The sequence below is a fragment of the Callorhinus ursinus genome, unplaced genomic scaffold (genome assembly GCF_003265705.2).
Source record: "Callorhinus ursinus isolate GAN/ISIS: 27379988/994484 unplaced genomic scaffold, GSC_fseal_2.0 scaffold19, whole genome shotgun sequence".
Classification (NCBI taxonomy): domain Eukaryota; kingdom Metazoa; phylum Chordata; class Mammalia; order Carnivora; family Otariidae; genus Callorhinus; species Callorhinus ursinus.
In genome coordinates this window covers 15,509,446-15,575,708 of record NW_027397081.1, presented here as the reverse complement: position 1 = coordinate 15,575,708, position 66,263 = coordinate 15,509,446, and the positions used below count along the sequence as shown (strand labels likewise).

The 66,263-nt window shown below is 54.3% G+C and overlaps 5 protein-coding genes across 13 annotated transcripts in view; all 5 read right to left on the bottom strand.

The window, feature by feature from the left end:
* The window catches only part of NHERF4 (NHERF family PDZ scaffold protein 4), a 4,826-nt gene extending 3,164 nt beyond the window's left edge, over nt 1-1,662 (bottom strand). Inside the window, exons 1-4 of one of the 2 annotated variants that reach the window (XM_073903841.1) lie at nt 1,325-1,662; nt 923-959; nt 624-772; nt 152-363 (exon numbers count right to left, since the gene is read on the bottom strand). In XM_073903841.1, coding sequence (XP_073759942.1) covers nt 152-363; nt 624-772; nt 923-959; nt 1,325-1,340 — 414 coding nt within the window. In that variant the 5' untranslated portion in view covers nt 1,341-1,662. The remainder of the gene's footprint in view (nt 1-151; nt 364-623; nt 773-922; nt 960-1,324) is intronic. The other variant, XM_025893697.2, reaches the window with a different exon arrangement.
* Nucleotides 1,663-1,856: 194 nt separating this feature from the next.
* On the bottom strand, nt 1,857-13,099 carry NLRX1 (NLR family member X1). Of its 2 annotated transcripts, none has more exons than XM_025893694.2 (10): nt 12,961-13,099; nt 11,194-11,321; nt 10,567-10,636; nt 10,021-10,109; nt 8,828-9,447; nt 7,628-8,449; nt 4,473-5,068; nt 4,148-4,234; nt 3,171-3,422; nt 1,857-2,728 (listed from the first exon to the last, which is right to left on the bottom strand). In XM_025893694.2, exons 2-10 carry the CDS (start codon nt 11,261-11,263, stop codon nt 2,407-2,409), a joined length of 2,928 nt encoding a protein of 975 aa, XP_025749479.1. In that variant the 5' UTR covers nt 11,264-11,321; nt 12,961-13,099; the 3' UTR covers nt 1,857-2,406. The 2 variants fall into 2 exon arrangements, with proteins under 2 accessions (XP_025749479.1, XP_025749480.1); XM_025893695.2 differs by having other exon boundaries at nt 12,949-13,087.
* Nucleotides 13,100-17,498: 4,399 nt separating this feature from the next.
* Nucleotides 17,499-30,977, bottom strand: ABCG4 (ATP binding cassette subfamily G member 4). Of its 3 annotated transcripts, none has more exons than XM_073904027.1 (15): nt 30,909-30,977; nt 29,886-30,135; nt 25,645-25,762; nt 25,396-25,528; nt 25,212-25,262; nt 24,844-24,989; nt 23,552-23,675; nt 23,311-23,425; nt 22,988-23,130; nt 21,489-21,587; nt 21,098-21,266; nt 20,899-20,999; nt 19,657-19,815; nt 19,369-19,487; nt 17,499-19,245 (listed from the first exon to the last, which is right to left on the bottom strand). In XM_073904027.1, exons 2-15 carry the CDS (start codon nt 30,121-30,123, stop codon nt 19,020-19,022), a joined length of 1,941 nt encoding a protein of 646 aa, XP_073760128.1. In that variant the 5' UTR covers nt 30,124-30,135; nt 30,909-30,977; the 3' UTR covers nt 17,499-19,019. The 3 variants fall into 3 exon arrangements, with proteins under 3 accessions (XP_073760128.1, XP_025749659.1, XP_073760129.1); XM_025893874.2 differs by having other exon boundaries at nt 30,825-30,939; XM_073904028.1 differs by lacking the exon at nt 30,909-30,977 and adding an exon at nt 30,461-30,553.
* Nucleotides 30,978-39,992: 9,015 nt separating this feature from the next.
* HINFP (histone H4 transcription factor) lies at nt 39,993-52,023 on the bottom strand. 3 transcript variants are annotated; one of them, XM_025893690.2, is made up of 10 exons: nt 51,897-52,023; nt 46,081-46,265; nt 43,600-43,829; nt 43,235-43,346; nt 42,907-43,059; nt 42,321-42,398; nt 42,113-42,233; nt 41,888-42,026; nt 41,672-41,796; nt 39,993-40,962 (listed from the first exon to the last, which is right to left on the bottom strand). In XM_025893690.2, exons 1-10 carry the CDS (start codon nt 51,941-51,943, stop codon nt 40,539-40,541), a joined length of 1,614 nt encoding a protein of 537 aa, XP_025749475.1. In that variant the 5' UTR covers nt 51,944-52,023; the 3' UTR covers nt 39,993-40,538. The 3 variants fall into 3 exon arrangements, with proteins under 3 accessions (XP_025749475.1, XP_025749476.1, XP_073759941.1); XM_025893691.2 differs by lacking the exon at nt 51,897-52,023 and adding an exon at nt 51,435-51,863; XM_073903840.1 differs by lacking the exon at nt 51,897-52,023 and adding an exon at nt 49,110-49,217.
* Nucleotides 52,024-55,380: 3,357 nt separating this feature from the next.
* Nucleotides 55,381-65,147, bottom strand: C2CD2L (C2CD2 like). Of its 3 annotated transcripts, XM_073903839.1 has the most exons (15): nt 65,042-65,147; nt 63,938-64,660; nt 61,820-61,915; nt 61,333-61,452; nt 61,054-61,164; nt 60,848-60,964; nt 60,642-60,753; nt 60,392-60,500; nt 59,498-59,562; nt 59,280-59,407; nt 59,013-59,187; nt 58,175-58,276; nt 57,915-58,051; nt 57,542-57,827; nt 55,381-56,481 (listed from the first exon to the last, which is right to left on the bottom strand). In XM_073903839.1, the coding sequence occupies exons 2-15, from the start codon at nt 64,289-64,291 to the stop codon at nt 56,270-56,272; spliced, it is 2,124 nt and encodes a 707-aa protein (XP_073759940.1). In that variant the 5' UTR covers nt 64,292-64,660; nt 65,042-65,147; the 3' UTR covers nt 55,381-56,269. The 3 variants fall into 3 exon arrangements, with proteins under 3 accessions (XP_073759940.1, XP_025749519.1, XP_025749520.1); XM_025893734.2 differs by lacking the exon at nt 65,042-65,147 and having other exon boundaries at nt 63,938-64,673; XM_025893735.2 differs by lacking the exon at nt 65,042-65,147 and having other exon boundaries at nt 57,915-58,048; nt 63,938-64,673.
* Between the last annotated feature and the right edge of the window lie 1,116 nt (nt 65,148-66,263).

The window sequence follows — 66,263 nt, the reverse complement described above, 5'->3', positions numbered from 1 at the left end:
CCTGGACAGCCCTAGATCCTGGGAGGTGAGGGAGGCTGAGGCTTGGGTGCTGCCCCCATATATCCAGGGAGGTGACCGACTGACTTCTCTCTCCCTGAGGTGCTATGGAACGTCCTTCTATTCCACAGGGAGGCCCCCAGCCCAACCTCACCACAGCATAGTCTTCACATTCCACGACATGGTCATTCACCCCCAGGATCCGGTCCCCTTCCCGAAGACCCTGGTGCTGGGCAGAGGTGCCTGGCTCCACCCTGCACACCACAGGTCCAGCCCTGCCCAGCTCCTGCTGCAGGTGGAAGCCAAAACTCCTGCCTTCCTCTTTGCTCAGCAGACAGAAACGCGGCCGCTGCAGGCTCCAGAGATCTAGAGGGGGAGGTGGGCAACAGAAGAGGGGGAGGGGAGGGGACAAGGCCCACATACAAGTCACCCTGGCCTGGCCAACGACCCTGCCCTGGTGATAGGACACCGGGCAGGCTTCTACCCAGTTAGGTGTTGGGCAGTGAGGCCAAATACCACGTGGACAGAGGGGCTTAGACAAAAGAAAACAGCCAACCCCCTCCTACCTCGGCGTAGTTACTCCCCACCAAGGCTATTATCAGAGGGAGGCAGAGTGCAGTGGTTACCAAGGAGATGGGAGGCCGTGAGGAGCTGTGGTATCTCTGGGGAAAGGGAACGGTTGCCCAGGGCCAGGGGGTTACCAGAGGGGTCGTAGTCTTCAGCCAGAGAGAGGACAGGATTATCAATGCCCCACTTTGGGTTAAACTCAAACTTCCTGCAAGGAGGCGAGGGATGCAGGTAGGAGCAAGCTGACATCTGGACCCTGGTCCCAGCCTCTCCCTGAGATGCTAATGGCAGCTGAAGAGCCTCCCCACCTTGGAGTCCCTCCGCCCCTTGCCCCAACCCTTCCCAGCGCGGCACTTACCGAGTTATCGTTAACGAGGCTGGGTCCCGAAGATCTGCTATGTAAAGAAGGGAGGAGGGGAGGAGGGGTGCATTCTCTCCCTACCCCAACTCCTCTTCCACGTCATTAACTAAAAGGACTTAGGAGAACCCCCACTCTCAGGGTTTGCCCCTCCATTCTGCTCCAAAAGGACCTTCCCTTCTCCTCCTAGTCCCTGGCACAGAAATCTGAGCATATCAAGACAGGGCGTGGACCAGGAAGACAGACTTATCCACTCACCTCTTCTCTCCTAACTTGGGTCTCTTTGCCTCGGGGCTCCAAGCCTCAACAACAAGTACACCCTGGTCCCCAAAGCCTCCGCCTCCCACCCTGCCCTCTCCCTGCCCTAAAGCCCCCACTGGAGGGTTTCTCTGGGCCACCTACCTGTAGTTGCCTCCATAGTTGGACCAGCGACCCGGTGCTCAGGGTAGGGACAAGGTTCATCAAAACCAGCTGACCCTCCCACCTAGCCCGCCACGTCCCGCCTCCTTAAAGACACTGCCTTAGAAGTCATGGGGTAATGGTTAACGGGAGGACAGTCTTATCCTCTGGGGAAGTACGCGTGTTCCTCCTGCCCCCATTCCTGGGCCCCGGAGTTCCTCCGGAGACTCTGCTGCTGTCCGGGCTTCTGCTCTGGGCAGACAAAGGCAGATCGCCTGCTGGTCCCTGTAATTCCAAGCCTGGGATAAGTATGTTGGAAAAGATGATAGGAGTCCTACGGCCCAGCATGGCCTCCGCCCACCCCTCAGGATCTTATTCATGCCCCTCCCCCCCCGCCACTGCCACCTCGGCCCTCACTGCCTCTGAACCCAGTGCCCGAGAACCACCTGCAACAGAAAGTGGTCAATAGTTTACCAGAATGACCAAAAACAGTACCCTTTCTTATTTGAAAGCACCAGGCAAGGAGGAGGCCACAGTAGGTGAAGACATAGCTTTTAATGGAAGCAGGGCAGTGCACATGGCCCTCAGAGCCACCGAGCCCAGGTACGGTGGTGAGGAAGGGGACGTGAGGGGGAGGAGAAGGCACCGAAGCGAGAGGAAAGTGGCTGCGGGCATCTTCAGTGTCCTCTGGAGAGCAGTAAGGCAGAAGGCGCAGGCCCGCGGACACAGCCGGATGGCGCACCTTTGGCAAAGGCGACTTAAGAAGTGCGCCCCCTGGTGGCACAATCAGAAGCTCCAGAGAGGAGAGAGGTCAGGTTGGTGGCGCCGCAGGGCAAGTGGCCACCAAAATGCCACCTGAAGGAGTCTTTCTCAGTCTTCCTCGCAGAACGGAGAGGAGGCCTGCTTCATGACCCCGGAAATTCCAGACTTGGGAGCCATGGATGGACATGGGACACCTGAGAACCCATTCCTTTACCTCCAGCCCCAGAGGGATCTTTCTGGAAGCAGTAGTGCAAACCAGGAGGCCACAGAGGGAAGGATCGTGGGGCCAGGGGTCACACAGCTAGGTGGCTGCTGCCCCTGCTTCAGCTTCCCGGGCCTCCCAGCTGCTCCAGGAGGGCCCTGACCTCACCCTCCACTCGCAGCAGCTGGGCCTTGCGCCAGGGGTTAAGGGTGGCCCCTCGGCTGTCTTCCAGATCACGAAGCAGAAGGTCAAGGTGGCGCCGGACGCGGCCCCGATCCCAGCTGTTGAGGTTCCGCTGGACTTCACTAAGGATCACCGACCAGTACTCGGACACCGCTGTCCCCTCCGTCAGCGACACCACAACCCGAGCACCCCCTTTAGCAGTGCCGCCCAAGTCCCGCAGGGCCTGGCGGCCCTCTGAGCTCAGCTCATTGAAGTAGAGGCTAGGAGGAGAGAGAAGAGAAGAGGCCACTCAGCAGAGCTCTGAGAGAGAGGGCAGAGGGTGCTGGCCGGAGAGGGGAATTCTCGTAACTCATCCCCCGGCTACGCAATGTGATGGGGCAAGCGTCTGCAGTGAGCCAGAGACGGAGGGTGGGGGTCAACAGGAGGCAGCGATGACACCTGAATTCAGCAGGACCAGGGACAGTAAGAACGGGGCCACCAGGGCCTTAAGAGAAATGGTAGTAGGGGACCCGGGCAGGGTAAGGACCAATCACAGAGGGATGGGTTGATTCAGAAGCCGGTCCACGAAGATCCTCAAGAAGGCAAGGATAGAGGACAGGCCCTACAGCAGGAAAAAAAGTGGTGGAGACAGAGAGGGAGAGCCGGAGGGCTGGGAACAGCTTCTGGCCAGGATGGGACAGTGGGCCCAGGGGCCAGACTTACTGCAGCAGCTCCAGGGAAGGGTGGTCCCGGGCAGCTTGGGCCAGGGCCAGGGCCGCCATGTCGCCAGCACCGTTGTAGGCCACATTCAGCTCCTGCAGCTGTTGATTACGGTCCAGCTGGGCAGCCAGCAGCTGCAGGCCCTCGTCCCCGAGGCCCGTGTGCAGCAGGGACAGATGCGTCAGTGAGCTGTTCCCCACCAGCCCCTCCACCAGCAGGGCCACACCAGCCGCCGTCAGCGGGTTGTTGGACAGCCTACAGCCACAAACACCCCGAGGTTATGAGGGACTGTGGCAGGTGCCCCTGCAGTAGGCGTCAGGACTTGGACCCAAAGGACACACAGCCTGGGGTGAAGGCGAGCCCATAAAGAAATGCGGGCCGGGAGAAGAGGAGGAAGAAGCAGGGTGCAACCTGTGCACTGCAGGGGAGGGAGAGCAGGGTGGGAGCCGGCTTCTCCTCCTCCCTTGACTCCCCTCTCTTCATCGTTACGATTTCTCCTCTTCCTCCTTTTCTTACCTCGCCCCCCCAGATGCCCCTGCCCCGGGGCCCTCCCCCCTCCTCATTCACCTCCCCTTCCTCCAACCAGGCTTCTGGGTTCCTAGTAAATCGGTCAGCACTTTGGAAGCATCTACTGAGCGCCCAGCATTAGGGTCATCCTTGCGAGGCCACAGGGAACATCCTGGGAGGGCATCCTTGGCACTGTTACCAGGCAACCGGCCTGGGTATTATCCCCCCCTCCCCCGCCACGCTGGTTTTAGCCACTTGAGAGGCTTTCTGAGCACCTATTCCTGGTGGCATCGTTCCTTTATGCTGCTGCTCGTATTGGACCTGGGGAGAGCGGGGCAGGCTGGGGTCTAGGCTCCCACCCCCTTTACCAGAGTATAGGTGGGCCAGCGCCAGGTGTGAGCTCACCCTTGACTTCAGCCTGCCACCAGGATGGCCAGAACCTCCCTCCAGGCCCCCCCGACCGAAACACTCACCGCAGGGTGGTCATCTGGCACTGGTCATGCAGCAGCAGGTCCCGGAGGACCCTGCAGGCTTCGGGGCCCAGGCTGTTGAGTTGCAAGCTGGAACAGCAGGTGGCCGGAGGGAAGGGGAAAAGCAAGGCAGGAGCTCAGCATGGAGCCTGTCCACCCACTGTGCCCTCCCTCCCATTGCTCATCACCTCTACACACACCAGACTTCTTCATCCCATCCCCTGCTCCCTCCTCCCCACCTTTGGTCTCCCTAGCACCTTCTCTTCCCGCCCCTTCACCCCCAACCCTTTCCAGTCTTCAGGCCCGTTGCCTGAAGACGGGTCCTCACCCCAGCTTCCGGGCACGCAGGAAGACAGGCATGAGTGTGCGCAGCCCAGCAGGGTCCAGCTGACATGAGGCCAAGTTCACCTCGTCCAGGGCATGCCTTCCGCTGCCCAGGACGGCCGCCACCACTGTGCCCTTGAGGGGCGTCATGCGCACACCCGCCAGGTTGAGCTGGCGCAGGGAGCTGAGCACCTCGGCGGAGAAGTGCTGATTCTGGAACTCGTAGTGGAAGAAGAGGTGGTCAAGGAGCTCGGACGGGGGCAGTACCTGCCGGCCCAGCTTGCCCAGCTTCTTCTTGATGGCCTGGGCGTTCTCCAGGGCATCCAGGGTCTTGATGGGGCAGCCTAGCTGAGCCAGCACGGCCCGGTTGTGCGAAGAGAGGAGTCCCCCCATGAACATGGGGAAGAGCTCAAAGACCTCATCCTCGGGAGGCTCGTCCGGGTGCCGCCGCGGGCCCTCCACGCCCAGGATACTGGCACCCATCTGGTCCAGGACGTCGTCATTGTAGTAATCCTCCTCTCGGAACATCTCCAGCACCATGGCCCGGGCCACCGCCTCGCGGCTCTTACCCACCATGCGCCCAAACACTCGCGGCACCACCTGGGAGAACGCACAGGGAAGGTGCTGCAGCCTCGCATGTGGCCGCTTAGCTTTTGAAACTCAGCCAAAGGCGCACTCTGCCTGCCCGCTCCGGCCTCGCCGTCCATCCCAAACCCACAGCACCCTTTGATCATACTACTCCCCCCGCCACAGCACCTGCCATGGCTCCCCAGTGCGCATGTGGAATAGAAAATGTGTCATGATTTGGCCCCCATTTGACCTTTCCAGACTCACCTCTCGACACTTGTGCCATACACACGGGCCCTTAGGAAATTCTTTTTCCCAAACACCCCTTACATTTGCAAGCCCAGTGGTGGGAAGGAATTAGCATCTGCTGTGCATTTTGTTTGGTACCAGGCTAGGGGCCGCGAAGACATCCCCAGCCTCCACAACACGGGGGTCATCCCAGCAACGAGGACTGACGTCGCTCCTGTCCCTTCGAGGCCCTGCAGGATCTGGCCCCTGCTAGCCGTGCGGCCCCCAACTACAGACCTCTCACACTCACGCACTCTGCTTCTGTGCTTTTGCTTCATTATTAGGATTTTTTTTTTTTTTACAGTACCCCAGTTCTCTTCCTTCAAAGCTGTACTCTCTTCCTGGGGTGCTGCCCCCCTTCCCCAGTTCCTCTCCTGGCTGATCCTTCAGGGATCAGACTAAATGTCCTTCCTGCAGAGAGGTTTTCCCTATTCACTCCCCCCAAACCAGCTCCCCCACTTACATACTTTCAGAGCACCTGGAACTTCGCTTTCTGGGCACTTACCACAACTTTAAATTACATGGTTATGGTGACCTGTTTGTGTTCTTACTGGAGGGCCAGAAAGGGCAGAAACCGGGGTTCTGTTCATTTGTTCTTCCTCAGAATCTAACACAGTGCCTGGCACACAGCAGGTGCTCAAATATTTGTTGGAGAAATTAATGTTTGGGCGGATTTGGGACATCGGCACCCAGCCTCGTGTTGTGGCCGAAAGGCAAGAAGGAGCCCAGACCTCTGGCAAGGAGTTACGAGGCTATTTTGTGGCAGCTTCTCTAATGACTGGTTTTGTTTTTTTCACTTTTTTATAGGTGAGGTTCCTGCCATGGAGTTTCAAGTGCTTCTCTCTCAACAGTCACCTGGTGACCAAGATGAGGAAATGTCACCCAGGGAAGCTGAGTCAACAGGCTGAAGAAACAGATGGGACTAGTCCTCTGCTAGGCAAGCTCCCTCCCAGGGGGCTCAGAGTTGTGGTGCTAACCATAGGGTGAACCCTGTCAGGAGACCACAGCCTCTCACTGTAATCCAGAGCAGGCAAGCCCATCCTCAAAGAGGTGGGCTGGCCTCAGCAATGGCCATTACCCCCCTGTCTGAGGCAATGGTGGGAGAAGGGGCAGGCTGCCTCAGCCTGTTTTTCATGTTTAACAAACATTTAAATAGAACTTACTATGTGCCAGGTCCTGAGGATGAATACGTTTAATCCTCATATTAGGCCCATGATAGAGACTGTATTATCCTCATTTAACAGATAAGGACTTGGAGGCACAGAGAGGTTAAGTAATTTGTCCAAGATCACACAGCTAGTAAGTGGCAGCACCTGGATTTGAACCCACGTAGCTGGATTACTGAATCCCTGTTCCTAACCCCTATTCTTTGCTGCCTACACGAAGGAAAACCTGTTAAAATTTTGCCAGCACTGACCGGGGCTCTGCCTCCTCAAGACGAGTTACCAAAACATTCCTAGAGAGGACCAGGGTTCCCTACCTAGCAAGGCACCGAAGCTTAAGAGAAATATTCATAATACATCAGTAAAGTTTGGCAGAGAGAGCACAGTGTTCGGAATCACAAAACCTGGACTCATCCCAGCTATTCCAATATATGAGTGACCTTGGGTGAATTACTTAGCCCCTGTGAGCCTCAGTTTCTTTATCTAAAAAAGAATCATAATAATATTTCATTTACGAGGCACCTGATAGACATCACCAGAGGGTGGATCCTTCCTCCCCTCAAAAACCTAGCACATCCGCCCTGCTCATCACACAGTCCTCAGGCCTGTAATTGGAATTCTGGAGCAGGCCTGCACTATCCTAAGTCAATTACCAATGCCATTTATCCTCCTGGTATAAATGAATAAAACGGCATCTGCTTGATAAACTTGTCTCTGTTGATTTCGTTAGGATGAGTCATCATCCCCAGAGTCTAACCACCTCTGGGGGAACAGAGACAGTGGAGTTTCTGGGCCCGCAAAGCAGGGGACAGACCCTGGACTGTAGCGACTCCCGCCTCCCACCAACAAAGACAAGGAGATGCAAAACGACAATCGTCATTAGGGTCACAGGACTGTGATTAAAGGACCTGTGCCCTTCCATCCCCCTCCCAGTCTTCAAGGCCTGCGCAGCCTGTGGTTTCTCTCTCCCCCTCCCTTGTGTCTCAATCCCATGGAAAGCCAGACTGCCCAAACCTGAAACCAGAGTCAAGAAGGGGATTCACGGCTATGCGGGAAGTAGGAGTTGCCTCCTGGGAGAGGAGCAAGTGGTGAAGGGGGGGAGGCGGTTTGTGCTGAGAGCCTAGGGTGCTGGGGCTGTTACCTTGAGCAGGTTGAAGAGCAGAGGCAGGGCTCGCAGGGGCAGAAGCTTGGCCACGATGCCCAGGACCACACTGACGTCCTCCCCGACTCGGCCCACGAGCTCGGCCACCTCCTTGCCCACCCGCTGCAGGGTCGTCTTATGCAAACCCAGCACGATGTAGAGGGCGGCCAGGTACTCCTGCATGGCAGGCACAGTGAACACAAAGGTGCCCCGGTGCCCTGGTTCCACGCACGGGGCCAGGAAAAACCGCAGGGCATCCCGGCGGAAAACATGCAGCAGCTGGAACTCTTCTTCCGTCTTGAGGCCAGCTTCCAGGCAGCTGCGGACGTCCTCTTCGGAGAAGTAGGTCTTGCGGGAGGACACCCCCTCGTAGGCCAACTTGCCCATGGTTCGGGCCGCATAGGCCATGAGGGACAACTTGGAGGGGTCGGTGCTGTCCAGCATCTCCCCACTGAAGTTGAGGCGCAGGAAGCTGGTGTAAATGCTCGTGAGGGTCTGCCCGGGTGGCGTGGGGGCATGCAGGAAGTGCAAGGTGGCACACACAAGCCAGCAGTAGGAGGGCAGGAAGCAGGCGGCGGCGATCTGGTGGTGCCCCTCCAGGTTGCGGGAGAGCATCTGCACCAGGCTGTCACGCTGAGCTGGCGTGGCTGAGACACCCGCACCCCCAGCTCCGTTCCCGCAGTCCGGCTGGTTGAGGCGAAGCTGGAAATAGAGCTTCTGCAGGTTGGTATCGGAAAAGCCACAGATCTCGCCATAGCGGCCCACGTACTTGCTGGGGATTCGGCCGACGGCAGAGGGCCGGGTAGTCACCAGAATGCTGGCCTGGGGAGCACATGGTTGAGGGTTAAGAAGGATCTTTGCGTCCTGATTGCCTCACTCCCCAGAGAGCCCCTGAAGACTGAGCGTCCGAGGATGAGCACCATAATTCTAACTATGCCCGAGCCCCGGCTGCGACCCAGGGCCCTGCGCCAGGTGCTTCCTGGGCAGGATCTCATTTGACCGGGATAGCTCTAGGAGAGAAGGAAACAGAGCTTGGGCAAAGTGAGGGACTCGCTCAAAGACACACAGCCGGGACGTGGAGGGGCAGGTCTGAATAGCGGAGAGCCTGTGCTCCCACCCCAATAAACACGTGGGCTGGGGACACCAGCGTCCTTAGGGGACGAGTTAGGGGCAGCAGCGGCGGGGCGGGAGGCCGCTCACCTCGGGCAGCATGTACTTGCGCAGCAGGTTGACAATGATGGCAGCTGGTGCCTCTGGCTCCTCGGGGTCACTGCAAAGCCCTGTTCCCGCTAACCGGAAGTCGAGGTTGAGCCGCTCCAAGCCGTGGAGCACAAAGAGCAGGCGGGACCCAGCAGCAGCCATCAGAGGCAGGATCTCCTTCAGGGACGTGTAGCGCTGAGCCACAAGCTGGCACAAGGAGGCTGGGGCAGAGCCCAGGGAGGACAGGTCCTCGCAGGAGAAGGGGATGAGCAGCTCGAAGGCTGGCAACCACCCATAACACCAGTCCAGGACCATCTTGCGCACAAGCGTGCTCTTCCCCGTGCCCACCGTCCCGTACAGCACGACTGTCTGCACCCGGCGCCCACAGGCATCTGGGTCAAAGAGCTGAGACAGGGCCAGTGGGGGGAGCCTGGCCAGGGGTTGCTGGTGCTCCAGGGCCAGCTGCGCCGATGGGCGAAGCAGCTCATCCGGGGTGCTCTCGCGGATCACAGGGTCTACGTGGACTGTGTCCAGTGCAAAAGTCGGGCCGAACTGGCGCTCTTCTCTGGGCAACCGGCTGAACCACTCGGCCAGATTCCGGCGGTGACACTGGACAGCTTCTGGATGGGAAGGCAAGGGGAATGGGTCAAGGAAAGGGGCTGCAAGATGCAGGAGCTTAGGGCTGGCCAGGGCGGTGGTAGGGTCAGGCCACAGAGCAAGATGCAGCACCAGGACACAGAGACCCAGGGCAGTGCTATGTATATAGGACTCTCTCAGACAACAGACTGTCCAAAAAGTCTGGAACCCCCACGGCGGAAAGGGACGAGCCATGAGACAAGTGCAGCCGAGACTGGGTTGAATGGCTCTGTGGTTGTCTGTGCACAATCTCCACTTGCTGTTAGAGCCGGTTTGCTGGGGGAAGGGATGATGTATCCCTCCCAGTGCTTTGTATATGGTAAGTGCGGTGAGTGTGCACAGCAAACGTGTTGCAGGAAGGGAGACATGGACAGGTGGACAATGGACGATGGGGGTAGGGTTTGCCCACTGATGGATGATGGCGGTGGATCCTCTACACCTCCTCCTTCCTGCCTGCTTCTCCCTCCAGACCCAACTCCCCACCTCCCACTCCCCCACCACCGGGATCCCAGCCAGCCCCCGCCCCGCCAGGCCGATTGAGCAGTCAGTCCCTTTACCCGATGCAGAGATGCCCTGGAACAACTTTCCATGGCTTCTTGATGGAGGACCACTGGCCGCTGAGCTTCCACGGTGACGTACAAAGGCCCTGGGAGCAAGGATGAGCTGGGGCTTGGCTCCTGGGCTCAGCCTCTGGACAGGCTCAGAGCCCAGGCCTGTCCAAATTGCTGGACTTCTAGCTCTCTGAGATCTAGGCCTGACCCTGGACACCCAAGTCGAGGGCCTTGTCTGACTCTCACACCCTTCCCAGGGACTGAGGTCTCGCCCCCTGGAACTCAGGCTGGCCACTGCCAGGCTCCACCCACTTCCCCCACAGATCCTCCCCCTCTGGCTGCCCTCTTCACCTGTCCTGTAGATAAAGTAAACCAACTTCGTCTGAGGCCTGGTAGCTGACTCTGTACCCTCCTCACTCCCAGAAAAACAACGTCACCCGGGGGGGGGGGGGGGGGGGGAGGTAGGGGGTCAAGCCCTCTCCAAGTCCTGACCCTTCCCAGGTTACTCTGCTGTGCCCAGATGTGTTCTAAGGCATGACCCCGAGGCCTCACCTAGAGAGCCCAATGGGAAGCTTCCCTTTAAGGGGCCAACTCCAGTGGATCAGGAAGGGGATTCGTTCATCTACAGAGAGAAAGGTGAAGAAAGAAATAACATCCAGATCCCATCCACATTTCCCCACCAACACACAGACTTCGTGTCTACATCAAATCCCCCAGTATTTGTTCTCATCGCATCACGTACTGCTCTTTGTGGCAGCTACTATGCACTTTTATATCTCATTGTGTGATTATTTGATTAACATTCATTTCTGCCCCACCCCCCTCCATGAGAGCAGGGATCACATCTGTTTTTGTTTATAATTACATACTTAGAACTTAGCACAAGGTCTGGTACATAGCACACAATAAATATTTGTTGAATGCAAAATGAGATCAGACAAGTGATCCTAGACTTCATGTAGCTACAGGGACCCTTGACGATCATCTAGCTTGACTCCCTTCGTTTAGGATGGGAAAAAGGGAACCTCAGGGAGGTGAGGTGACTTGCCCAAGGCCAACAGCACATGAATCACAGAGCCAGAGCTAGAACACCTGGTGTCTGGATCCCTGCTCTCTTGGAGACACCATCTGGACTCTGAAGAGGAGAGGTAGAGACAGAAACCCCTGCTTCCAGCTCACCTGCTGACTGGAGCGCTCCTCCCAGGCCAGAGCCCCAAGAGGCCCTGGGCAAATGGCGGCCCCACCTCATGGTAGGGAAGAAGGTGAGAGCCCAGGGCACTTAGTACACCACCTTCTATCCTGTTCCCCTGCAAGAAGACCTGTGTAAAGGGACCACACACACACACACACACACACACACACACACACACACACCCCTTCCCACCCCTACCTCCCTGTGCAGGCTACAGAACTACAGAAAGGCCTTCCTCCTTGGGGAGCATCAGCCCTTCCTTAATGTCAGCAGTGCCAACGCCCTGGCTGGCCTTCAGATTGACTCCTTCTCCTATATCCCGCACTCGACAGATGCCATGTTATCTCCTACCCCCTCCGCCTCTCCCCCTGAGCCTCCATGGCTGCCTTTCTCCGGGGTCTCAGCCCTAGTGCACTGCTGCTCTATTTAGGTGTCCTTTTTTTGCTTGGCTGCCAGCAAGCCCAGATGAGTCCTGTGTTCATTTTCAATGGCTTTTCTGAAAGTATATTTTCAAGGAACAATTATCCACTCTCCTCTGTTTTTTCCCCCCAGCTATCAGGTCCTGTTAGCCGAGTTTTAATGATTTTATCATCTTATCTTCTCTGTGACTTTTATGTCAGCTGCCTCTGAGGTTGGCATAAATAATAAATAAGCAAAAGAATGACCTTCCTATGACATTCCCATATGGCCACCTTGCCTGTGCTTTAAGCTTCACCCATACGCTCCTTACCCCCCTCCCCTTTTAGTTACTTTACTGCCTATCCTCCCAATCACACATTTATACCAGGAGCCTGACCTCCTGGTCTTCAGATCTTCTCCCCTCCATCATACAGTTGAAACAGTCCTACCGATTCCTTCTCCCAGGGCTTTGCCAGCCTGGTCCTACCCCATGGTCCCTATGCCCCTCCTGTGCTACCTCAGACCCTCTTTGTGGGCTTCTGGTGACCCTCCTTCTCCTTCCCAGCCAATGAGTTCAGTCTCACCCCACCCCATTCCAACCCCTCATCCCAGCCACCAATCACCTCCCTAAAATCCTAGGTTACCTGCAGGGTCCAAAACCCTGGCCCGCCCACACAAGCTATTTTTTGGAGTTTGCCCCCAACCTGTACCTCATTTGCCAGGCTCCCCAAATTCATGCCCACACTTTCCTGACTTTGTTCATACACTTTCTTGGGCTCGGAATGGTCTTACTCCCCTATCAGAATGCTACACAATCTTTTAGGACCCTGCTCAAAGGCCCCCTCTTCCGGGAAGTCTCTCCTGATGCCCCTTACATGGAGCGTGCTGCTGTTTGGCACGTGGCTCCTTAAGGGGAGGACAGGCTCTGGGAAGATCGGCTGCCCTGAGCCCACCGGCCAAGCACGGTCAACCAGTGGAGGGGCTGGGGCTCGGAGCAGAGGTCCCAGGGGCTGGAGAAGGGTGAAGAGAGGGCCCTGGGAAGCTGAGGAAGCTCAGGAAAACCAGTTCAGTGGGATCAAACCGGCTCCAGGGCCACTGCCTCAAGATGGGACCCGCGGAGCCGGTGGGGTGGTGGTGAGGGTAATTTCCAAAGATCACCCCAGCTCTGCGGGCCAGAGAGGAAAGGAGGGGGCGCCGCAGGAAGGGTGCAGGGGCTGTGCTCCCACGGGTCCAGAGCTCCCCACCCCCGCCCCCGACACACACGCACGAAACTGGGTCCCAAACAGCTCTCCCCGTTCCGGTTGGCTTCGGAGCCCAAGGGGGTTGGCGGCCGGCATGCCCACCGCTCAGCGCACCCGCTCGGTCCTCCGGGTCGGGGGACGAACTCCCCGCAGCACGCGCGCCCCGAACAGCGGTCCGGTCGGGGGCGAGGGGCGCCGGAGCCGGTTGGGCCTTCACCCGCGGCTGCCGGCGTCTCTCGCTTCCTCCCAGAGGCCCCGGCTCGGCGCGTCTCGCCCGCCCCGCCTGCCTGCGCGGAGCCCGGCCCCCCCTGGCAGCCGGCCCCGGCGGCGAGCAGCGGGGAGGACGGCCCGGGCGCTGGCGGCCCGCGGAGGAAGGGGACGGCGACCGGAGCCGGGATCCGCGGCGAGCAGGTCCGGGGCGGGGACTTCCAGGGCGGTTCCCCCCCCCCCGCCCCCTCCCCCGAGTCGCGCCCGCCCTCGGTGGCCGCGGCCCTGCATCCTCGCCGGCCCCGCCGCGCCGAGCGCCCTCTGCAGGTGGCCGCGCGCCAGTGCCAGCCGGTCACCTCCCCTCCCGGGCGGGGCTCGCTGTTCGGCCCACTGTGCAGACCGAGGCGTGGGGGGATGTGGCGCCCGGGGATGACCTCACTTGCGTGGGATGACCTAATGAGGAGGTGGCAGGGCGGGAACCAGAAGTCCGGGGACTGGGTCTTCCTACCTCGCCCCTCGGCCGCTCCTGAAGCACCTACCCGTCCCCAGGGCATTCTTCCCACTGCGCCTCTTCACCTGCTCAGCCTACCTCCTGGCAGAGATCTGAGTCAAGGCCTTGTTGGGTCCTCCCTCTGTACCTGGCGCTCTTCAGACCCCAGACCTCTGTGTGTCTTCTGGTCACTCTGACCAAGAAAGGAGCAAGAATGAGGGCTGAGAGATAGCTCCCACGCCAACCTGCTCTTCTTGTCTAGCACCCTGTCCTGGCCTAGCCCTGGGGCTTCCTGGTCCCCAAAGTCCTCATCCTCAGCCCCCTGCTTCCACACAGGGCACACCCAGGGCTCACGTCACCCATGGAACAGCCACCCACCGCCCACAGCCAGGGCACACCCCACATGCAAATGTAGGTGTGCAATGTGCACTGAACAGAGGTGTGCAATGGGGAAGCCATAGAGAGGCACCTCGGGGCAGGGCTGGGAAGAGGGCTTTGTGATCTCTACTCTCCATCCAGACTGAAGACAGAGTTGATATTTCATTTATACTTGACTGCGTGTTCATTCACTGAGTTCGTACTGAGCAGCCAGAACAAGGCAGGCAGGGACCAGACCGAAGCTTCCCTCCAGGTAGCCCGGGTGATGGTCCTTCAGAGGCTGACGGAAGCCTTTGGAAAGGTTGGGAGAGGAAGTTACTGACTCTGGCAGAGGAGGGGACATTGAATTGGATCTTAAACAAGTCTGGGAAGGGGGCGCCTGGGTGGCTCATTCCGTTAAGTGTCTACCTTCAGCTCAGGTCACGATCCCAGTACTGGGATCGAGTCCTGCGATGGGCTCCCTGCTCCTTGGGGAATCTGCTTCTCTGCCTGCCCCTCCCCCACTCTCAATCTCTCTCTCTCTCTCTCTCTCTCAAATAATAAATAAAATCTTTAGGGGCACCTGGGTGGCTCAGTTGGTTAAGCGTCCGCCTTCGGCTCAGGTCATGATCCCAGGGTCTGGGATTGAGCCCCGTGTCGGGGCTCCCTGCTCAGCGGGGAGTCTGCTTCTCCCTCTCCCTCTGCTGCTCCCCCTGCTTGTGCTCTCTCTCTCTCTGACAAATAAATACATAAAATATTTTTAATTAAAGAAATAAAATCTTAAAAAAATAAGTCTGGGAAAGGAAGGGCATTTCCAGACAATAGGGAAAATGGCACATTCTCATTTTTTTTTACTTATTTTTAAGATTTTTTTTATTTATTTGACAGAGAGTCAGAGAGCACAAGCAGAGGAAATGGCAGAGGGAGAGGGAGAAGCAGCCTCTGCACTGAGCAGGGAGCCCGATGCGGGACTCGATCCCAGGACCCTGGGATCATGACCTGAGCCGAAGGCAGATGCCCAACCATCTGAGCCACCCAGGCGCCTGGCATGTTCTCATTTTAAGAGACACTCCAAAAGGGGAGTAGAATGGGATGAGGGGAGGGGAGGTAGAACAACAGTGCGAATGGGGTCTCCAGGGGTAACGTTTCAGACCTGGGGGTCTTCTAGTTTCATTCCGCTTCCCTAGCCACACGAGGCAGACAGGCGTCCGACTGCAGTTACTGGACATGGCTCAGAGCAAGCTGTTCCCCTCCCTGCCCCCAGTGACTATGACAGCCATGGAGACTTTATTAATAACATATAATTTGGCCTCTTGCAAACAGAAGTACCATGAGTCACGCTGTGGGCATGTGCTCTGTCTTCTGACCTCAAGATGGGGTGTCTGGTCCCCTAGACCCATAGCATGGAGAATGGCCTGAAGCATCCCTGTCCTCCAGCCCCTGGCACAGGCCCTGACGCAGAAGGTGGCTGCATGGAAGGAAGCAATCTCTGAGTCCGGGAAGGGCTGGCACTCAGGGAGAGGGGGCCCATTTCAAAGCATGCCGGGCCGGGCCGAGGGCATTTGTGCCACACCTCCGAGGGCCGATGGGACCAGTGGGAGAAATCGCAGGTGGCTCACATGGCGGGAGCACAGTATCTGGAGAGCTTGCCCACGGCACTTTTCCAAGCCTTGGTTTTCTTCTCTGTGAGAGGAGGAAATGATAATACTCATCCTAGCAGCCTCATGGGGTTATTGTCAGAATCCAAAGAGCTTTCTTTGCAAATACGTGAGCCACTCTACAGATGTTCTCTGTGCCTGAATGGCCCTTGCTGGCTCCAGAATGGCCGTTTGTCTCCTTTTGCTCCCAGGGGCACTTATAGAAGTGTGAATTTATAAATGTTTTACTCTTTTAGGGGTATTCACATTTTGAAAGAGAAAGTAAAGAGGAAGAATCTTAAGAAAGACGACTTAGGGCGCCTGGGTGGCTCAGTCATGAAGCATCTGCCTTCGGCTCGGGTCATGATCCCAGGGTCCTGGAATCGAGCCCCGCATTGGACTCCCTGCTCGGCAGGAAGCTTGCTTCTCCCTCTCCCGCTCTCCTGTCAGTGTTCCCTCTCTCACTGTGTCTTTCTCTGTCAAATAAATAAAATCTTAAAAAAAAAAAAAAGACTACTTAATGGTGGGATTTTGTGTCCATGGACTTTCAGAAGCTATCTGCTGGCATCACTGCAGAGAAAGGGTGGCTCCCGGAATGCCCTCTAAAAGCTAGCTAGAGTTCCAGAAGCTACGACTCTGACTTCTTCCCACTACCACCCTGAAGCCCCCATGAGAAAGTCCATCTCCAGGCAAGCACCCCAGCAGTGATAGGGGGGACCCTCATCTAGCCTGGGGCACTTAGCTCTGCAGGCAGCACTAGTAGGGTGGATGCCAGTCCCCCCCTTCAGTCCCCAAGCTTCAGGATCAGGAAGAAAGAGGGTGAGACAATGTGCTGTTTCTTGGGTCATCTTGCCGCCAGCCTTCAAGGGCTTCTGGACAACTGCCTACTCCAAACCGCAGGCAACCAACCTATTTGCCGTCCCGGTGGCCGATGGCTCAGCCCTGCTAAGTATGACCTGGGGGCAAGAGAAGAGAGGAAGAAAAAGAAAAAGCTGGGGTAAGCTCAGTGAGGTCCCTGCCATTCTCATCCTAGAGCTTCAGCTCCAGGATCTTTCCTGCTTCTCACTGCCCTTCATGACCACTGACTACACCTGCCACCATGGGCACAACCAGGGCTCGGTGAATTCTGAAGAGAGAGACATGTATCACACGGCAAGAACATACCCATGTGAACATTGGACAGCCACATGCGAAAGAATGAAACTGGACCGTTTCCTTACACCACACACGAAAATAAACTCAAAATGGATGAAAGACCTAATTGTGAGACAGGAATCCATCAAAATCCTAGAGGAGAACACAGGCAGCAAACTCTTTGGCCTCAGCCGCAGCAACTTCTTGCTAGACACGTCTCCAAAGGCAAGGGAAACAAAAGTAAAAATGAACTAGTGGGACTTTATCAAGATAAAAAGCTTTTGCACAGCAAAGGAAACAGTTGACAAAACCAAAAGACAACTGACAGAATGGGAGAAGATATTTGCAAATGACATTACCAGATAAAGGGCTAGTATCCAAGATCTATCAAGAACTTATCAAACTCAACACCCAACGAAAAAATAATCCAATCAAGAAATGGGCAGAAGACATGAACAGACATTTCTGCAAAGAAGACATCCAAATGGCCAACAGACACATGATAGAGCGCTCAACATTACTCGGCATCAGGGAAATACAAATCAAAGACGCAATGAGATACCGCCTCACACCCGTCAGAATGGCTAAAATGAACAAGTCAGGAAACGACAGATGTCGGCGAGGATGCAGAGAAAGGGGAACCCTCCTACACTGTTGGTGGGAATGCAAGCTGGTGCAACCACTCTGGAAAACAGTATGGAGGTTCCTCCCTGCCACAAACGCTCTAAAGCTCACAGGTTTCTCTCAAGTGCTCTGAAGACCCATCACAGACCACGGAACCAGGAGCCACAGCCAGACACATTCACTCACTGCATACTGTATAAATATAGGTTTTATTAATAACGGGTGAAGTCCCACAAATACAACTGGCATCTCTGGACAATGGCGAGAATCCGTGGCAGGGTAAGAGAAGGAAGAGTGGTGTGTGCACAGGAATAAGCAGGGGGGAGAGCCCTGGGGGAAGGGGAAATCGGAAGTGGCGTGAGCCTGGACCTACCACAAAAGCCAGACAAGCTCTGTGTCTGTCGCTCTGGTGCCCAGAGGTATCGGCAGATGGGAAGGTGGGAAGGGTGTGGACAGACCCAGACAGGAGTTTGAATGAGCAGCAAGCGGCTGGGGAAGGGGCAGGGGAGTGAGAATGCCAACTTGACGCACAAAAGAGGGGCCCCAGGGTTGGCAGTGGCCAAGGCCAACTTAAGCCCATGCTTGTGCTCCTGTTGGCTCCTGAGCTCTGGGGAGCTAGTGCCCTGTGCCACCCCTGGCTTGGAGGGGAAAGAAGACTCGGGGGGTCGACACCTGCAGATCCCGGGTCCCGGGACACCCTGGGCAGCGCTAGCCTCATCCGTGCAGTCAAAGTGGCATCCCCAGAGGAGGTGGGCACTACCCTTCCCACGGCACCTACCACGCCACCATCACTCCTCCTCGGAGCCGCGGGGGACAGCGTGTGTGTGCCGGGCTGAGGTTGCCTGTTCACATGGATGTGCCTGTAACTCTGGGGAGGGGAGGGAGTGTTGCAGGACTGGGCAGGAGAAGCAAGAAAGGAGGCTTGGTCTTCTCCTACTCACGCCCCAGAATAAAGTGCATTCTCCAGTTCCAGTGGCAGGTGGGAGAGAGACACAGACATTATTGCAGAGGTGCCACCAGACCCTCCCCCCACCAAAGGGGACAGGGAAGGAGCCGGGGAAGGGGATGGGGCATCCCAGGGCCCCAGGCCTCTCCAATCCCCAGGATTGGGAGGGATGACCCAGACAGAAAACCCAGCTTCTGTTCCAGCAGATTGTCCAAATCAGCCAGGTCTGGGGGTGGGGAGAAGGTGAGGAGGAGGAAGAGACTTCCAGAGCCTTCCCTGCTCCGTTCCATTGTCCAAATGGGACTTCCAGGGAACCCCACCAGGGCCCAGCCCTGGAACCTGAACCTTAGAACAGCCCAGTTTACAAACACTTGTGTGGTGGGGACCCCCAGAGGGGGCCACTTTGGTCAGTTGTAAATGGGGGCCTGGAGAACCTGGGGCTCCCAGGCAGACAACAGAGGAGGGTGCTGAGGGCAGGAAGGAGGGTGGCAGCCTCCTAGTGGTCTTTGCATGCAGATGTTGGAGAGAGTAGGGAGGAAGCTACAAACTGCAATCAACTGGGGAAGACTCCTGGGCATGGCGGGGAGGGCTGGAGCCCCTGTGGCCACAGCCACGGCCACGGCTGGGAGCGCAGTCCGGCAGCCAACCTGTGGAGGAGCTGAGAGAGGGGTGGCGGCACCAGCAACCAGTGCCAAAGTCTACAAGGTTAAAACAGTCCCAGAGGGCTGGGGCTGGGGGCTTCCGCTGCGGGGGCTGGGGCGCAGGCCAGGGCACAGCTCTATCTCTCCGACTTCACTCGGTAACGGAGTACAAGGTATGCCAGCAGCCGCAAGGCCAGGAAGAAGATGCCCAAGACAAGGAAGTCCAGGTAGAGCTTGGCATCCTCCACATCCAGCGCTCGGAGGATACTCTGCGGATTCTGGAAAGGGCAGTGTTCCTCCAAGCAGGTCAGATCTCCTCGATCCATGCCATAGATGGTCAGAATCACACCCTCAAAGCCATACCTGTGCACACGGGGACATGAGAGCGGGATACAGAGCATAGGGTCACTGTTCCCTGGGCAAACTGCCAGGGCCCAGCGGCAACTCTCTCCTCCTTGGGGCCTGCGCTCCTGCAGCGCCACTGACCTGACATAGGAGAGGTAGGAGCTCCATTGCAGGTAAGTGGGGATGGTCTTGAAGCTGACAAAGAAACCGGAGAACAAGAGCACAGGGATGGCGGTAACTGGGCCCACGAAGGTGGCCACCTGGAGGGGAGGGGAGGGGACCGGACCATCACAAGAGTGACCGGGATGGACCCGGGACCCGGGTGGCCAGCGGTTTCCCACAGATCTGTTCCACTCCTGATGTCAGCTCCTGCTTCCTCCCACCAGACCCCCTCCCCTCTCCGGATCCCCAGGGGGCCAGCCCTCCCACCTGGAGGGAATTGGAGGCAGCTCCAATCAGCAGCCCCAAAGACTGGGCCACCAAGGCCGTGGCAGTGGCCAGGGCGGAGAAGAGCAGGAAGCGGCTGGTTTCGGCTGGCTGGCCTGTCATCCAGTACATGATGCTGCAGTACACCACCGGGCACACCACCTGGGGAGCGGGCACAGGCCTGAGCAGGGGGCACCGGCCGGGACCACGGCGGCCAAGACCCTCCACGCCACCTGGGCAGGAGCCCCTAGAACAGCTCTTCCTAGAGCGTCCGTGCTGAGTCCTGCCACCCCCACGCTCGGTGTGTGCTGTCCCCCCAGGCGGACACATGTCCCCTTGCTTCCTCCAGTGTTGTCATTCCCATTGGGCCCCTTCCGACCAGTTCAGGCATGGTGACGTCTCCATATCTGGGCTCCTAAACCGGACCGGCTTAGTCTCTATATTGTTGATTAATTCACTCTACGTGTGAACACGTGTCATCCCCCTCTGAGCTATCAAGTCCTGGGGGCCGGCGTCCAAGCCTAGCGTGAACAGTCGTGTCGGCTGTTCCCTGTACCAGCTGCCCACTCAAGAGGCCACCAGGTGCCGAGATCCAACTGTGCTCCTCTGCACCGTGTGTGGTGCAGCATCCGCCCTGAGGAAGAGGCAGGTTTTTCTCATTTGCACACCAGCTGCCCTACAGATTACTGGTGGCCCCGGAACTTGGAACGGGGGGCAGGGGGCGGTTAGTGCAATAAAACCAACCCAAACCGGCTAACACTTACTGGGCACTTTGGCACGTGCCAAGCACCAGCCTAAGTCCTTTATGTGTATTAACTGACTTCTCACAAACCATCCCGAGCCGGATACTTCCATCGTCCCACTTGATAGATGGGGACGTGGAAGCAGCGAGAGACAGGCGGCCTGCCCGTGTCTCGGCGCTAACAAGCAGCAGCGAGGCTTCAGTGCCCGCGCTAGCTACCCTCCACTGCGGCGGCTAAGATTCCCGGAGTCATTCGTAAATGTTTTCATCACTGTCCGTCATCGGTCGTTCCCACAAGAACATCGGTGCCACGAGATCAGGATCACATCTGTCCTACCCCTTGCCGGATCCCCGTGCCCGGCCCAGAGCCTGGTGCACGGTAGGTACTCCGCACCGATTTGCCAAGTGAGGAGAAGGAAAAGAGCGGACGGCAGGTGACGGGGTGGAAGGGGGCTAGCAAGCAAGAATGGGAGAAGCCAGACAGGAGGGAGGAAGGGGTTTACCTGAAAGGGCACATCGGCCATGGTCTTGGCCAGGTAGTATGCTTTGAGGCTATACCAGTAGTTGAGATGCTCTCTCATGAAGACCGCCATCTCTAAGGGGACTGAGGACACACGCGGGTGAGGCACAGCTGTCTGACCCCCTCGCCCCGACCGTGCGCCCCGCTACCCCCCCAACCCCGCCCAGGGCGGCACCGCTCACAGGTGAGCACGGTTGGCATAAGGGCGGCAAACATGAGGAACAGCATGGAGAAGAAGAGGCAGCCGGTGTTGTTGAAGACCTTGCTGGCATCGTTCCCGATGTGCAGGTAAAGGAGACCAATGAGCACGCCGATGACCACGTGGGACACAAACCGCAGGTGGGTCAGGACCTGAGTGAGGAGAGGGGAAGGGCCACAGGGCCAGGGATGGGCAGGCCACACTGGGGTAGGAACTCAGAGCTGCCCTCAAGGACACATAGACCCATGGGTGCCTTGGGAGACTGCTGGCTGGCGGCGGGGGGGGGGGGGCATTCCCGTCCCAGCTGCAGAGATCCTATGCCCCCCAAGAGCCAGGCCTGTACCAGCCTCCTCTCCCCCAACTTGATGCCTCACCGTGTCCCTGAGGATGGATAAGAAGGTCCTCTTGAAGAGGATGCAGAACTGTGTGAGGGTGCTGGTGGCAAAGGTGTGGCTTTCAATGGGATCCACTTCCTGGGGAGAGGACACTGGGTCAGGCGAGCCTACCCCACCCACCCACTGCACACCCAGCTCAGTGATGGGAAAAGCTTCCAGCCCTTCCCGAGGGCAGGGGTCCTCCAGGCCCTTCCATACTGATGGGAAACTCTCCACCACTGAGGTGTGTGCCTGGAAGCTGGCCTCAGAGTCATGCATCGGAGCGAGATCCGGAGCGAGACACAAGGAGCAAGTAAAAACTTGAGAGGGGGGAAAGGGCAAGGAAGTCGAGGGCACTCTGGGGGCTGAGTAGACCAGTTACTCCTCTTCTCATCTTTACTCCATCAGGAAACATTTACCCGAAGGGCCCAGTACCTTTGTACCACCGGTGCCCACAATCGTATTAAACAAGGATCATGAGGGCGGCAGCAAACGCAACTAGTAGCCCTCCTGGATTTTGGAAGCTGGCATCCAGCTTGTCAGTTCAGATGAAGGAATGAACACTAGAGGTCACAACGCTCCCAGGCACGGCTCGGCCAACCAAGGGACCTGTAAGAATGCAACCCCTCTAGCTTACAAGTGGGCTCATCAGCACTACCCTAAAGACATAATCACCAGATGGACCCAGTGAAATCTCGAACATAAGGAATAAGGATATTTTTCAGGTTCCAAGTCTCTTGAGATGGAAAAGACCTCCAGGGACCAGAAGAAACAGCACCAGAGCACCTGCTCGTGTGACCTCAGATGTCTCCGGTCAACAACAACCACCTTCTCAAGAGATCCCTGCCCCAGATTTTGGCCTTAAAAGCCCTCACCTGTGAGCCGCTGGGGAGTTTGGGACTTCTGAGCCTTAGCTCCCCATTCTCCCGAGTGGCCTTGCACCAGCAACTGGCCTATGTTCCCTCACTGCGCAAGCCCACCGTCTGTTTGCACTGACTTGCTGCATGAGCTCTCCTTCAGCTCGGTGAGGTTTCCAAGGGTCACAGGATCTCATTTAGGGAAGAGAACCAGCACCGAAGGAACACCAGCAGTACCGGCTACAGTGCAAAGAGATTTATGTGATGAGCTAGTTAGTCCTCCCAACAACCCTGGAGCTCAGGGTCATCACCTCCGGGCTGGAGATGACAGCAAGACACATGGGCCACGAGGCAAGAGACACAGCACCAGGTTTGCTTACCAGGTGGCCCGTGCCGGCACTGAGGACAACACACTACAGATGCTTAGTAAGAATTTGCTGAACACATAAATGAACAGAGGTCGAGCAACGTGCCCAAGGTCACACAGCTGTTCATAGTAGGTCTAGTCCAAGTTCTTGAGTTCTTCCTAGTCCCTAATGGTTGTGATGCCTCTGGGGGACAGCTCCTTTGGCAGGACCATCGTCCAGGGTCCCTTCTGCCCTCCCCCACTTTTCCCCCTCTGCCCTCTCCAACCCTACTCACCTGAGGGCAAGGGGGGCAGGGGGTGGGGACCTCGTTCTTCTCAGGGCTGCTCTTCTTCTCGGCCATGACACAGAGCCCATTCTGCACAGCCCTGAACAGCATGGGGTTCAGGTCTCCATACTCTCCAGAGGCCACTTCGATGACTGGGAGACACGGACGGGAGTGTTTGGCTAAGATCCCTCCTCGGTTCCTGAGGGCAAGCCAGCCCCTCCATGGGTGTGCAGGGAAGGCAGGGGAGAGTGAGACCTCCCCAGGGAGGCCCAGGTGCATGACCTGATCCCCCGGATTTGGCCCAGCACCACAGCCCAGGCCCCCCCACTCACTGAAGTCAGCCGGGTTGTGGTAGGTGGGGCAGTGTAAGCCAAGCCCCTTCAGGTAGGGGATCAGGTTGGTGACCACGCCCTTGAAGATGCACTGCCCCTGGCTCAGGATGTAGAGCTGAGGCAGAAAGGAAGGGTGAGGAGAACACAACCGTGGACTAGGCGGACCCCACTAGCACCTCTCCTGATGCCCTTCCCTCTCCCCACCGCAGGCCAGTCCCCTGGGAGGCCCAGAGCCACTCACCTTGTCAAACATCTCAAAGAGCTTGGCGCTGGGCTGGTGGATGGTGCAGATGATTGTACGGCCCCCCTGGGCCAGGGACTTCATGAGGGACACCACTTGGAAACATGAGGCGCTGTCCAGCCCACTGTCCAGAGAAAGGCCACGGGGGTGGGGTGGGGTGAGGTGGGCAGAGCCAAGAGAAGGGAGTGCTTGGGGTGGGGCAGCTGCTAAGACAGGGATGGAGCTGGCCTCCCCAGAAGGGAGTCCCTTTGGCCACCCCGATAGCCTGTCCTTACTAGATGATGCAGGCCTTTGGAGGGACCAAGAAGCCCAGAGCGCCATTCAGTTTAACAAGCAAATATGGAGCGAGCACCTGCTGAATGGCCGGCGCTGGGATTACCATGACAGATGACTAAGACATGGGCTCTGGTCTGGAGGGAGGGAGAGAGAGAAGCGCACAGATCACTGGAGGTGATGTAGAACATGCTGTAGAAACACAGGGTGACAACGAGGGGGAGGCTTCAGGTCTGCCGCACAGGGGTTGGAGGGTGGTCAGAGAAGTTTCCTGAGTGCGTGTGGAAGAAGGAGCGCAGCCAGCTGAAGGTGGAAGGGCAGGCGTGGCGGTGAAGGGCAGCCCGGACAGAAGACACAACATGTGCAAAGCTTAGAGGCATGAAACACTTGGCTGGCCCAGGGAATTATAAGCAATTCGGTGTTATTAGAGCATAAAATACAAGACAGCATGAAGCAAAATGTGAGACTGGAGAAGTAGGTTCAGACCGGGACCTCGCAAGTCCGCTGACTTTCTTCTGAGGGGTAATGGGAATCGCTGTGTGTTTTTCAGCGGGGGAGTGAGGATTGCCTGACTTGTGTTTTAGAGAGCTCTCCCTGGCTGCAGTTTGGAGGGAGGATTGGCTGGTAGAGACTGAAGACGAGGGGGTAGGAGTCTGTGGCAGAAATACAGGCAAGAGCTGATGAGGTCCAGAGCTTAAGCACGGGATGTGGGTGGGGCGCATCTGAGAGACAGAGAAAGGAGGTAGAATCAGCAGGATTTGGGGACTGATTGGTGGTGGGGAAGAGAAGGAGAGGGAGGCATCCGTCAAGCAGGACATAGGATTTCTGCCTGCGTGAAGGATGGGGCTGCTACGGCACCGGGATTGGCAGGAATGGATGAGAAGGAGGCCCTTATCTGGGCCCCAGGAGGTTGCTGCGCAGGGACTCTGGTCTCCAGCAGTGGAGCTGATACGGCCTCCTGCCCTGGCTCAGGGCCGAGGGGAGGGGGCATCCTGGTGGGAGAGGAGGGGGAGAACTACCTGGTGGGCTCGTCAAAGAACATGACGGGCGGGTTGTTGACCAGCTCCAGGGCGATGGCCAGGCGCTTCCTCTGCCCACCGGAGAGCAGAGCTGTCCTCGTGTGGGAGCAGGACATCAGGCCCAGTGCCGTCAGGATCTCCGTCACCTGGCCCAGCCCCCCCCCCACCCACCCCAGGTCAGCTTCAGAATCTCCGCTCCTCCCCAGCCCCCCACACCCCGATTTAAAGACGCATTCCCTTAAGTCCACTCGGCCTCCAGTGTCCCAGCTTCGGCATCCGGTCCCCCACCCCCCAACTCAGGGCTCTAGAACTCTGAAGCACAGAAAGGGCAGCTCTCCTGTTCTTGCCCCGTTCTCTTCCCCACTCACCAGCTCCTTCTTCACCTCTTGCTTCTCACTCAGCTTCAGGTTAGCAGAGACCTGAGGCCCAGAGAGTAGGCAGGTCAGATATACGTGGGAGGAGGGCCCTGCCTTGACCCCCTAGCCACCGAGGAGGATGGGGAGGGCAGATAGAAGTGGGGGCTGGGCGAGGGAGCGGCCAGCCAGCCCTCACCATCATGGCTTCCAACACGGTGAGGTGTGGCAGCAGCATGTCATCCTGCATGATGTAACAGGACATCTTGCGGAAGGTCCTCAGCTCCCTCGGCCTCCCGTTGACCAGGATCTGCCCCTTCATTCCGGACTCCCTGCAGGCCCATTGGTTGCGGATGGGGGTCAAGGCCACTTCAGAATACCTTCTGTGCTCCCCAGGGGATCCTTCTTCCCGGCTCCTGCCCCCATTTCACCCCAGCCTCGTCCTCACCTGTACCCTGCCAAGATGTTCATGAACGTGGACTTGCCGGCCCCGGAGGGGCCCATGATGCCAATCAGCTCCCGGCGGCAGAATTTACCTGACAGGCACTTGAGGAGGGTCTTATAACCTGCAGCGAGGGAGGGAGGAACTTGTGATCAGGGTTACAGTGAACAGAGGCGCCTGAAACTCTGAGGAGCCGCCCTGGCTATTAGTGAACGAGGCAGTTCCCTACTGAGGGGGGATTGATGAGACTGGAGAAACACCTTCCGAGGGGCAATGATATTCACACCCTCTCTGCCTGTTCCCCTAGAAGGGCCAGGTCCTCGCAGCAAAGTACCAGAGGTAAGCACACTCTCCTGTAGGCCATAAGAAGACCTCCACCCCTCATGGACGGGCAAGGAGAGGGGGTCAGGTTTATAGACGACCCTGCTCCCCAGCTATAAACACAGTAGTCACTCTCGCTCCCTCCAGGAAGACTTTGCCAACCGTCAGCCTGAGTGAGCTGGTTAAATGTCTTCTGTGTTCGCACAGCACTTTGCGTATGCTAGCATGTTTGTTGTTGGATGTGCCCGCCCCCCTCCCCTGTCCCCCAGCCTCTTAGTCTGTGAGCTGCCTGGGGGCAGAGCCCGTGTCCTGCTCATCTATGTGACCTCAGCGGACTGGCATGCACTAGGTGCTCACGACACGTTCTAGGAGCATGTGTTCTCAGAACTCTTGCCTCATTCTGAAAAGGCCTTCTTTGTGCTCGCTTGGCCCACGAGGCTCGTCTCTGTAGCCCCTACCACGGCTCGGTAAAAATCTCATGATTCATTCACTCCCTGGGAGGCAGCATATGCATTAAGAGCATTGATTTGGAGTCCGGTGGATCGAGGTTCAAATTCTGGCTCCACACTTACCAGCTGTGGGACCTCAGGCAAGTTGCTTAACCTCTCTGAGCTCCAGGTCCCTCATCTGTAAAATGAGGATGATAGGACCTATCTCATAGGGTTGTTATAAAGATGCAATGAGATAATAATATATGTAAAGCATATGACACAGTGCTTGGCACATAGAGTACATTTAAAAAGTGACATTTTATTATTAATTCTATTTGACAAACACTTATTGATGTCTACTACATTCCAAGCTCTGTACCAGACACTGGACAAAAAAATGAAGAAGACACATTTCCTGCATTCAAGAAAGTCATAGTCTAGGTTAAAAAGATGGAAAACATCTGTGGATCCGAGGAGAAATAAAATAAGGGTTATAACAGAAGCACAAATAATGTACAATGAGAATGCAGAAAATGGAACTGAGGAAGGTGGAGGGGCAAGGGAAAAATCAGGAATGGCTTCGTGGAAGAAGTGGCATTTGAGCAAAGTCTTGAAGGATGAGCAGCATTCAAAAATGGAGAGGAAAGTCGGAGGCTCTCCAGTCCTTGGGAGGAAGAGCTCTGCTACCTGAGAGTATATATACGACACAAGCCAGGAAGCAGAGGTCAGAGACTACACGGAGTCACCTGGGGAAACAAGGGGGCAGAGAGGAAGGAGGGAGCCCACGAGGCAAGACTTGCCTGCTCTGCTTACAGACCTGCCTCCCTGAGGCAGAAACACCAAGGCTCTACTGGAGATTTGGGGGGCTACCACTCTCCGCCACCCCACCCCACCCCCCAGAGCTCAATTCCCTTTCCCCTCTACCTCCTTAGCAGAGACAGTGAGGGGATGTGACCTTTCACCCTCCCTCCACCACACCCAGCTGTCCCTCTGGACACATCCGTTCAGAAGGAGGCTCAGCTGCTGTCCACTGTGGGGTCCCCATCGCACCAACTGCCCGGATAGTGCTTTAGAGTTTACAAACACATTACTTCCATTGCTGCTATGGCAACATGGATGAGCCACCTGGGGCCCAGGGACATCCAGCGACTCACCCAAGGTCACACAGCAAGTTCTTTCCTGGGAGAGGGGAAGCCATAGGTTCCATCCCTCGGCCTCAGGGATTATCACCATCAATCAGAAAGACGTGCGTGTGGTCGTGTACTCCCCCAAACACCCTCCAGAGCCACTCACAGGAAATGATTTCTTTTGCAGGGGAGGAAACAGGCGATGATGAACCTTCCCCTCATTTAATCCGAGCCAAGCACCAGACTGAACACTGATGCCTAATACAAATATCATCTTACACTTGCCTCTCAACAAGCATTTTCACAGATAACGTCTCGGCTGAGCTTCATAACACGCCTGTGCGGGTACAATTCTTATCGTCCCTGTTTACAGATGGAGAAAGTGAGTCCAAGAGAGGATAAGCAGATGGCCCAAGGTCATCCAGCGGACAGGTGGCTTTGAACTCCTGCTGTTCCCCAGCTGCTCATCACGGGAGGGGCCGGCCAGCCCTTCCAGAAAAACACACACCAGAGTTCTGGTCCTGCCTCTGTCAGTAACTCTCTCGCAATTTTGTCAAGTCACTTAATCTTTGAGGACCTCCGTCTCCTCATCTATAAAATCAGGACAGTAATAGCTCCTCCCAAGGCATAATAGGGTTATTGTAAATATTCAGTGAGATATTGAATAGTAATTAATGGGAAAGTGTTTTGAAAAACAAGAAACATCATATATAATTAGGGGACATGGGTGGCAAGTCCTTACCTGGGCAAGGCAGACACCACCCTCCACATCCCTCGCTCTTCCTCTCTGCCTACCTCTACTGGCTTTCTGTCCTCCAGACAAAGGGAGAGGGACTCCAGTGAAAAGACAAGTCAAAGAGAGGAGGACAGAAGGCAAAGAAAGGGGCAAAGGACAGAAGAGACAGCAAAATGGACAGTAGAGAGCGGGGGGCTGGCAAGGTCAAAGGAGGAAGCACCTGGTCAGGGGTGCCAGTCTGGCTGGTGGGTTGAAGCAACCGGTCCATCTAGCTACATTTCTTTCTTCTCTTCATGTCTCCTTAAAACTGAGGAAAAACAGGGGTGCCTGGGTGGCTCAGTCCGTTAAGTGGCTGCCTTCGGCTCAGGTCATGATCCCAGGGTCCTGGGATCGAGCCCCACATCGGGCTCCCTGCTCAGCGGAGAGCCTGCTTCTCCCTCTCCCTCTGCCTGCCTCTCTGCCTACTTGTGCGCGCTCTCTCTCTCTCTCTCTCTCTGTGTGTGTGTCAAATAAATAAATAAAATCTTAAAAAAAAAAAAACTGAGGAAAAACAGGACGATAGGAATAACGGCCACCTCCTCATTTGCCCAGAGCTGATCTCAGGGCCCAGAGGCTGCTCGGGGACAGGGCACCCAGCAGGGGACCCAGAGGCCTCAGTTTCCATTGGCTCAGGCCCCGGGACCTTTTGGTCACTCTTGAGAGCAAGGGTGGGGAATGAAGAGACCCCTCGTGCTCAGCCCTGCTCGGAAGCACCCCAAACTTACTTCTTGAATCTCAGAGAACAATGTCCCAGCTCCACCCCTGACCCACACCCAGCTCTGGGAAAAAACAAAAAACAAAACAAAACAACAAACCCTCAGCCTCTCTCTCCCCAGCTCAAGCTGCCCAGGGCAGGCGGGGCAAGGACTCCAGGGGCTGCTCAGAGCCCCAGACCTGACCCACCTGTGCAGATGAGCGAAAAGACGAGGAGATGTGAATGCCAGACCAGGGAATTAAGAAGGAAAGAACAATACACAGAGAACTGGCAAACCTGACTTCTGGTCCCAGCTCTGCCACTTATTAGCTGTGTGGCACTGGTCACAGGGAAGTGACTCAACTCAACTTCCCTGGACCTCAGTGGCCTTATTAGTAACATGGGGATGTCACCTATCCTGCTAAACCTTCACCCTCCCTGCCTCAGGGGACTTCAGCAAGAATGAAGTAACATTACAGGAATGAGAAAATCTTTTAAAATCAGCAGTGTTCTGTAGGTACAAGGATGTTGCTAACCACTGAGGAGGGCTGCCACACAGCCCAGAACTTTCTCATACCAGGCCTCAAAGGCAGGAATTCTGCCTAAAATAAAGGCAAACTCCTCCAGGACTACCTAAGGACCAGAGGTTCTAGTGTCATCTTCGAGGAGGAAAGCTTCAATAGCCAGTTGAACTTAAGTGTCCCACCAGGCTCACAGGTGCGTGGGGAGCACAGACCTGGCATGTCAGCTGTGTGCATAGTCGGTGGTGGGTTGAGATTTCAGTGCTCCCACAGAGCCCCCTGGGGCGGAACTTGGTGAACAGGGGATACCCAGACCTCCTGCTCTCTAAGAGGCAACTCCTGGGGGCTCCACAGCTCCCCAACAGGCTGCTCCCTTACCCCGTTTGCGCCAGCAGGGCCCCTCCCGCACGGAATAGGACAGCTCCACGAACTCGATGTCCACCGCTGAGCGCTTGGGTAGGTGGGAGAAGCGTTGGGCTTCGGTGATGTGGTTCTCCACCTTCTTCAGGTGCGTGGTCAGCATCGGGGGCTCCGCCCCGTCCTCCAGCGCCACGGCCATGGCCACGGCCCCGGGTCCTAGTCCACAGCCCACGGCCTCCAGCGCCTTCTCCGCCATCGCGCCACCGGCCTGCAGGAAAAGGGCCTGCTCAGTTTGGGGCAGACCCCCAAGCCCTGGCTCACAGCTCCCTCCCTTGCTTTCTGATGCTCCCCCACCCCCACTCCCCGCCTCCTTCTCAGGGCAGATCGGCTACTGGGAGCACCCCACTTGCCACCGCCAGAGCATCTGCCCTCTCCTGCCCCCCCCCCCCCCCTCCGCGTAGCTACCCTCGGTCTCGACCTCTCCTCGGTCCAGGCAGCCCCAGCTCCAGCCTGGCCCCAGCCTGGCCCCAGCCCGGCCCCTGGAAGCCCTCACCCGCTCCCCCCCCTCCCCGCGGCGGCTCTAATCTCCTTACCCTGCAGGCCAGCAGCCCCTGGGGACTGGAGAGTTGGGGGGGGCGGGGAGGAGGGCAGGGGCGGCCGGCCGCGGCTGCCCGCTAGGAGGTCAGCGTAGCCGGCTGCTCGCAGGGCGGACCGGGGGGCAGGCGGAGGAAGAGGAGGCTCTGGGCCTCCCGCTGCAACCCCCTCCCCATCCCCGGGCGCGTCCCCTGGCCGGCCCCTCCCGCCGGCGCCCCTGCGCCCGCGCGTCCAGGACTCTCCCCAAAGGCGGGCGCACCACCGGGACTCAAGACCACCGCTCCCCCACCCCGCCGCCGCCAACTAGCCCCCCCCCCCCGTGGCGGGCTCCCCCCCTTCCCTATCTCCTGCATGCCTAGTCACCTTGACTCGCCCCCGGGCGGGTGCGGACCGAGAAGCTTAGTGCTGCCGCGCGGGCCGGGGATGGAGACTCCGGGCCCTCCTTACCTGCCTCCGGCTGCGGCACCCGCGGCCCGGCTCCCGGTCCCGGCGGCGCGGGCCGGGGCGGGGCCGGGGCGGGGCAGGCGACCGGGGTGGGCCCGGGCCGCAGGTCCGCGGAGAGATGACAACGATGGGGAGGGGCGATGGGGGCGCGCCCCGACTCGGCTGCGCACAGCCGGGTCCCAGAGCCCCGTGCCGGGCGCTGTGTCCTCCCGAGCCCGCCGGGCGACTGCGCTCTCCTCCCAGCTCCTGCTCGCGGGTCCCGCTGTTCTTAAAGGGCCCGCGCCGCCCCGCAGCCGGCGGGGGGCGAGCACAGCGAAAGGGACAGCAGTGCGGGCGACGCGGGGCCAGAGCGGGCGCAGGCGTGGACCCAGGACTGGGGGGTTGGCGGCGAAGGGCCGACTTGAAGACCGTGAGGACAGGAGAGCTGAAGTCGCTCAGAGGGGACAGGTCCCTGGATTACAGACTAGACGGTGGTGGTGAGCGTATAGGGGGTGGGGGTGGGCATTGGGGTGCAGATGCCATCCCCCTCAAGGGATTGTGAAGCTATCAGACTGTCTGCACCACTCCCCCATCAGTTTCCCTCAGTTCTTGGCCTTTGAGCTCAGGCTTCCTCCAGGGATTTCCCAAACTAGATAAAAAGGCTTTGAAAGCTGGAGTCTTGGGAGAGCCTCCTCCCCTTTCCCCACCCCATTCCCCACCTTCCCTAACTAGTTAAGAAGGGAAGGCGGGTGGACGCTTTGGGAGAGCTTGCAAGTAGCTCCGAGGTGATGGCCGTACTTAGAACTCAGCCTGCTCCGACTACGGTCCTTACTCTCCCAGGCAAATTCAGACCCCTAAGACAGGCACACGCCTGATGCTGGAGGCACAGACGTGCCAGGGCCTGCACGGGGCTCACAGACTCTGCCTTGGGCATCTTCTAGGACACATGTCATTCTCTCCCTCGGCCCACAAGTCTTCAAACGCAGGTCCCCAGGACCCTCTGGGGCTTTCCCCTGCTTTGCTCCTTTCTCATGCTCCTCTCGCCCCCCCCCCCCCCCGCCCCGCCGGCCCCGGCCCCGGCCCCAGTCTTCTAGGGGTAAGTAGGTTAGCCAGTTGAGACACGTGGCCTGAGCTTTTAAGTTCCCACCTGTCACAGAGCAAAGACAGATGGGAGGGGAGGCTGCTGGTGCGGCTGCCACCTCCTTACTGCAGCAGTTGAGAGGTTACTAGCAGTCAAACCTCTCCCTTGCTCATCAGCCCCTCCTCCAGCCTCTCCACCGCCTGGAGGCTGGCGGCCCCTGCAGGACATCTCCAGGCTCCGCCCTGCAACCGGAAGGTTTAGTGGATTTAGGATCCAGCCCTCCCTACCTTCCCCTCATCCCATGCCTACACCACCACCATTCCTCAGGACCAAAGTTCTCACTCTCCAAGATGGGCCCTCTGTTCTCCAAGTTAAGCTCCAATGCTCCCATAGAGACCCCTCCTCCCCAACGGTTGCATTTACTGAGCAATCATTATGGATCTGGCATTGCCTGATTTAATTCTCACCATGCCCTCATGAGGCAAGCATTACAACCTCTCTTTAGAAATAAAGAAACAGAGGCATAAGGAACTTGGTTAAGCAATGTGCCCAAGAGTACACGTCTAGTCTGCAGCAGAGCAGGGCTTGAACCCTGAAGTCTTTGCTTTTACCCATCCTGCTCTGGGGGCTCTCAGAGCCCTATTTCCAAATGGACTATCTCTTTCCATTTACTGGACAGGGCCTTCCATTCCTCCAAGATAACCACCACATCTTAATGACACTCCTCGCCTTTCCCTGGCATTCAACTTGCCAAGTCTCGGGAAATTTTCCTCCCCTTTCTTAGGAACACCGTGTCCCCTTTTCCTCCGGACAGGCTTCCCCAGCTGCAGAGTCCAACATTTCCAAGTCTTTGATTGGCTTTCCACACCGTGGGATTCACACCCTATGCCCCAGAGCAGTGGTCCTCAGTCTTGGCTGTGATGAGCGTCACTTGGGGGTGTTTTAAAAGACGCCTAGATAATATTCCAAACCAGTTAATCCTGATATCTAAGGTGGGACTCAGGTGTTAGTGTTTTTAAAAGCTCCCCAGCTGATCCCACTGGGTAGGAAGTCAAGATCCACTACCCTACTTGAACCTTCCATTCCCTAGGGTGGAACACCTGCCATGTACCCATGAAAGTCCTCATTCTCCTTTAGAATAGGCCTTCCCATTCTCTAAGACACCCCCTCCCCATTTTGTGAGAACACCTTCCATGTTCCGAATCTGGAGTCGGAGATCTGCATTCTGACCTTGATGCTTTTACTCATTCTGTGCTCTTAAGCAAATTTCTCCACCTCTCTGAGCCTCATCCATGAAAGAGACATGATAAAAATCTTGCAGATCGGCCTTGAAAAGTTCTTAGGAGGTTCAAGGGTCCAAGAGCTTAGTGCTTATTCTCAAGAATAGATCATACATCCGTACTCTCCAGGCCAGACTTACGATGCTTCATTGTATCTCCTCTGGAAGCATCTCCCACTTCCTTGGCAAAGAAGGGGAAACTACATTTATTGAATGCCTACCATGTGCTAGGTATCTGACATAGAGATATGATCTCTGAGAAAAGAGCTAGGCCTGTATCTTTTTCCCCTGAATTCCTAGAACTTGGACCCAGAAAATACACTCAATAACTCAAAAGCTACCCGCTGACTGGATGGTCTAACCAGTCCTTATGACAACTCTGTAAGGACAATATTAGCCTCCCATGTTTCAGGTAAGGAAACTGATGCTCAGAAATGCTAGGTACAGGGACGCCTGGGTGGCTCAGTCGGTTAATCGCCTGCCTTCAGCCCAGGTCATGATCCCAGGGTCCTGGGATCAAGTCCCACATCGGGCTCCTTGCTCAGCAGGGAGGCTGCTTCTCCCTCTCTCTCCCTCTGCTTGTGCTGTCTCTGTCAAATAAATAAAATCTTAAAAAAAAAAAGAAAGAAATGTTAAGTACAAGTATGAGTTCACACAGCTAATGTAATGACTCCAGAGAACCAAATCCAAGACTTAGTGATTCAAAACCATGACATTATCTACTATGTCAACCTTCCTCATTCTCTAATATTTCCCCTTCCCCTTTTCTAAAGCAGATCCATCTCTACTGCTATGAACAGACCTCTTCTCGTTCTCGGGTATAAAACGTTTCCAACCTTCTAGAGGTCCACTACGACAGACCCTCCCCATTCCCGGAGATACTCCCACCACATATCCCCCAGGTTGGACCTTTGATTCCCTAGAACACACACACCTCTAATTCCTAGAAGAGATCCCATAACTCAAGAGTGGTGGTTCTCAAACTTTAGCACAAGTCAGAATCATCTGGAGGGCTTGTTGAAACAAATTGTTAGCTCGACTCTCAGAGTTTCTGATTCAGTATCTGGGGTGGGGTCAGAGAATTTGCATCTCTAATAAGTCCCTAGGTGATGCTGATGCTGTTAGTCTGGGGACCACACTTTGAGAACCATTGCTCAAGAGAACCTTCATCCCTCAGTCTAGACCTCACCATCCCCAGTACCACCCCCCATATCTCCTACCATGGACTTTCTTTCCTTCAGATGGACCCTCCCTCTTTTCCCCAAATAGTCCTCCTCAATTCCCTGAGATTGATCTTTTCCTTTCTCTAGGACCTCCTCGATTCCCACCCCAGCACACTGCCCCCCCAAAACAGAGACTCCACCCTGGGCAGGCTCCCTAGACCCAGACAGGTAAGGGTTGATGATAATTGGCTTCCAAGGAGCAAGGCAGAAGCAGAAAATTCCTGTCTCAGCTTAAGTGCCAGGAGTTAATCTAGCAGACAGGCTGCTCTGGGCAGGGATTTATGGGAGAAGCAGTCGGTAAGGAGGTTTGTGGACCTATGGGAAAAGGAAGGCAGCGGTGTCCTGTGGGAGCTGGGAAGGAACTGGACTGGGCTGGAACCACCTCAGTTCTGCTTCCAACACCCCAGACCCCTCATCCACGGTGCCTCCCTTGCCCACAGCGCCAGTCTCTCATCTTTGGAAAGAATGATTTTAAAGTGTATTTGTCAACAGACCCTCTGCTGGCCACTGGGGGAAACACAGCCCAGGACTGGGAACGATGGGTCCGTAAGGAGGGAGACTACTGGAGCGCCCCCCCCCCCGCCCCAGCCCAAGTCCGGGCAGTGAAGGGGTACCTACTAGGCGGGGCCCCTGCTGTTGCTTTCTAAAAGATCTTTATTATTTTAAAATTATAAAAATACAACATATATAACAAAACCAAGCAACATTGAAGTGCGTTTTTAAAATGTAATATGTACCTCTCTATGTAGTGCCATTTCCTTCTGCTCTGAAGAAAATGAGGGGAACTGCAAAGCTGCAAAATGCCAAGGTTCTCTACCCAAGAGTCTCTGTCTCTTTTTCCTTCAGATCCCTCACACTTACCCCCTCCCAGTCTCAGCTGGGCGTCTTCCTTCCTCTAGAACTTGAACTGCCCCCACGCCCCTTGGCTGTGTCCTTTGCGTGGAACCAGCCTCAGAGCAGGTGTGTGCCCAGTGTTTCTCTGGGGCCCGTTCCCCTCGTGCGAGCTGGCCCACTCCACTGCGGCGGGGGCAGAAAGGCCTCTGCGGGTAGATGTTTCCCTTAGACTCTTCCACAACAGTGACTTGTCTTCATGCCGCAGCCGACTTCTTTTTGACATACTATGGACTCTGAATAGCTCTATTTAAAATGTCCCCTTTCTGGGACTCCTGGGTGGCTCAGTCAGTCAGGTGACACACTCTTGATTTCAGCTCAGGTCATGATCTCAGGGTCGTGGGATTAAGCCCGGTGTTGGGTTCCAGGCGGAGCGAGGAGCCTGCTTGGGATTCTCCCTCTTCCTCTCCCTCAAAAAAATGTCCTCTTTCTGACCACAAGCTTTCCCTTCTGCTTTTTTTTTTTTTAAGATTTTATTTATTTGAGAGAGAGAGAATGAGAGAGAGAGAGCACAAGCAGGGGGAGCGGCAGGCAGAGGGAGACGCAGACTCCCCGCCGAGCAGGGAGCCCGATGCGGGACTCCATCCCAGGACTCCAGGATCATGACCTGAGCCGAAGGCAGTAGCTCAACCAACTGAGCCACCCAGGCACCCCATCCCTTCAGCTTTCTAATCTTCAAAAGCCTTATTGGAATTCCAGTGCTTTGTTTTTGGGGGGGGCTTTTTTGTTTTGTTTTTAAGTAAGCGCTGTGTCTACCGTGGGGCTTGAACTCATGACCCCAGCTCCAACTGAGCCAGCCAGACGCCCTGGAACCTCCAGTGCTTTGATTCTAACCACCACCTTCCAGTCTCCCAGGGCCTCCCTGTCCAGTCTTCTCTAGCTGCTTTAATTACCCTGCTCCTTGCCCGATGCAATCCACGTCCTGGCTGGGGGTCAACCCCGAGGTCTGTCTTCTGTGTTTGCTCCGGGGGCGCCAGTGTCTGCCACAAAAAATTGTCTGGTTGTAGTGAAGTTGCCGCTGTCTGATCTTGGTCTTCACCCTCAGCTGTGTCATCAGGTGATCTATCCCACTCCTATATCTATTAATGGCAATTCTAAAATGTGACAATTCTTATAAATCTCAAAACCGTAATTCCTACTTTCTCAAGGAAATAGAGACAACCGGACGTGAAGGCCCTCTCACCCCTCCCATCCATCCCTCCTTCCCTCTACTCAAAAGGAAGGGGTGTCTTCCATTCCTTTCCCCAGTGCCATCTACTTGTCCTCTATACTCCTTGCCCACTCAAGACTTTCAAGCTATTTAGCATAGAATGAAAAGTTTTCCCCACCAACCTTCCCTCTCAGCCTCAGCTCCTGCTGTTGAACGTGAAATGGGTATGCTCCTTATTCCCAAAGTGCACTGTGGGATTCCTGGTCTTCAGCAAAACTCATTCATCTACCATTCACTAGGTCATAATCTTACAGAAGTGACCTGATTGCCCATGACCATTCCTCCCCCTCCTCATCTCGGGGAATCATTTCTCTTCTATACGCACTCAGGTCTTCTGTACTCTTGACTCAGAGGGTGGACTTGCCCCAGTTAAGAGAAAAGCAGCCTTAGCTTCCACCCTCCCGGGCCACCTGCCTTCTCTCCTGACCTACCCCACCCCCACCCCCAGCCCCACTCCTTAAGAGTAAGAGAGGTTGTCACCTTAATCTTCAGGCGCCATGTCTGACTCATGGGCTGACTCTGGATGAAACCCTAAGGCGATCAAATTAGTATTGTCACCCTCCTCCCTCCAAAGTTCTGCTCTCACCCACCCCCGTCCCTGATTACCCTTCCACAGGCTTCTGGCTGCTTTGACCCAATAAGCCCTGCTGTTGGGTCCAGTGCTTTCCAGGCCAGGCCTGCTGAGCCCAGAATCCCCTCCTCCTGGAGAACTGGACTCACACGGTAGCAGGCCAGAATCTCTTCTGCTGTCCCCATGATCCAGAGCATGGTGTGGGCATGGCTAAGACTAGTAGGGGAGAGGGCGTCGGCTTGATCCTTAAGGCACTGCTCGGTGGAGGAAAGGACAGCATAGGCAATGCTGGGTTACACGAGGGGCAGCCCGAGCCACTGCTTAGAACACACGCAAAACAACGGCACCAAAAAAAAGGGGGGCGGGAGAAAAACATTGAGACCAGAATTTGATCATTAATATATATACAGCTGACCCTTGAACAACACGAGTTTGAACTGTGTGGGTCCAACTATAAGTGGATTTTTTTTTCAATAAATACAGAACTGTAAATATATTTTTCCTTATGATTTTTTTTAAGATTTTATTTATTTATTTGAGAGAGAGAGAACGAGAGATAGAGAGCATGAGAGGGAAGAGGGTCAGAGGGAGAAGCAGACTCCCTGCTGAGCAGGGAGCCCGATGTGGGACTCGATCCCGGGACTCCAGGATCATGACCTGAGCCGAAGGCAGTCGCTTAACCAACTGAGCCACTCAGGCGTCCCAAAACATTTTTTTTTGCTAGCTTATTTTATTGTAGAAATATACAGTATATAATACATATGACATACAAAACATGTGTTAATCAACCGCTTCTGTTCTCGGTGAGGCTTCCGGTCATCTGGTCTTGGTTAGGAGAAAGTTCTCTAGTGACTTGCTTTTGGGGTCTGTCTTTGGCCCTGTTCTATTCAACTTTTTAACCCACCTCTTGGGGATGGGTGTCAATCAAGTCTAACAAGAAAAACTTAGTAAGGACAAATATGAGGACCTGCTGTTAAGTCCAAGGTAACAGTTTCGTATGTCTGAAGTGAAGGGATGTGGTTTGGGCAATAACAAAATATGTAAAGACAGGGGTTCTAGAGGGCAGTGGCTTCACAATAAATTGAGAGCAGGGTGTAACCACCAAAACACACGCCCAGAGGAGGCTGGGGGGAGAGGACCCCAAATTACATGACACAAGGAGTTACAGAAGAAACTGAAGGTCCTTAGCTCAAAGAAGCCCCAGTTGTCTTCAACTAGCGGAAGGCGTGCTGGGGGAAGCGGATTACACTTGTTTAGTGGAGGACAGGGTGTGGGCAGCGAAATCAGTACAGGATCCTGGAGAAGGGAGACTAGAAACCCAGTAGCTTTGCCAGTGCTGATTTTTCATCCACGTTTCCGCTCTCCTCCACACTGCCATTCCTTGAAGGTGCTCCTCGTAGAGGCAATGGGAACATCCACACAGACATATAGCCTTAAAGCCCTCTTTATTTCCTGCCTGAATTCTTGCAGCAGCCCCCTAACTTCTCTGCTTGCCGTCTCTCACTCTTCCAAATATATACCCCCCATCGCTAGCAGAATCACCATCCAAAAACCTGACATGGTCCTGGGCGGCCCGGCCTGCCTTCCTGGTGTCGTCTCTCCCCACAGCCCTCTGTGCTGCAGACCACAAAGTACTCCTTCAGCTTCACACCCCTTGTTTCCTCTACGTGGAGTAACTTGTCCACACCTTTGTACATGGTAGCTCTAATCACTTCCTCAATGACGCCTTTGCTGATCCCTCGCCCAACTAGTACTGCCTCCTAGTTAACGAAACCTGCTTGACTTCAATCACTCCACTTCTTCAGATCTTTCCTTGCCTCTGTACCACATGTCTCTTCAGGGCAAGTCCTGGGTTTTATTCTTCTTTGTATCTTTATTTATTTTTAAGATTTTATTTGACAGAGAGAGAGAGACAGCGAGATAGGGAACACAAGCAGAGGGAATGGGAGAGGGAGAAGCAGGCTTCCTGCCGAGCAGGGAGCCTGATGTGGGGCTTGATCGCAGGACCCTGGGATCATGAGCTAAGCTGAAGGCAGACGCTTAACCATCTGAGCCACCCAGGCGCTGCCACAATGCCTGGACTATGTAGGAGGAACTCAGTAAATGGCTGATGGAATTAACGAGATTTTTCTTTCCTAAATTCTTCCTGCAATGGGCATAGAGTTTTTGTGAAGAGAAATTAAATTTGGTCCTTTGTCCTTTGTGGGCAGCTTTCTGTCCAGCTAGGACCCCTGAGAGTATTTCCTTGACCACTCTGGAGTGGAAGCAACCCTAAGAATGGACACAGGGTGTAGAGAAGTGGCTAGATAGCCCAAAAATTGGTTCTTATTTCAGAGGGTTTCAACCTCGTTGAGAATCTAGTGAAAAACAGACCCTTTCCCCAGGAAAATGTATATTCAGACACACAATTTTCTAACTTGGTTCCTAAACCTAGAGTACCTGCCATTCCCCAGGCCTCCACCTCTACCGCCCCGCCCCCCGCCGAGGCTTCCTTCCTGGTCCCACAGAGCGGTCTGTGGGAGAATCCCTACGCCAGAGGAACTGGATATCTAACCAGGACTCAGAGGGGATGGCTATGGTGGCCAGGTGCTCTCCCTTCCTGACGAGGCCCATGTGTGCATTCTAGAGCGCTACTTCTGCCCACTCACAGGACCTCCATGGAGACAGTAGATGCTCTGAGAAGAAATGAAGAAGTTTCACCAAGGAGGTGGGGGGAGGGGAACAAGAGGAAAGTTAAAAACAAAAACAAACCTCAGTCACTAGAAGGAGAAGCCTAACTATTCAGCTCCTCTTCTGGGCAGCTGCATCTCCTATCTACTTAACAGCCACCAAACATAAGGAAGAAGAAATGAGTAACAGCCCAAGTGTTTCTTTTATTACCAAAACAACTGTTCCACACTCAATGCCTCCACTCCCATCCCTGAGGATAACCAGGAAAGTCCTTGGGGTTGTAGGAGCCCTTCGGAGGGAAAGAACCGCCTGGTTCACGCTGCCTTGGCTGGTTGTGAGGAAAAGGCCCTCGTAGGGACCAGTTACACGGCATCCCTGGACCTAAGGACCCCTAAAGATGGGAATGGGTGCGAGCTGACAGAGGATTTTAGTCACCGTTTCAGCGTGACTAGAGGGTTATGGGTAAGCCTGATACTAGCCCCTCTACAAGAACATACACAACCAGGGCATCCCCCTCAAGGAATCCAAACTCCTCAGGATCCCCACCAAACGTGGTATGGCAGAAAAGGGAAGTCTTTAGAGCCTGCTGCATGATGCAAGCCGGGTCCAGAGTGTACCGCATTGCTCTTGGCACCACTCTTAAAGGCCTCCACTGGCAGGGGCTGCCCACGAGGGGCACAGCCACCAGCCTGGCTCAAACCCGGGGCCTGGGGTTGAAATGGTCAGCCTTCACACCACCCGGACTTCGGGCTCCTCGGCTATTCCCTGAAGCTTTTCCATGATGTCCCCTGAGGGGGGCTCAGCGGCTGGCGGGGGCGCTCCTGGGGCTTCGGACAACACATAGTAGACGATCTCTTGCTCGCCTTGGGCGTTGGTCTGATTCACCACATGGATGACAGGGCTGGGAGTGTCCTGAGAGGCTGAGAGGCCTGTCCCCTCATTGCTCCCGCCCTCCTCTTCCTCTTCAGCCTCCTGCTGGGGTCCTGGCTCCCCTGGCACTGCTTCGAGAAGGATGCCCTGCAGGCTGCTCTCACTCAGTGCTGCTCCCAGGCCCGATCCCTCCTGTGGCTGCCGTAGCAGCTGCTGCGTGAGCTCCACGCTCTCGTAGCGAACCAGCTGCAGCCGCATGTAGCCATCTTCATGCTCCTTGTACCTGGGGAGGCGGGGGCGCATAAGGCAGAAACCACACGCGGGGCGGGGGGGGGGGCGTCCTGGACAGCGGCAAGGTGCGGGGCAGACGCGAGGGGTGGGACGGGCCCTGGGATGTTAAGTGATAGGAGCTGGAGACCAAAAAGGGCTTCATGAGAATATGTAGAAGACAAGAGGGAAGGAGCATTACTCAAGATGGAAAATCGTATGTAGAAACTTGAGAGGGAGGGAGGGAGAGGGGGTGGGAAAAGAAATGATCTGTGTTGGAAGGTGGGAGTGTCACAGCATTTATGAGATGGTCAGAACCCTTAGGCTCCAGTTCTGGTTCTCGCTGCAGGGCTTTGGCACCACATTCAAAAATTTAAAAAATCATCTCTGCTCCACCACTTTGTTCCTCGAGCCTGAATGGAGATAGTGGATGATCATCAAATTCAAAAAAATTTTTTTTAAGATTTTATTTTTTATTTGAGAGAGCGAGCGAGCGAGCGTGCACATGCACAAGTGGGAAGAAGGGCAAAGGGAGAGAAGGGGCAGAGGGCAGAGGGAGAAGCGATGCGGGGCTCGATCCCAGGACCCTAGGATTATAACCTGAGCTGAAGGCAGACGCTTAATACTGAGCCACCCAGGCGCCCCAAATTCGAGGTTTTTAACTTGTTGAAAAGATATGCGGGGGGAAGGTCTGTGAATCTAGAGGGCAGGGTTGAGAGACATACCGAAAACGGGGGTGCCCTGAGGGCCACTTGAACTGGTGCTTCTCACGAAGATGCACAGTGAGGTTGTTGCCCCTCGTGAAGCATTTGTCGCACACGTGACACTTGTACCTCGGCTCTGAGTCTCCCTGATGGGGAGGGGAGGGAGAGTGAGGCCAGCGCTTCATCCTGGGCTCCCCACACCTCTGCCAGCCCTCTCCCACCGACGGCCCCACTCACTTCATGCACTTTTCGGTAATGGGACTTGATGGAGCAGAGGGATCGCGCACTGAAGCTGCAGTTCTCAAAATCACACCTGTAGGCTGGCTCCTTGCTGTGGGTATCCAGGTGCTTCCGCAGGTCAATCAGATTCTTGCAGCTGCAGGGAGAGGTCAGGAGAGGCTGGAGGGCATGGGGGACACGGGACTGTGAGTTCTCGGCCTTCCAGCCCCTGGCTCCCCCTACCTGTAGTCACAACAGTCACATTTGAAGGGCCGGTCCTCACTGTGGCGAAAGCGCATGTGGTTGCGAAGGGAAGATGGCAGCGGGCAGGTCATATCACACAGAGGACACTTATAGTGGTTCACTGAGAGGAGCAGAGGGGGCGCTGTGATCTGAAGCCGGGCGGAAACCCGGAGGGAGGGCCAGGAGCTTGGGGGCTCTGGCTACTCACCGTGGTTACGCATATGGTCCCGCAGGAGCCGCTCCGTGGCAAATCTCTTGGAACAGTGAGAGCACTGGAAGCGCTGCTCTGGGGTGGGGCAGGCAGAAGACAGGGTGGGCTGCGGGGGGCGGGGCAGGGAGGTACAGAGAGGAGAGCAAGCCCAGGAGAGGGGAACCACCAAGAAAGGGGGAGTTTAAGAACTAGGGATGGACACAGTACCACTGAATGAGCCTGGGACTTGGGAGTCAAGAACCTGAATTAGAATCCCTGCTTGACCCCAAACTAGCTGTGCACCTCACTAGTGATTTAACCTGAGACTCAGCTTCGTCATCTGCAAAGAGGGGGACAAGAAGCACACCTCATGGGGCTGTGAGGATTCACTGGACAAAGAGACAGGACACACAATAAGCACTGAATAACAACATCTGATGATTCTCAGGCAGCCAAGGCTGTGGCAGGTGACTGAGCCCTAAGGACAGATGTAGCCAAGTTGCAGAGGCCTTCACTGTCCCCCTCTCCCAGGAACATGCCCCTAACCCCCACTGCCCCACGCAGGACAGCCTGCACCCACTCCCCTTCCTCTCTGATTGCTTACGATCCAACGAGGTCTGGCGACGGATGTGATCTAAGAACTTGGTGTTGTTGGCAAACATGCCCCCACAGGTGGGGCAGGCCACCACCTTCTCCTGAGTGTGGCTGCGGAGGTGCTCTCGAAGCTTCCGGCAGTCCTTGAAGGTGCAGGTACAGCCTGGGAAGGAAGGCCCAGTCACGCTCCAGCCACGGACCCCCAGAGCAGGCTCTGGTGCCAAGTCTCCAGCTGGCAGCCACCCTTACACCATGGGACTGGGCCCATACCTAGCTGCCTTAGGCCCTCAGCAACCCCAGGCGTTCTTTAAAGGCCAGATGTTAAGGAGCAGCCCTACCTTTCCAGCCACACAGCACGACATGGTTGTCCTTGCCGACTGCCTGGTATTCACAGCACAGGCTGTGCGCTTCCACGTGCCGATAGAACCACTCGGGATTGTCGAAGGAACTCTGTGCCAGGAGCAACTTGTGGTAAGGACTGAGGATGGGTAGAGGGCCTTTGACCCCTACGTGTCCAAGGGGGCTCCTTGGCTGTCTCCCAAATTAAGTTGGCGGGGACATAAAAGTTTGAGCAAGGGAGCTACCCAAAAATGAGATGCTAGTAGGAACCTGGCATACATAGGGCATCCCTGAAAGGGTCAAGGCTTCGTGAGCTAAGATCCCCAACTTCCTTCCGCCCCTATTCCCAGCACTGCCCGCTGACCTCACAGTGCTCCCACAGACACAGGAAGTGATCGGGGATGTCAGGGATGATGTTGCGACTCTGGAAGTCCAGGATGCAGGGGCTGAGGTTGGCCTGGCTCTGCAGAGCCTGCAGCCCCCACTGCTTCAGCTTGGTGTGGTAGCAGTGGAAGTAGACATGGCGGATGAGGTCAGCCGAACTGTCCATAGAACAAAAGCCACACTCCTGCCACAAGCAGGAGAATTCTTCCTCTGCATAAAGGGGTTTAGAGGTAAGAGTCTGACACTTCGCAAAGCTCAGCTCTCCTACCTACAGCACTTAGCAGCGGGAGAGGAGGCTGGACTCTGACCCAATTAGCAGCAGTTCATTTGGCAAATACCAGCAATTTAACCACCACCAATCGTGCCAGGCACTGGGGATATAACAAGTAAAAAGAGTCGCAGTCCTTACCCTCACAGCAGCTTTCAGTCATGGAGAAAAAACATTAATCAAATAACCACACGTATAAATATAAAACTGCAGCCAGTCACAAGGTCCATGGGGGCGGGGTCAGGGGTCTGGGATACTATAACATCGTCAGAGAGAGGTCATTTGATGTGGACAGAGATGACTTGGAAATGTCCCCATGTTGAGATGTGATGGGCGAATATCTGTAAACTAGAGGGAGAAGTGTGGTCGAGGCAGCAGGAAGGGTGTGTGCGAGGCCCAGTGCAAAATCTCCCAGAAGGCAAGTGTAGTTGGCAGGCGCTAGTCGCTCTGGGTTTCTGCCACTGCCTCCCACTCCTTCCTTCAGACCAGTCCTTTCTTTCCCCATATCCTGCCCAAGACCTGTCCACTCTGGGAAAGCCACTGACTGCTGCAGTCCACTGCCTAGCTCTCGAGCAGCTCTCTCCAAGCACATTTTCAATTCTTTATAGGGGTTTACTTGTTTTAGAAAGTAGGTACTTTAAAAACATATAAGGAGTGGGCATCTGGGTGGCTCAGTTGGTTAAGCGTCTGCCTTCAGCTCAGGTCATGATCCCAGGGTCCTGGGATCGAGTCCTGCATTGGGCTCCCTGCTCAGCGGGGAGTCTGCTTCTCCCTTTGCCCCTCTTGCCTGCTAGTGTGCGTGCGTGTCCGAGCTCTCTCTAAAACAAATAAATCTTAAAAAAATATATATATATACATATATATATATATATATACACATATGTATATATATATATGGGGCACCTGAGTGGCTCAGCTGGTTGAGCACCCAACTCTTGATCTTGGCTCAAGTCTTGATCTCACAGTCGTGAGTTCAAGCACCATGCTGGGCAAGGAGCCTATTTTAAAACACACACACAGGGCGCCTGGGTGGCTCAGTCGGTTAAGAGACTGCCTTTGGCTCAGGTCATTATCCTGGAGTCCAGGGATCAAGTCCCACATCGGGCTCCCTGCTCAGCGGGGAGTCTGCTTCTCCCTCTGACCCTCTTCCCTCTCGTGCTCTCTGTCTCTCATTCTCTTTCTCAAATAAATAAATAAAATCTTTAAAATAATAAAATAAAAAAATAAAACACACACACACCCTAATTTCTCTTTCATACATATATTATTTGACTTCTGAAACTATAACTTATAGTTCATAGTCACTTGACTTAAAACAGAATTTGAGGTAGGGGAAAGAGAGCTGCCTCTGTATTTTCTATAGAACAGAATTCTTTAAACTGTGTTGTGACCTATTAGTAACTGGAGAAATCAATTTAGGGGACTGCAAACCAATTTATTTTTTTTTTAAGATTTTATTTATTTATTTGACAGAGAGAGAGCGCACAAGTACGCAGAGTTACAGGCAGAGGGGGAGGGAGAAGCAGGCTCCCCACTGAGCAGGGAGCCCGATGTGGGGGCTCGATCCCAGGACCCTGGGATCACGACCTGAGCCGAAGGTAGACGCTTAACCAACTGAGCCACCCAGGCGCCCCACAAACCAATTTTTTTTTAAAGGAGGCTCCATGCCTAATGTGGGGCTTGAACTCATGACTCAGATCAAGAGTCACTCCACCGACCCAGCCAGCCAGGCGTCCCTCCCCATTTTTTTTTTTAAATAAAAAAGAACAAGATAGAACACTTCAGAGAGCATTTAATAAAGGCAAGGATTGTTTCAAGTATTTTTTAACTTTTGTGTATGGGGTTGGGATATGAAATGTATTCCTAACTGGTAATTGCAGTAAAGAAAACATCAAGAAGCATTACCAGAGAATCAGAAAAGCAGGCTGTGGACAGCTTGTACAATATGATCCTTTAAAAAAAAAATAAAACCATCCTTATGTATGTATATATGCAGAAAGACATCAAAAGAATGTTCACTAAAGTACTGTCAGTAATTGCCTTTTGATGGCAGATTCGTTCCGCTTACCCTGTTGAATCCGTTTTCTATAAGGCGTCCGTCTACCATGTTTTTTAAGCAAAAACGGCCTAAGTAGGAAAGTCCGGGTTTCCGCCTTCCTTGAGCTCTTTCCCCTTCACGCCCTGCCCCCTTACCAAGCGGGTCCTCCTCCTCCTCCTCTTCCTCCCCGGAGCCATGCAGGTGCTGCTGCAGGTGCTGAGTGACGTGCTCGCAGAACTCCTCCATGGCCGAGCACACAAAGGAGCAGGACCCCCACTCACACTGAAGCCCCAGGTTCTCCTTTCGGGGAACTTTCCCCGGGGGCGGCATGGCCTTCACCCTAGAGGAGAAAGAAATCCACAGCTGCAAGGATTCTACCAAGTGCCACTGGGGGTGAACGGCTGCCCAGCCTGCCAAGCACCAGGAGGCCTTTCTCCCATGACCCGTGAGAAACAGCTACTCCAGCTCAGGTCCTCAAACCCCTGGAGGCTGTCTGGTCTTCCTGCGAAGGGAAAACACACACTAACATTACTGAGTGTGTGCCCGGCACTGAGCTAAGAACTTGAACAGCCAATTTCTCACGAAGCTTCAGAGCAACAGGCCGAGAAGGAATTAATTATTCTGATAGAATGCAGAACAGTGTGCACAGGTTCAAAGAGATGGCTCTGGACAAGGAACAGACTTCAGATCCAGACTCCTGTGTCTACCACCTACTAGCTATGTGACCGTAGCCAGGGAACTTCACCCTTCTAATCCTGAACATCCTCAGCTTCGAAACGGGCATAACAAAACATTGTTTTTAATTTCACACTTACTGTAGGTCAAGCACCATATTAAGCACATTACATGATGTCACTGAATTACCAACACCACCCAATGAGGGAAGTACTATTTTTAACTTCATTTACAGATAAGAACTTCAGGTTCGGAGAGGTCAATTGGTTTGCTCAAGGCCAGACTAGTGGTGTGGCAGGGTTAGGTCAGGCTGACTCCAAAGTCCGTATTCTTTCTAACCCACAAGGCTTGCGGATGAGCCCAGAAGCAACTTACCTCTTACTGCATCCCATCCTAAGTCCCCGCCAGAATTTTAAACCACCATACAATCTGCCTTTGTCCAACCTACCCAGTGGTTACTCACGACTCCCCTAACATCCTCTGGACTAAAATGTCCAGGTGACCTTGAACAACAGACATTTGAAGTGGGCAGATCCATTCATATGCAGAGTTTTGCAATACTTTTGAATACATTGGAAAACTTCTTGGAGGTTTGCAACAATTTGAAAAAATTTGCAGACAAGCTGTGCGGTCTAGACATATCTAAAGAATTAAGAAAAAGTCAGGTATGTCACGAATACATAAATACTAGTCTATTTTAGAATACTAGTCTATTTTATTATTTACTATTTGTTATCTATTATTTATTATTTACTATCATAAAAAATATACACAAATCTATCGTAAAAAGGTATAATTTATCGGGGCACCTGGCTGGCTTAGTCAGTGGCGCATGTAACTCTTGATCTCGGGGTCATGAGTTCGAGCCCCACACTGGGTGCAGTACTTAAAAAACAATAAATAAGAAGAAGTTAAAATTTATCATTACACACACTTACAGACTGTATATTATCTTTTCATTTTTGATGCCTAGTGTTAGTAATACGTGTAACATCTGCAGTGTTTTGTTTCATATAAGACAATATTGGTGTAGGTACTGACAGATGATTCACCTTATAAAGAGCTCACATAAACTTACAGCATCGATAAATACAGTCCAGTACTATAAGTGTATTTTCTCTTCCTTATGATTTCCTTAATAACATTTTCTTTCCTCTAGCTCACTTTATTGTAAGAATATAGTACACAGTACACATAACATACAAAACATGTTGATCAACTGTTTATGTTAATGGTAAGGCTTCCGGTCAACAGTAGGGCTATTAAGAGTTAAGTTTTCAGGGAGTCAAAAGTTACACTTTGGAGCCTCCTGGCTGGTTCAGTTGGTGGAGCATGCAATCTTTTTTTTTTTTTTTTGAAGATTTTTTTTTTTTTTTTGCCAGAGAGAGAGAGAGAGAGAGAGAGAGAGAGAGAGAAAGTACAAGCAGGGGGAGTGGCAGGCAGAGGGAGAAGCAGGCCCCTTGCTAAGCAAGGAGCCCAATGTGGGACTCGATCCCAGGATCCTGAGATCATGACCTGAGCTGAAGGCAGATGCTTAACCATCTGAGCCACCCAGGCGCCCCTGGAGCATGCAATCTTGATCTCAGGGTTGTAGGTTCTAGCCCCCATGTTGGGTGTAGAGATTACTTAAAAATAAAACCTTTTAAAAAGCAAGCAAACAAAAAAACAAAAACAGGGGCACTTGGGTGACTCAGTTCAGCTCAGGTCATGATCCCAGGGTCCTGGGATGGAGCCCCACGTTGGGCTATCTGCTCAGCAGGGAGCCTGCTTCTCCCTCTGCCTGCCGCTCCCCCTGCTTGTGCTCTCTCACTCTCTGTCAAATATGTAAAATCTTTAAAACAAAACAAAAACAAAAAAAAAGTTACACGTGGATTTTTGACTGCACGAGGGTTGGCACCCCCACCCCCCGTGTTGTTCCAGGGTCAAATACAGATTCCATTTGAACATAAGAAGCCGTATCTATCCAGTTGATATTGTCCCTTGGGTACTTACAGCTCTAAGCATGCTTAGGCCTATAATAAATATCTGTTGAAGAAAGCTGAGTAAGAAACTGCAGGTTCTCCACCTTTAATATGCATACAAATGCAAAGTTCTCCAGCCCCTTCTCTAGAGTTTCTGATTCAGGATGCCCAGGGTTAAACCTAGAAATCTGTCCTTTTATCTCAGCACCCCAGTTCTGACACAGGCAGTTCCAAGAGCAGAGTTTGTGGAACAAAGAACAGTTTCCCTCATTAAATTAGAGTGACAGAGGACAACACTGAAAGCAAAAGTTCGGGGACAAGAGAGAACACTAACAGGGGCCTTGACTCTGCCCCTTGAGTGTCCTGGATGATGCCCCCCAGTTGCTGGTGCCCCTACCGTGGTAGGCCCTGGGAGGGAGCAGGGCACTGGTCTACCTGAAAGAGGTGGGAGCTCTGAAAAATACCACATACCAAGAGGGGGAAAAAAACAGAGAAAATACAAAATACATGAAACCCTTCATGCCCATAAGTACAAGAACCTACCGTACCTGCTTATCAGAGAAACCCTTTTTTAATCCACAGATTCTGCCTCCCCTCTGAGAAGAAGCCAGTGGCCTCTGACACTCTGAGGTGCACATGGGGCTGCTGGGCTGCTCTAGACTCACAGTGAACCCTATTAGGAAAAAAATGTTGACTATTTTTATGATGTTGGGGTAGGAAAAGTAGGGAAAGCCTTCCTAAGTCAGACATAACATCCGAAACCTCCTCTCTCGCCTGCCTACAGGATCAGGTCCACTTGGAACCGCACGCAAGGCTCTTCTCCAACCGGCCTCAACGTACTTCTCCAGAAACGGAGTAAGGAAACTACCACGACTGAGGCCCTACCATGAGTCGGCCCTGTGGCGAGCCCTCTCCCAGACTTCATTTCATCTGATGTAAGAGCATCCTGACTCTAAGCCAAAGATCATGCTCTTCCTTGTCCACACCGTGCTGCCGCTCTGGCTTCCTCTCCCTTCCGTTCATTCCTCTTCCTCTCTGACTCAGTCATCTTGGTCCCTATACACATTACATTCTCCTGAAACTCTCTGCCTGAGAAACTTCTACCTACCCTCAAGCCCAGTGTCCCTTCCTTGGTGAGTCCTTTCCCAATTCATCCAGGTACAGCTGGAGACTCCACCTGCTGTCCCCGGAGCACTGTGTACAGCTTTGTTAGTGCTGTTGCGACGGAATGGAATGTCTGTCTCCCTCAGACTAGGAGCTTCTCAGGGCAGACCATCGCCCCTGCCCTTCCCATTCCCAGCATTAGCACAGAGCTCTGTACGCTTCAGACAATCAATGTCAGGATCTGATCACATTCCAGGAAGCCTTCCTACATTACCTGCCCCTCAGATTACTCTGGCCTCTCGGTTCTATGGCTGGCCTAGCTAATACCAGAAAATCTCAACCCTATTTGTATGTTGCCCACGGTCATTTGATGTGTTCTATTCTCATTCACCCAACTGGACAATATTAGCTGCTTCTGAGCAGGAACCATATCACGCCCATCTGTGTCCATATACTGTGTACAGCACAGTGCCGAGCACAAATACTCTAAACATATACCTGTTGTTGGACTGGATAAGGCCCAGGAGGTGGGCTATCTAGGTATCTAGATATCTAGAATGACTTGAAACTTAGGTAAAGCTCCCTGAATCCCTCTTTCGCTGTCCCCCAGCGTTCTTTACTTTCTCTCCCTGCGCCCTGCTTGTCTCTACCCTGGGGAGCTGTGGGACAGTGACTATCTGGTCACCACTCCTCTTTCTGCAGGCAAGGAATACAGTGAGGCACCTTGTATACTAGAGAGGGCATTGGACCAGCTGTCAGAAAATCTGGGTTCAAGTTTCCTGTCTCAATTATTTTACTCTGCCTAGAATAATATAACATTCATTAAGTATCTACAGTAGGCAAAGCACTGTTCTAAGTGTCCTCTATGTATAAAAACTCATTAATACAACAACCCACCTACTGAGGTGTTATTATCCCACTTCACAAATGAGGTAATGGGCCCTGATAGGTTAAGTAATTTACCTAAGGCCACAGAGCTAGGGAGTGATGGAGACAGAATTCAAAGCCAGGGAGTTTGGCTCCGTTTTCCTCCTACACCTGCCATCTTCTCTCTCCTTGTCTGATTCCTTCCTCCCTATAGGCCTCCTATCTGTATACCCAATACCCCAAACATGTTTCAGTAAGTAGTTATTCCGTCAGCTTCCTCCAATAAACTGTGAGCTCCTACAAGCCTGGCCTGTGTCCTGTTCAGTTCTAAATTCAGGACCAGCACATCCTCATACAGTCTCTTTTAAAATGTTTAAGTGAACCTGTAACTTATTACTTTACTCTTCGGATAAATAACCTCGCTTCTCTGAACCTGTTTTTTTGAATGTAAAATGGGATATTAATATCACAACTAGTGATGGATTCAACAAACCTGGTTAGAAAGCGCCCCCATTTACTAGCTGTGTGCCCTCCCACAAGTTACTTCCGCCTCAGTTTTCCATGAAGCAGGGGAATCATTAAGCCTGTCTCACTGAATTGACTTATGGACTAAACTAAATAATGGATATTGAAACGCTTACCGTAACACCCTGCCAGAACTCAACAAGTGTTAGCTATCTGGATCCTTGCTTCTGAGGGTGAGACGCTCTAAGCACAATTCTACAAGACGTTCAACAAAGGGACAACCAGAGGAATTCCTAATACTTCTTTTCATCTGGAATCACAGTAAGAAGCAATCAGCAAATACTTAAGAGTATATATTTTAACGCAAGGCACCAAATTAACCAGAACGCTATTCAAGAAAAGGAAGAACCTATGTCCTGAACCTCCTAAGGACTCACAATTTGACCGAAGAGATGACAATGACGTGTGACGACAACCGCCAAAACAAAGCGCCAATGAGGGAAGTCAGGACCGAAAGAAATCCCAGTGCATAGGCGAAGCGGGGAAGACTTGCCCTACGTGGCGGGGCCCGGGCCCCTGAAACACCGGTAGAATTCGAAGAGAAGGAGACCGTCCCGGCAGGTAAAACCTCTCCCTCGCAGCCCCGCAGGCTTCCCGGAGTCCTTCTCCCACTAAGGCATGGCGGTGACCATGTCTCAGCAGCAGCGAAGCCCCAGACGAGAAAGCAAGGAGGTTCGAGTCGGGGTTAGGGGCCGGGGGCACTGCAGGCGCCAGGCAAACCGACGTGGCCGAGCTGCGAGAGGAAGCCTCGCCGAGGTGACTAAAGAAGAGCCTGGCCCCGGCAGCCTGCTCAGAGCGCACCCCGACGCTCCCCCTACCAAGCCCGGAGCCCAGCTTACCGTCCCTCGGCTGCCGGCTCTCTGCAACTCTTCCCACCTCGGACCATCTCCGGAAGGGCGCTTGAGCGACGGCCAGCGAGAGCCAATTGCCGCTCTCGGATTCCTCTAACAGCCAATGGCCGCTGCGACTGACGGAACCCGTGCGCGACCAAAATACGGAAGGGGCGGGAGTGAGGACCGGCGGGCTGGGGGAAGGTAGCGTTGCTGGCGCCGCGGGGTTCCAGGCGAGGCGCGGACTGGGATCCCAAGGCCTCGAGTTCCCTCAACTGCGCAGGCTCCGCGCTCGGCACCTACTGGGCCTGCGCGGGGCTCGAGCTCAGCGCCTAGTGGGGTCTCTCCTTCCGCGCGCGGCTTACTGCGTTAGCTGCCGGCGAGCTCAGGGAGGAGGAGCGGGAGGCGGTGGCAGCTGCGCTCAAGGATGCGTGCGCGGAGCTGTCAGCCCCTCCCGACCCGAACTCGATCCTACCTCTACCCGTCACCCTCTTACTCTGATTTCTTAAATATCGGTATTCCTGTGCCATCTTCTCTTTCCCCCCACCACCTCTCCTCTGCCGAGGCTCAGTGAACAGCCATGTTATCCATCCCCTCCTTTAAGTCGGAAAGCCGGTAGTCCTCCCTGATTCCTCCCTCATCCGTTACCTACGATCCTCCGCCAAGCCCTGTGAATTTTACCTCCTTAAACACCGGAGCTCTCAAAATCACCCCCCATCCTTCGCCGCCTCCTCGCTAGTCTATTAACGACGCCCAGCCCGATGTCTACACTATCTGGTTCCCTTGTATGCACTCTTGCTTCCCTCCAAGACATTGCTCACGGAGATCTGATTAAACCACCACCCCGGTTTCAACGCGTCAACGCCTTCTGTTGCCTCGAGGCAAAAACCCCAAACCATACTGAGGCTTTCTAGACCCTTCAACATCTGAGTCCTGTATATTTCAACCGTGTCTTTCGTCCTTCCTGCCCTCATTTTCTGCTCTCCAGCCCCGAGTTTCTTGCAGTTTCTCCACCACACCTAGCCACCTTTTAACCTTTCCTGCCTTGTACTTGCTGTTTCCTCTGCCTGGTGCCATCTTCCCCCTGCTCCCCCTCTGACATGTATTTGATTGACTCCTACTCGTTCTTCTGGTCTCAGTGAAGATGCTTCTTTTCCCAAGAAGTCTTCCAGTAAGGCAGGGCAGGGATTGTATGTGCTCTTCACCTTCATGACTCCCATCACTTAGCCTAGCAGCTGAAACATTAAGGGTTCAAGAGGTATTTGTTAAATAATGTACCTTAGTAAAGTTCATTGGGCTTGAGATTTATTTTGTTACATTTTTCTGTATTTTCTAACCTAAAATAAGCCTATATGATTCATATAATCAGAAAACACATTAAATGTTCAATATAAATAAAAGACACTTAAAAATAACAAAGTCAGAGTAAAATCGGAAATTTGTGCATAAAAAAATTTGTGCATGAAGTTTGTTACTAACAGTGGATTATAGCATTGTCCCTATTTTAAAATAGAGTTTTTAAAATATAATTCAGAAGTAACAAAAATATACTTTATCAACTTCATTCCTTCAAAAGCACAGATAGTAATACACAAAATGCCAGCCTTCTTTTAATTCAGACTTACACCGCTGAAGATGGTTCTTAGCTTTAATTTAGCAATTTCATGAGGAAAAATTTCATTCACAGAGCTATGTAGACTCAAAACAATTTTTACAGGGCAAAAGTTTCAGGATAGCCCTGGGATCCACACATCTCCAAAACTTGAGACCACATCTTGCTGTCTAGCTTATCTACTTCCATCTCAGTCTGCTTCTCTTGAAAACAAGCTACAATTTTGGTTGGATAATTCAGACACATCCTGAGATTTGTTCTTTGAAAGCTGCCACAAAGACTTAAAGCATAATTCATACTCATGAAAAGCTGTGGCTCTCTTCTGAAAGTGTAAAATGGATAAAGCTGATCAAATAATCTTTTGTATTTCTTATACATTCATTAAAAAAAAACAACCACCTGTGTTTGAAATGTGATCCAGTTCTTTACCATAAACTATGTGATTCCATTGAGCTCTGGGCAGCTCGGCACTAGAAGCTGAGTACAACTTCCAGTTACCATCCACTCAATCCACAGATCCAGTGGGAATCTGAACACTTGCCCTCCCGTCAACAAAAGTTTATTGTAAAATTTCGAGATCAGTGTGTTTGGCTATCTTGGCATCTTGGTAAATAAGCTGCTCCTCTGTGAGCTATTAAGAGTTGCCCTTCGTAGATCAAGGGAAACAGCCTGGTAAATCTCTTGAGTTTTCATGACCTAGAGTTGAGCATATCACTATACAAATTAACCAAATATCCATACTCTGCCACGTACTAAATATCCTATATTCGGGGGCACCTGGGTGGCTCAGTTGGTTAAGTGTCTGCCTTCGGCTCAGGGCAAGTCCCAGGACTGAGCCCCACATTGGGCTCCCTGCTCAGCGGGGAGTCTGCTTCTCCCTCTGCCCCTCACCCTACTGGTGCGCTCTCTCTCAAATAAATAAATAAAAATAAAAATCCTATATTCTGTGACTAGTATGGACAGGACATGCTAAACATCGACAGTTCCATGCTGCCTACCCAAAGGCATGTGCCCCAAACCCCCTGTGATGTAAGTTAGTCAGAATGGTGAGGCTGGACGTGACCTGAATGATTATCTAAGCCACTCTCCATTTTAGGGATGAGGAAGTAGAGATCCAGAAAAGAGAAGTGGTCTGCCCCAAGGTCACTTGGTGTGTCTGTGGCATACTCAGGCTTTCTGTCCCTGGTCCAGGGCTGACATCCTGCTGCAGCTTACCTGGTTCAAATCCTGGGTCAGGTCCCACAGAACATGAACCAGGGTGTAGATTTTGCTAGTATCCGTAACTCCCTGAAACTTGCCCACACTTAGGAATGAAAGACTTTTCAGTATGCTGAAACCCTTTTAAAACTTCCCCCTCCCAATCTGTCTCAGAATTCTGAGGCAACAGTTAGCACTTATTCAGCACTGACCATATGCCAGCAGAATTGTAAGCACTTTATGCATTTACTTCTCAGCCACAACCAAGGGATAGCTACTATCACAGTTCCCATTTTACAGATGAAAAAACTGAGACACTCTGTGGTATCGTAACTTGCCCAGGGTCACACAGGTAATTAGAGGAGCTGAGATTCAAATCTAGGCCATCTAGATCCAGAATCCATGCTTAGGATTCTATTATATCCTGGAAGGAGCAGCTTATTCAAGAAAGGGGAATGAAGATGGCTTTTTTCTCTGATTGACGTTTTTTGCTATGACTTCACCCTTCAAAGTCTCGTTCTCCCATTCTCTCTCTACTTGTCCCTTCTTCCCTGCAGGAACTTCTCAGCAGACCCCATATGTGTCGTTTACCCTACCTCACTATCTGGTCCCCTGTCTCTGACCACCCCACCAATGCCCCAGCCTTGCTGCTCACTCACCTTTCAAAGGATAACCATTGTCCAGTTTGTAAACTCCAATTTGACTTTAATTTAATAAATTAAATTCCAAGCCATCACACAGCAATGGACATCATCATCTCCCAACACACAGAGGTATAGCCCTGCTCTTGCTCCATCATCATCACAGTCTTTAATAAAGCCCCTGAAAGCCATTTCTCTGGGGAAGGCTTCCATCCAGCTCCTGACTCCCTCCTTCTGACAGAGCCACTGCTCACGGAGAAGGCATCAAGTACAAAAACAGTAATAAAGGGGAGGGAGGGATGAGGAGCAGGAGGGGAGGCAGGGAGGTGGGGAGTACCTGCCCCCCATCCAGGGCACCGGCTCGGGCTTTCTGTGAGCTGCCAATGTCCCCAGAGGCAGACACTGGTGCTGGTTGGAGTGGGGACCTGAGGGAGACATGGGAGTCCTGTCCCAAAGGGAATTAATTGCCTACCCTCCTGGGACAGGAAAGAAGGGTCACCTGGGAGAGATGCCCTCTCTCATCTGTTCACTGAGGGTCCTGGACCACACATATAAATAGAAAAGAGAATAAATAGGGGAGGAAGGACCAGCTGAGGAGCTGAGCACCCTGGGACTCCTCTGAGGGGCCAATGTCAACAGCAGGCAACCGGTTCTGAGAAATGCCCACACGTGCCAGGACAGAGCCCTCCTCTACTCCCAGCCACCCACTCCCTCTTCTGTGTCCTCAGCAACGGGTGCCCGCCCCCTCATGCTTCCCGTTGCAAGTAGCCTTCCAACCGGCCCCACAGCCCAGGGTGGACAGGGCTTCCTGGAACCCAGAGGGCTTCCCTGGCCCAGGCTGTTGGGAATCCAGGAAGGGGAACGGAAGAGGATGTGGGGGGTGGGCTGAGAGGACTCCTGCCCTCTCCTAGCTCAGGAGGTGGGAAGGGCCCTCAGAGCTGGGGGCTGGGATTGCCATTGGCCTTGGGTTTGGATTTGAAGGAAAAGCGCTTGATAAGGCGGCGAGAAAAGCTGCCAGCCTTCTTTCGGACACTGGGTGTGGCCGCCGTATTGGAGAGGTCATCGTGTGATTGGCTCAGACCAGCTTCCTTCTGTCGAGGCCTCCGGCGGAAGATAAGCTTCGTGCCACTGCGCAGGAAACTCACTGTGGGGGGAGAGGGGAGGCTGAGGCAGAGAGAGGGGCAGGGCAGACATGGGGTGAGGTGGGGAGCAGAGAAAGGACCAAGCGAGGAGGGGTCAAAGATACAGAACAGAACCAGTTCCTTTGTCTAAAAGCCAGGCTTCCTTAGAAAAGAAAGTAGAGAAAAAACATGCCTTTTATCTTTCCTGAGGAAAAACTGGCGGTGCTCATGGGATTGTGTGCACCCTCTGACTGCCGCTGAGCAGCAACGTCACGGGGTTGCTGCTCTGCGAGGCCAGACTGACAACTGGGCCTCTTTACTACAGAAAGACAAAGGCTGAGTAGAGGGGATTCCTAAGAGCCCCTAAAATCATGGAACGACAAGGTGGGTGGGCACTGACACATCGACCAAATTCCAGGATGTGAGCCGGAAGCAGGGCAGCTAGAAAACCTCAAGGAGGTAAATTCAGGACCAACATAATGAGAAAAGTGTTTACACAGCAGGCTTTGGACTTAGGAATCTCATTATACCAAGAAGTGATGCAGACTTAAGTCACAGTTAAATACATTTGTGGTTGATAGACTCATTGGCAGAGGGATAAAGATGTGTGGGGGTGAGCCCCTCATCTTTAAAAGTTAGAAAAGTACCACGACTATCCATGGGCCAGCCATGTCACTGCTAGAAGGACACTCCGAGAGTTGACCCAGGGTAGGATTTCTTATACTCATAAGGAAGAGAGTACAGAATGGAAGGGGGATAAAGAAAAAAAAAAAAAAACACAACAATAGGAAAGAAGATATATGCTTAGACCCAGGAAGGAAGAAAAGTGGAAGTTAAGGGAAATACTCTGGCATTCCTCCCTGTCACTGGCATCTGTCAGATCCAGGCCAGGACCCTAGGCAGTAAGTTCCCCTTCTCCACTCTGTCTTGGCTGAAACAGGCTGGGAACTCTGGGGATCCCTCAGCGGAGGAAGGGGAAGGCAAACTGGGTTGAGAATCCCATTCCCTTAAGTGTCCAGTAAGACCCAGGTCCTGATACTGGGCATAAAAGAAGGGGAGGGGGTGCTGCCAATATCTCCCCACCTTTGTGATCCTTGAGGCTGCGGGTCTCCAGCGCACCAGTAGACCCTGTTTCCGACTCAACATCATCCACAGATGGCCTCTCAGAAATGTCCGAACGTGTTGTCTCATCTGCTTCCTGGGCGCTGGTGGGGCTGGAGAGGGCATCGAGGGGTCCTGGGGACATGGCTGGTGGGTCTGAGGGTGGTGAGGAGGGACCTCCACTGGTTCCTGCATCATCCTGCATTGAGGCATCCAGGGATGCCGCATAGCCCAGAGATAGTGCCAACTCGTCCTGAGCAATGGGCACCTGGTAGGAGGAACACATTTTAATGGGCAGGAGTGACCCATCAGGGCTTTCTCTCTATCCCAGCTCCTCTCCTCAGAGCCACGTTACCTTGGAAACGCCAGAGATGATAAGAGTGCTACGCTTGGTGGGTGTCTTTTTGGCTGCCCGCCCGCTGGGCTCAGTGAGCTGACGAATCGCTGTCTCTGCTACAGGGTCCAAGCCGTTGGAAAGGTGGCTCTCCCCTGCTGGGGGGTACAGACGATGGATAACCTGACTCTTCCCCGGCTCCTGGGTCCCACGCAAAATGGTTTTTTGACTCTGGGGTCCCCGTGCCCACCAACACTCACACTTCCCGGTCCCCCACTCACGGCTGCTGCTGTGGGAAGCACTGCTGGGGCCACTGCTCTCACTCAGCACAGTTGTCGTCTTCTCGGTCACCTCCACCTTGGACGGGGAGCGGGAGGGGGAGTCTGGTGGGTGGGGGAGGGTCAGTGAGCTGGGAGGTGCCTTAAAGTGGCCCCCACCCCCTACTGTCTTTACTGAGATGCAGGCTTTGGCTGACTCAGAGGGCAGGGGTGACTAAGGGACAGTCAATCACACGGGTGATTAATAAGATGCCAGGGGGGCAAAAAGACACCACAGGACACCAATGGGAGTGTGGGGAAGTGCCATGGGGCCCACCCAGGGTGTGGGGAGAAGCCCTGAAGATGCTGAGAGTGCCCAGAGATGGCACAAGGGTCCCCTGGGGGCAGAGAGAACCCCGTGGGACCCCCCCCAGAGATGGGAGGAATGTCATGGAGGGCCCCCAGGAGTGAGAGAAGTATCACAGAGGTCACTGGGTTTGTTGGTGGATCCCAAAGGTGCTAGAAGGTTGAGGGTAGAGGGAGGGACAAGTAGGCAGTTGGGGCCGCAGAAAGGGCCAGCAGGAGACCTGTGAAAAGTCAGTGGGGAACGCGGGAGGTGGAAGGGCGAGAAGCCGGCAGGAGGGCCCAGAAGACCCAGGATCCCCAGGATCACAGCGGGAGAGGAACGGTGGGGAAGAGGAGGGATGTAAGGGGAAGCCTGAGAGAGATGATTAGCTAGTTGTGGCTGGAAAACAGGAGGAGCTAGAATTAGGGCTTCCCTTGCCCTTCCCTTGCCCTTCCCTGTCCCACACGGGTCTGCAGGCAGGGGCCCCTGGCTCGGACTGGGCTCCCTTCTCTTTACCTAGTTTCCCTTCTACACGGGGCCGGGACTGGACGGTGGTGACTGTGGTCACAATGGTGCCATCAGGCATGATGGTCCGGTCTAGCTCGATCTTCTTGGTGGGTGTGATGCTGGGGCGTGGAGTGGAGGGAGTGGGAGTGCCCAGGTTCCGGGGGGAGCCCTCCTCATACTGAAGCTGCCGAGGGGGAGGAAGAGCAAAGAGGCGGGGCCTCAAAGACTGCCCTTCCCCAGTGTCCTCCCATCTTCCCCCTAGGCTCAGCTTCTCACCTCTACTGCCATGGTGGCCGCCGGTCCCAGGGCTTTCCCCGGCCCAGGGGCGAGTGGGCATAGCTGTCTTCGGGAGAGAGGTCTGGAAGGGGGCCCCACAGACAGTGTGATCTGGCCCAAGAGTTCAGCTGCGGAAAGGGACAGCATTGTGAGCTGGGCCCATGACCAGGCCCCACTTAGCACCCACCTAGAGGTGCTCCTTCCTGCCCGATACTCACCGTCTCCACAGCTGTTGCTCCTCAGTACTTTGAGGCTCAGCTCCCGGCTCTGGGGGCCCAGATCCCTGTGGCCAGGAGGAGGTGGGGCAGGGAGGGGGAAGATTAGCAAACCACACCCACCCTCAAACTGACCACAGTCCAGAGGCAAAGAGAGATGTACATAAATAAAATGGAACGAGAGCTCCGATCAGATTAACTCCTGCCGCCCAAATACTCTCTTTTCCTGGGGCACCTGGCCGGCTCAGCTGGAAGAGCAGGTGACTCCTGACGTCAGGGTCATGAGTTGGAGCCCCACGGTGGGTGTAGAGATTATTTAAATAAATAAGACTTTAAAAAATTAAACAAACAAACAAACACTGTCTCTTCCCAGGAGAATGGGATAGGGCTCTGCTCGGGATGCTGGGCATGGATCCTCCTCAGGCCCTCCCTGTCTCTCTCTCTCTGTCAAACCACCCCTTTTCCTTTGCTCAAGCTGTTTCCTCTGCCAAAAACATTTTTCTGTCACAGTCTGTTGAAATCCTATTCTTGCTGTAAGGGGTGGTTTAAACACCACCTCCTCCATGAAGCCTACTCCGATCTTTATTTCCCCATGGGAATTAATCTCCCCCACCTAAGCATGCCCACGGCACCTTGTGTAAATCTTGACTGGAGCCCTTATCCCATCTTCTTTATGTACCTCTGTCTCTGCCTGGAGCCTGCAATCAACTCAGGAGTGGGGGTGTATCTTGGTCATGTTTGTATCCCCAGGACCTAGGCCAGGGCCTGGCATACAATCAGGGCTCACAGAAGCGTTTACTAAGAGTAGAGCTGATTCATGCCAGGGCTATGCTGGAAGGGTTTGATCCTCAGTCTGCCCATGAGAGCAGGGGTGGGGATGGAGGAGTCACTCCTTACAGGGCCAGGTCCTCAGTCCACTCCACGTCAGGACCAGCGCTCATGGGCTTGGTCCACTTCTGTTGCACCGGGTTGTCGAGCTCAGCTACACAGCACAGTTCCCCTGTGCCTGGGAGGAACCAGAAATTAGACGATGCTCAGATCAAAGATGGGAAGCCACTGAGGAATAATGAAGCCACACCCTTAGCAGAGGGCAGGGAGCGCCTGCACCCATAGCCTTGGCAGTCCCCCAGCTGCTTCTGGCTCTCACCTTCCAACTCACTTCCCAGGTGAGACGCTCGAAGCTGCCGTAGGAATAACCGGGTAGGTCTGGAGATGGCTGGCTGTGCCTGGGGCACCACAGGTGGCTTCTCACTGGGTACCTAAGAGCAGAAGGAGGTAAAAAGAACAGGCATCCCAACGTAGCACACTGGGGACGCTCCGCTTACAAACTATTTGCTTTGAGGGCCTACTTACCGGGCCTCCAGGCGCAGAGCAAGCCCTGAGGTTGACCATCATGGCCGGCTGGGTGCTGACAATGGTGTCCTCAATCAATTCTTCAATGGTGGAGAGCTCCACTTGCTCCTCGCCTCTCTGCACAGCAGAGGAGAACAAAGAGGTGGGGCCCCCAGCTCTGCATTGCCTCCCTGCTCTGCCTCTTCCTCCCCGCCCTGCCCCCTTACCTCCCTGGCCTGCAGCTTGGGAAGCACCGTCAGGCTGAGGTCTGGGCGATCAGTAAAGGCCCAGGACACGAGCAGGCCCTCGCCAGGGATCTCCTCCAGGCTGACTTCCAACTGCGGGGGATGGACAGAGGGACTAGGTGGACTTGCCTCATGCCTCCAACGACTCCCTATTCCCCAGGACCCTCCCTTCCCCAATTCTGCCCCAGAGAGGAAGCCAACTGCAAGGCTGAGGCCTTGAACTGCCCCCTGCCCACCTCGGTTCCCCACATCCCCCTCCACCTGTGTTGGTGGCAGTGTCAGAGTGACGTGGTAGGTCTCCATGGAGACGGCAGCGGGGGACTGCTGGGTCACAGAGACTGGGAACATCACCTCCTCAGCAGAGAGCTGGCAACGCAGCACCTGAGACCGGCGAGGCACAGAGGCAAGGAGGGTCAGGCGCGGAGGACGGGGGCTCAGCGCTGCTTTGCTCTGCCATATGAAGACCCCTCCCCACTCTCTTTTCCTTGAGACTTCACGTCTTTGGGGTCACAAGCCCACAGAAGAATTAAATAAAAGCCAAAGTCTCCTCTCTCCAGAAAAATGCAGATATACACACGTGTGCTACATTTGACATGTCACTTGAATGCGACTCTCAGCCCTCCTGAAGCCAGTCCTTGGACCCTGAAGGCATTCAGAGACTCCAGGTCAAGAGCCCTCAGACTGAAAGGAACTCTTGGGATCAGCCCGCCTCAGGCCCTGTGGAAGGCAGCGCCCATCAAACCCTTACCATGGTGCGGTCCGATTGGTCTACGCAGGTCACATGACCAATGCTGGCTCTGGGTGGGACTTGGGGCACCTCCTCAAAGGTGATTTGGATGGAACTCTGAGGGAGTAATGTGGACACAGGATCAGGTCTCTGGAGCTGCCCCCCACAGGGCTGGCCTGCTCAGTTGCTGGCTGGGCCCTGGCACTGCAGAGGCCTCAGCTGCAGGCTGGCTTCTGGCCCCTCCTTGGCTCAGGGCTTTAGGACAGGAAGTGTTCCCCTAGAACCACACCCCTCTGGGTGAGCAGCGAGCGCCACACGCCCAGATGCCCAGGGCCTGCAGTTGCTAGATCACCTCAAAGATCAGATCACCTTGAGCGGAAGACCCTAGATTTCTCCTGGAATTACCAGGAGCCTCCCTCTTCTCCCCTCACCTCCCTCTTCATCCCCCAACTTACCCCCGAAGAAAGGCGTGAATAGAAAAAAAATAATAAAGGTGTTGGTTGGTACATACATATAACTGGGGAGAGAGCGACATGGCTGAGCTAAGGGTAAAAGCAGCAGGGCCACTTATTCAAGACAAGAGCTGAAGAAATGAGGCTAAGGCTTCTTCCAGATAAATAGGATGCGAGAATCAAGGGTATGACCCTATTCATATTGTTGGGGTTGAAGACTAGCTCAGCATGGCCTTGGGGAACTTTCCCAGAGGGACTGGGAAGAGAAGCAAGCTCAGAGGGCTCAGGGGTCCAGGGGCCTAGCTAATTCCTCAAGGCAGATAGCAGGGTGGTATTAGGCAGCAGAAAGCTGCTTAGCTTAGGTCTTGAAAGAGCTTCCTAATTCTTACACAGCAGTGAAAACAGCCTACTGAAGCCCCATTCAGAGAGCAGGATGGGAAGAAGAATTGGGGAGGGAGCACAAATTGAGCTGGCAGCCCTTCCTTGGGTCTTGGGATGAGAGGAAATAAATTCACAGGGCTCGTGTGCCTGGCAAACCAGGGAATACCAACTTCTCTGCTCCTGTCATTGGCTTGTTTGAAGGCCAGGCCCAGGGAGATAGGGAGATGGGGAGATGGATGCTTGGAACCCCAATCTCCCCACCCCTTGCAAGGGAGGCCAATGTCCAGCTGAGTCAGCTGTCCCAAGGAGTTGCTCCTGACCTAGGGACAAGGTACAGGAAGAACTGGGCGGAGGGATGAGTTCAAGGTGTAGACTAACAGATGCCATCTGGCTTTCGGCTGGCTAGCTGGACAGAGGAGACTGAGCAACTTCTTGTATGGACACTTCCACTTCCAGGCATCTGGGGAGCTAATAAAGTCCTAGTGGGAGCTAGAGCTGGAGAACCCTCTGGGCAGGGGGCTGATAGGCGGTGAGGGCGAAGAGAGACCGCTGGGCCAGGATGGTAGAGGGCCCCATGACAAGGAGGCCTCTACCTCCCACCCCACCTCAGTCTTATGACCATGCTTCCTGCCCTACTTCCTGGGAGACCAGATGCCCATGGTGCAATGGGAGGAAGTAGGCTGGGCTGGTTTGTGACTGACCCTCAAGGGGCAGCTCCAGGCTCATCTACTGAGAAGGGCATGGACTATTAATCTGCTCTCCACCTTAACAACTTTTCCACAATATATATGCTGCAGGTCAGCAAAAAGAAGGATGTGTTAGTCTGTATCAGTGAAATTACTAAGGGCTTGGGGGTGGTGGTGGTAATTCAGGCTCCTTGGGGATCTATCTGCCTGGTCAAACCAGGGATATGGGGCATGAAATGTTAACTGGGTGAGGTGGCATGAGGACCAGGCAAATTCCTTCTGCAGGTGCACCTGTTTCCCTTCTATCCCCAATCCTCCAACACAACCTGCACCCAGGCTACATGTTAGTGCCCTCAGGCCCAGGGATTAGCGTTGCTATGAGAACAGCAACTTGTGCTTGGGTTTGGAGCCAGAGAATACCTCCACCACAGAATAGAGAATTTGGGACACAGCTAGATTTCTACAACCTCCAGCCCCACCTGCACCCTTTTCTCTAATCCCGGAGGAGAAGAGAAGCCATAGCCATAGGGTTCTCCAGTTGATCCCCACCCCCATTCGGCCCTCCAGGCATAAGGAAAGGTTGAGTGAGGGGACCACTTAGGTGCTCCTGTCCAACTCACCCCGTCCCTGCAGGCCTGCTCGTTCAGCGCTCGCACCCAAGCCCGTTGCCAGTTCTCTCGGAAAGACTTGAAGGCGAAGAGCGACGCCAGGAGGCCCCGGACGCCTGGCTCCTCGGGGACGCCGGCCCGGGTCGGCCGCAGCCGCAGCAGCGAGCGCCACACGCCCAGCTCCCGCGGGAAGCCCGCGGGCTCGGCAGCTAAGGCGGGTCCCGGCCCCCGGCCCCCGCGGGCCCGCGCCTGCCACAAGCCCCGGGCATACTGTAGCAGCCAGCCAAACACCGTGAGCAGCGAGGCGGCGAAGAGGATCAGCAGGGCCGCCCAGCCCACGTCCTGCTGCCCCCAGCCCGGATCCATGCTCCGCGCGGGCTCCGGTCCGGGACCCGGCTCGGGCTCAGCCGCTGCCCCGGGGGAGCATGGCCCGGGCGGGCCGCGGGGCGGGGGCGGGCTCCCCCGGGGCTGGGCGCGCGGGCTCGGGGGCTCTGCGGGGCTGGGTGTCCGGAACTAGTGGGTGCCACAGATCGACAAGAGGAGTCCTCGGGGGTCGCGACGCCGGGGTCGCTCTCTGCGCGGTCCGGTTCCCTCCTTGGTTAGTCCGGCAGTCCGACCTGGGTTAGTCTCCGGCCAGCGTCCGACTCCTCCCACGGCGCGGGCCCTGCCGGACCCGGGCGGGGACTCGTCTGCAGAGACGTGCGGGCTCGCGGACCGGCACCGGCTCCGGAAGGGCTGCGTGCGCAAAGCTGACACTGACAACACGGCCGGCGCCCCGCCCCCACCCGCCCTTAAAGGAGCCGCACCCGCGCTGGGCGGAGCTTGGCGAGCCCGGGGCTCGAGGAGCTTAGAAGAGGGAGGGAGGACGACACAGAGGGGAGGAGGTTCCGGGGTTGAAAATAGGCGGGATCTTTGACCACCCCGCCCCATACTGAAATTGGGATACACCCCTTCCCCTGAGCTCACAGCAAGAGTAACTTCAATCGCTCGAGATACCGCCTCTGATTTCCCCTGCGCAGCTTAGATTTCTATAGTTTGGACGCATGTGGGGTTAAGAAGGACCCGAACCCCGTGGATAGCATCGCCCCCTTCTCCCAACACCCCCAGGCTCAGCACCTTCTTTGGTTCCCATTTCTTGGCCTAAGCTAGGCCCTGGGTGAGTAGGTGCAGAGCATCTGTCCTAGATAGAAGTGCCTGACAGAGGTCCTGGAGACACCGACCAGAAAGAACTTGAACCTGGTAGAGTCAGAATAAAACATGGAATATTAAGCCCTGTCCACCACCACCACCTCCCTTCCACTAGGAGCTAGGATTCAGGAACACCCTATTAACCTCCTTGCTCCTGTGGGTTTGTTCTGGAGATATTTCCCAAGCCTGGGGCTGCTTCTGTTTTTAAAAATAATATATTTCCATAGTAACAGCTCCTGCCTGTGGAGCACGTGTAGAAGAGGCGGTAATGAGAAGGGAGCTGGCGGTGTAGCAGTGGGCTATCAATAGATTCAGCCAAATTATGTGATGCCATCCAAATATGTGATATCCCAACAAGCACACACAAAATGATGCTATAGATACACTCTGGCCTCAGGATCCATCCCTTTTCCTCGATTTGAGGGAGTAGATTCCATCTCTATAGGACAGGGGCTTGTCATTTTCTTCTGAAGGGAGGGGGAGGGAACTCTTGCATCAGGATTCAAAGGAACCCCCATTCCCCAAGAGACACTTCTTCTCCAGCTACATATGGCAAAGTGTTCAGCACCCAGATAGGTAACAGGGAAGGTATTAATCTCTCTCCCAATCCAGTCAGTAGTCCAAGGAATGAGTACCTGGGAATAAACAATGTCTTCTAAAGTGTGGGGCTGCAGAGCTAGGCAGGATCTGGCAGGTCAGCAACAGAGTGCCTGAACCAGAGGAGGTGGTGGGGTAGCCTGGGATGCTAGGAATTCACTGTAAGGAATGATGGGGAGATGGTTGGTGATGGACTAGCCTTGGTATAGCCCTGCCAAGCATCATCACTGGACGCCAAAAATCATGAAAGATTCCTAGCATTTATTTTTTAGTTTATTATTATTATTTTTTTTTTTTTTAGTAATCTGTACACTCAACAAGCACGAGCAGGGGGTGGAGAAGGGGGAGGGGGACGGGGGGGAGCCTGCTGAGTAGGGAGCCCAACATGGGGCTTGATCCTAGGACTCCAAGATCATGACCTGAGCGGAAGTCAAACGTTTAACTGACCGAGCCACCCAGGCACCCTGATAGGGTTCCCACTCTTAAGCAGCTTCCTGGTGAGTGGGAAAAGCAAACATAAACAACCAGCTAGACTGTAAGACAGAATGACATA

Coding starts and splice junctions, on each gene's coding strand:
- NLRX1 (XM_025893694.2), bottom strand. CDS start 11,263: ATGAGGTGGGGCCGCCATTTGCCCAGGGCCTCTTGGGGCTCTGGCCTG. Junction 10,110..10,566: donor CTTCCCATTGGGCTCTCTAG/GTGAGGCCTCGG, acceptor CCTTGCTCCCAG/GGCCTTTGTACGTCACCGTG. Junction 8,450..8,827: donor GCAAGTACATGCTGCCCGAG/GTGAGCGGCCTC, acceptor TGTGCTCCCCAG/GCCAGCATTCTGGTGACTAC.
- C2CD2L (XM_073903839.1), bottom strand. CDS start 64,291: ATGGATCCGGGCTGGGGGCAGCAGGACGTGGGCTGGGCGGCCCTGCTG. Junction 61,916..63,937: donor AGCAGGCCTGCAGGGACGGG/GTGAGTTGGACA, acceptor TTACTCCCTCAG/AGTTCCATCCAAATCACCTT. Junction 58,277..59,012: donor CCGTGTAGAAGGGAAACTAG/GTAAAGAGAAGG, acceptor CCCACCCACCAG/ACTCCCCCTCCCGCTCCCCG.
- HINFP (XM_025893690.2), bottom strand. CDS start 51,943: ATGGTCCGAGGTGGGAAGAGTTGCAGAGAGCCGGCAGCCGAGGGACG. Junction 43,830..46,080: donor GGAGGAGGAGGACCCGCTTG/GTAAGGGGGCAG, acceptor CCCTTTATGCAG/AGGAAGAATTCTCCTGCTTG. Junction 42,027..42,112: donor TGTGACTGTTGTGACTACAG/GTAGGGGGAGCC, acceptor CTCTCCCTGCAG/CTGCAAGAATCTGATTGACC.
- ABCG4 (XM_073904027.1), bottom strand. CDS start 30,123: ATGGCGGAGAAGGCGCTGGAGGCCGTGGGCTGTGGACTAGGACCCGGG. Junction 23,676..24,843: donor TTCTTTGACGAGCCCACCAG/GTAGTTCTCCCC, acceptor TTCTCTGGACAG/TGGGCTGGACAGCGCCTCAT. Junction 23,426..23,551: donor TCTTTGAGATGTTTGACAAG/GTGAGTGGCTCT, acceptor TTTCTGCCTCAG/CTCTACATCCTGAGCCAGGG.